This window comes from Pogoniulus pusillus, chromosome 4 (assembly GCF_015220805.1).
Source record: "Pogoniulus pusillus isolate bPogPus1 chromosome 4, bPogPus1.pri, whole genome shotgun sequence".
Taxonomy (NCBI): Eukaryota; Metazoa; Chordata; class Aves; order Piciformes; family Lybiidae; genus Pogoniulus; species Pogoniulus pusillus.
The window spans coordinates 11,847,434-11,902,717 of NC_087267.1; the positions used below are offsets into that span (position 1 = coordinate 11,847,434).

Here is a 55,284-nt window from a genome sequence, read left to right on the forward strand (position 1 = left end):
CTAACCTCACTGATATAGCAAACCAAAACACCTCAGGGGCACACTATCCTTCCAAATGTTTGTGTGCTGCTCTCAGGCTTGTTTCTAGTAAGCCCAGTTCTGTGCCTTCATGTTCACAAATAGTTGAAACACAAAGGAATAAATCTTACATGGATCCAGCTTTGGCTGGGATTCACCTTAGCTCCCATTACAAGTCTGCATCGTGGTACTAGCTTCTGAGCTAGAAAGGAAACCAGCTAGGGTACAATTTATTTAATTTATGGTATATGAGTGTCAATATTACTGAAGGGAGAAAAGAGAATTGAGTGGTAGCTAAATTTTACATGGAAATAACAGCAATAACTATAAGCTGCTTCAGAACAGTTTATCCAATATAAGCACACATAAGACCATTAAGAATAATTACATGTTTTTGTATCAATACAAGGCTGCAACTTAAATGATTGCCATATAAAAAGTAATCTTCTACAGGCCTGTTCAAGGACAGCTCAGACAAAAGCTAGGGCATGCTGTCGGAAATTACTCTGACTGTGCCATTATTAGCATCTTCAGTGCAGCAGAAATGTTTGCATGGAAAGAACATCTCCATTCCTCTGAAGTTCATTATCTGTTTATTCCTTAGTGATTTGCTGAGATATCATGATTAGATGGTTAACTTTAAGGAGAAAATAAACTGGAAGACACAAACTGTTCTGAAGCAGGCACTGGCTTGGCTAGTAAAGGTTTCTCCTCATCACAGATTAAAGGGAATACATGTCAGGTATGCTCTCAAAAGGGTTTAGTTTTCAGCAATTTTCACAAGAGACAAAGAGCACAAATTGAAACACAGAATCACAGGAGGTCAGGGGCTGGAAGGGACTTGGAAAGTTCATCTAGTGCAAACTCCCTTCCCAAGCACAATCACACAGGAATGCATGCAGGTGGGTCTTGAGTATTTCCAGACAGGGAGACTCCACAACCCTCCTGGGGTAACCTGTTGTTTTGTCACCCTCACAGTGAAAAAAACCTTCCTCATATTTACATGGAACTTCTCATGCCTCAACTTCCATCCAACACTCTGAACACCAGGAAACATTTTTTCATTGCGAGGACGACCAACTGCTGACACAGATGGCCTATGGAGCTTGTGGAGTCTCCATCCTTAGGGACATTCAGAAACCATCTGGACATGGCCCATGGCAATCACCTCTAGAAATCTCTGTCTGACAGCGGGGTTGGACCAGATGATCTCCAGAGGTCCATTCCAACCTCAATCCTTCTGTGATTTATTAAAGTACTAGGAGCTATTTTTCTTGTTACTGTTTGTAATCTGCATTTGGTCTCTGTTGCTTAGGTTCTAAGATGTCTTTCTTCTTATTCAGTTTACCAGCTATTTTATATCCATAACAGGTGGGTGCAGCATTTGCCCACATCAGTCATTCAAGTCTCAAGTCACATCTGTGTTCAATCAGGACATTAAAAGATCAGAAGCTGAGGGAGGGAACCCTATTCTTGTGTCTTTGTGTTGATCTTCCTACACATGTACAGACAACTTTTTGTGCAAAACAAAGGTGATAGGGAAGATTCAGTATTCGTTTAATACCATGTCACAGCCTCTCTGAACCTTGCAGCATGATCCCAAAGGAACAGAGAGCTAGGGTATCTCCTCTTTTTGATGTCAGCCTCCAAAACATCTCCAAGACATTAGCTCTAAGATGATATTATGGCATTTTTGCTTACCATACGAACAGAATTTAAAAGCAAAACTTCTTCACACACACATCCCCCTCACACCTTCCTTCCTCCTGCACACAGGCTATAGCACACTTCAAATCTGTTGCTTCTCCTGGGTGAAATTTCCTGTACCAAGTTGGTTAGCCTGCTTCATATTTTGTGTGTGAACACAGGAGGTCAAACGCTGGAAGCTAAATCATTATCCTCTGGAACAGTATGAGTTTCATTAAGCCTGGGGTGAAAAGATGCAGGGAGAAACTGCAGGGTGACTACAGGATAGGTGGAGAGGGGCTCTCTATCAGGCAGTCCAGTAATAGAATGAAGGGTAATGGTTTTAAGCAGAAAGAAGGTAGATACAAGAAAGAAGGTCTTCACTGTGAGGGTGGTGAGGCACTGGAACAGGTTACCCAGAGAAATGGTAGAGGTCCTTTCCCTTATTCAAGGCCAAGTTAGACGGTCCTTTTAAGTGACCTGATCTAGTAGACAGTGTTCCTGCCCATGGCAGGGAGATTGAAAATAGATGATCTTTAAGATCCTTTCCAACTCCAATAATTCTATAATTCTATGAAAACTTAAATGACACGGGGTTTAGTGAGAGAGTTCAGTTTAATTTGCATATCCAAAAGGAAAATGAGTGATTTGATTACAATATCTAAGTACCTCCACCTAGAGAAGCTGTGAGTTACTAAAGAACTCTTTACCTAGTGGAGAGAGGCATAAAAAGAATCAATGGCCAGAAGCTAATGCCAGAAAAATTCAAGTAAGACATGAGGCACACATCAGAATGATGAACAATAGCAACAAACTGGCAAAATGAAGTATTTTCCCTCCTCATGCCTTCAAATTGGCACTGGACATTTCTCTAAAAGGTATCACTTAGATGGACACAAGTTAAGTTTAAGCCAAACTATTGAGCCCACTACAGCGGTAAGAGAGAAATTTAATAGCTTGTGATACATGACAGATGAAAGAAGATGAACTTATACACCCCAAGGCTGAATTCTATTAATCAACTTAGTGATGCTTTACTCTGCCATGCACAGCTATGGTATCTGAACACTTTGTATTAAATCAATAGCAACAGTGAAATCCCTCAGGGACTTCAAAGGAGCTTCTGGAACTTTCAGGAGTAAAACTAATTAGGGGAGGGGCTTTGAGGTTTTCTAGAGGAGTTAATAAAGTCTGCATTTATCTCTTTTGTTATAGACTGCATATTACTCTATTTCCTTTGTGCTTATATAGTATTTTAAAGCAGTGAGTCAGTAATTTCAGTCAGGCACAGTACTGGGGCTCTTAACCTCATCTAATTGAAGATGTCTCTGCTCACTGCAGGGGGGTTGGACTTCACAGCCTTTAAAGGTTTCTTCCAATTCAAAGCATTCTGCGATTGTCCAGCACCTACAGGAATAGGGCAGCAGCCAGGGCAAGCTGCTCACTGCGCAACAGGTGCCATGGCACTTGTTTGTTCATGCTGTTCTCCAAACCTCCACTGAGCATGTCTGCTTCAGGCAAGCAGAATGGCTCAGATGATCTCTGTTTACTTCAGCAGTCAAGCTTTCTTCCTGAAAGAATGCCTCTAGTAAAAAGCCTTTATCTCCACAGAAACATAAAGATTAAAATTTCATAATAGCCTACACAAAGACAAAAGTTGCAGCCAAGAAATACATGACAGTGCTTAGGACCTACTTGAGGTTGAGAACAGCTTACATGCCTAGATGTGCTCATCCCTTAGCACTGTGGAGAAGGCAGCATGCCCATGCCAGGCTACTCTCTCAGAGGCTTGAAATGATAGCAGACCACAGAAAAAGCTCAGTTCTGAAAGCATGTAGCTGTACTCAGCACTGGTCAGACCACACCTTGAGTACTGTGTCCAGTTCTGGGCCCCTCAATTCAAAAAAGATGTTGAGGTGCTGGAACATGTCCAGAGAAGGGCAACAAAGCTGGTGAGGGGCCTGGAGCACAAATCCTATGAGGAGAGGTTGAGGGAGCTGGGCCTGTTTAGCCTGGAGAAGAGGAGGCTCAGGGGTGATCTTATTACTGTCTACAACTACCTGAAAGGACATTGTAGCCAGGTGGGGGGTGGCCTCTTCTCCCAGGTAACCAGCAATAGAACAAGGGGACACAGTCTCAAGTTGTACCAGGGTAGGTATAGGCTGGATGTTAGGAAGAAGTTCTTCACAGAGAGAGTGATTTCCCATTGGAATGGGCTGCCCAGGGAGGTGGTGGAGTCACTGTCCCTAGGGGTCTTCAAGAAAAGCCTGGCTGAGGCACTTAGTGCCATGGTCTAGTTGATTGGCTAGGGCTGGGTGCTAGGTTGGACTGGATGATCTTAGAGGTCTCTTCCAACCTGGTTGATTCTATGATTCTATGGTGGCAGAAACAATACTGGCTAATGAGTGTTCCAGCCCCTAACATCCAGAAAGACTATCATGGGAAGAGCAGTTCTTCCAAGCTCAAGATCAGAGCATCCCAAAGGGCAGGAAATCAGGAAAGGGAGCCAAGTGACTTCCATGGTTGAACAGGGAACTGCTGGGAAAACTAAAGTGGAAGAAGAGTCTAAGTATCATGGAAAGAGGGATTGGCCACTTGGGAGGAATGTAAGACTGCTGTCAGAGGATGTAGGGTGGCAACTAGGAAAGCTAGGGTCTCCCTGAAATTTAACCTTGCAAGAGAGGTCAAGAACAATAGAAAGGGCTTATTTAAATACATTGCAGACAAAACTAACACTAGAGGCAATGTAGGGCCACTGATGAATGAGGTGGGTGCCCTGGTGACAGAGGATAAAAAGAAGAGAGAGCTACTGAATGCCTTGTCTCTATCTATACTGCTGAAGACTGTCCTCAGGAGCCCCAGACCCCTGAGGCCCCAGAGTAAGTCAGGAGAAGGGATGAGTTTGCCTTGGTTAATGAGGACTGGGCTAAGGATCAATTAGGCAATCTGAACATCTATAAATGGCTGAAGTCATTGCTAGGCCACTTGTGATGGTTTGGGTGTTCCCTGTCCCCCCACACTTTGGAAATCACCCAGCCTAGATTCAGCCAGCTCTGGAAATATGAATGAAGCTTATATTTACAGCTAGCACAACATACAAGCAGATATGTACAGTGTATACAGCTATAGACAGAAATATACAAGGTAAAGGCAATACAGAAACACAGCTCCTCTCCCAGAAACCTGAGTCCCCAGGAGGGGCTTCCAACCACCCTTTCACCTTCTCCCCTCCAGCTCTCAACCTTACCCCAGACCCAAGGAAGAATGGAGGTTCAGCCAAGGGGTCAGGAAGCAAAGTGGATTAATCAGAGAAATGGCAGAGAGGCTAGAGAGAGAAAAAAATGCATCTCCGAGCTCCCCAGAAGAAGTGACTTATCTATGTCTGGATTCTTGTATTTCTCAGCAAGCCTGTGAGTGAAGTAGACATCATTCTGTTTTCCTTTTCACAGCCTGTAATCCAGTTCTTCTCACCAAAACATTCTAGCTAGCTTCAAACTAGCACACCACTCTCTCTCATGTTTGGTAAGTCTTGGGGAATGGGAGAGGTGCCCAAGGACTGGAGGAGAGCAAATGTCACTCCAGCCTTCAAAGAGGACAAGACGGAGGACCTGGATAACTGTAGACTGGTTAGCCTCACCTCCATCCCTGGAAAGATGATGCAGTACTTTATCCTCGGTGCTGTCTCTAGGCGTATCAAGGATAAAGTCATTGGCAGCAGTCAACATGGTTTTAACCAAGAGGACCAATCTGATAGCCTTTTATGAGGACATAAACAGGTAGATAGATGATGGTAGAGCAGTTGATGTAGCTTATCTTGATTTCGGTAAAGCATTTGACACTGTTTCCCACAGCATCCTTGCAGCTAAGCTGAGGAAGTGTGGTCAGGATGATCAGGTAGTGAGGTGAATGGGAACTGGTTGAAGGAAAGAAGTCAGAGAATTGTGGTCAATGGGACAGACTCTAGTTGGAGGCCCATATCCAGTTGAGTCCCTCAGAGGATGGTACTAGGACCAATGCTACTCAGTATATTAATCGACAACCTGGATGAGGGAACAGTGCACTGTCAGCAAGTTTGCTGATGATGCAAAACTGGGCAGAGTGACTGACACACCTGAAGGCTGTGCTGCCATTCTCTGAGACCTAGACAGGCTGTAGAGTTGGGCAGGGAGAAAGTTAATGAAATACAAGGACAAGTGTAGAGTCTTGCATCTGGGGAAGAACAACCTCACATAACAGTATAGCTTGGGGACTGACTTGTTAGAGGAGCAACTCTGGGGAAAAGGAATGAGGAGTTCCAGTGGACAAAACTTGTTCACTGTGAGGGTGACAGAACACTTGAACAGGCTGCCAAGAGAGGTTGTGGAGTCTCTGGAGATATTCAAAACCCACCTGGATGTGTTCCCGTGTGATCTCTAGGTGATCCTGCTCTGGCAAGGGGCGTGGACTGAATGATCTTTCCAGGTCCCTTCCAGGACCTAACATTCTGCGATTCAGTGAATGACACCAACTTCTGCAAGAGAGAAGCAGCAAGGAGATTGGAGGGATAGTGAAGAAAGCAAGCAAGACAGGTACAGCAAGCAGTAAAGATAAGTGCCTATGACAGACAGTTAACTCCCAATACACCAAGTGAAAAAAATACCAAACATAGAATATAACCAACCTGAGTAGCAAAAACGTTTTTATTTCTTGGGTTTAGCTCTGTAACTCAGATTCACTTTGGACAACACTAACCATGGCATAAAAATATAAACCAAAGCAGAGTATTTTAAAATGAAGAAATAGGAGTACTGGTGACTAGTCAGAAAGCACACGACATCATAATTCTTAAGTTTCACTCTATTCAGAAAACAAGCAGAGTGTCTCCTTGGTAGCATCTGCTCAGTGAGACACAGCAAGTTAGCACTACAAGGCTGAATCATCAGCTTTAATTAAATTTAATTTCCTAGTCTTAAATCAGGAGTTAAAACTGATTATATGGCTTTCATTTTCTTGGAGGTCTAAAAAACTCCATGCTCTAAATACTGAATTAATCCAGCAGAGATTTGCATTTTCAGGTAACTTCTACTTTTGTATTCAATTCATATGAATATTACAGACTGGTTTTATGTCAATTGCTCCAGTAAGATGTGTAAACAAATGACTGACAGAACATTAAAATTCATACAACACAGGCATGAAGAAAAAAAATGAGAACCTGTTGTAGCCAGATTATAAATCTAAGAATGAGTCTATGATACTAACTGGCCTAATGGAAGAATATTCCACAATTCCACTTCATAACCTTACTGAAAACTAAAACACAAATCCTGAGGAGTCCTGCTCCTGAAGAGCTATGTTGATCAACAGTGCAAGGAAACTGTCCCTACTTAAATTCTATGGGTAATGCCCACAGCCCATGGCAGCATCTTACTGAACCAAGGATGCTAAGCCTTACATCTACCAAATCAGCAATCAGGCTTGAGGACAGAATACTATTTAAAATCTGTTAATTATTTGCCAGAACTTGGTCGATTTGAGCTGCTGTGAAAAATTCTACATTCCTCATTATTGTATTTTATCCTGTGAGTACAGCTGGACATTAAAACAGGGAAATTAAATCAAAGACTGACATCTAAAAGTGAAAATGGACTATATCTAAATATGAAAAAGGACTAGGTTTGTGCAACTAGAGTGGCATTCAGATATGGGATGAGCATTTAAAATCCAGATCTAGAAGTGACAGTTGCTGCTTTGATTGAAGAACTTTCAATCACGTAGGTCAAGAAAGAAGACAGTAGCCAAGCACCTACTGTAAGAGGGGACAGGGATAATATCAAGGTATCACAGTATCACCAAGGTTGGAAGCGACCTCATAGATCATCAAGTCCAACCCTTTACCACAGAGCTCAAGGCTAGACCATGGCACCAAGTGCCACGTCCAATCTTGCCTTGAACAGCTCCAGGGACAGCGACTCCACCACCTCCCCGGGCAGCCCATTCCAGTGTCCAATGACTCTCTCAGTGAAGAACTTTCTCCTCACCTCCAGCCTAAATTTACCCTGGCATAACTTGAGGCTGTGTCCTCTCGTTCTGGTGCTGGCCACCTGAGAGAAGAGAGCAACCTCCTCCTGGCAATTTTAACTGATCGAAGGAAGAAGCCTCTGCTTGAACAGCCCAGAAACAAAAAGACTTTACCAAATGCTCAAAAATTCCCTCTACACAAACGTCCACAAATAGCAATCTGAAGGAGAAAAACAAAAGAAATTCAACCACAGCAGGACTACTGGTCCTCCTTTAATTACAGGTCTCTGCAAAGACAGCTGCAATATCTCCCATCATTTTCACAAGCATTCAAATCAAAGAAGAGATGAGTGATTACCTTATAAAGGCAGTGCAGGGAAAAGGAGGAGAGGAGAACAAAGAAGCCTGGTAGAAATTTGCTAGTAAATACACAGGAAGGTGAACATTCATAAATTTAAATGAGGGCTCTCTAAAGAATTGAATGCAGCTGTGCATAAAGCAACCACAAAACTGATGAGACACAACTGAACTTCTTCAATGCAAGAATTTCCAATTACTTAATATTCCTTCAAGAGACTTAAAAAACTAATAGGCTCACAAAGGCTTTAAAATGCATTGGAGAACCACAAATCCTACATTTTATGACAACGTCAGAGGACAAGCTGTTCTCATACAGATCAAGTAAGTGGTTACAAGAGAGAGATTGAGAACTATTTTTAAATGAGATTTTCTCCTCACTTACAGAAGTGGAAAATTCATTACTACTTCTGCAAACATCATCTTCTTTAAAACTGACATAACAGTTTCTAGTAGTCTACTAGGACTACAAAGCAACTGTGAGGCCACCTGCATTTCTATAGGAAATTATCCTCTAGTATTTAACATTTGGCAGTTTATAGAAAACAAGTTGTGTTTCTCTGCAGAGCTAAACTTGGATCAAACAACATTTCTCTTTTTTTTCTCCCTAAGGGAACCTCAAATGCATACACTACTGTTTAAGTGTTTAATTGTTTTTTTCATTTGACTTGATGAGTTCATTCTTTGGCCACTTGGACAACTTGAGCAAGTAACTTTTCTGTGATTTGAACAGAACTCTCTAGGGAGTTAAATTATTCTTCTCAAATATATAAATTCAGCTAGACACAACTGCAGTGTCTAGGAGGGGAAAAAAAGGAACAGAAGATCACAGCATCTCAAGATATTAGGGGTTGGAAGGCACCCAAGGAGATCGAGTCCAACCCCCCTGCCAGAGCAGGACCACACAATCTAGCACAGATCACAGAGGAACGCATCCAGACAGGCCTTGAAAGTCTCCAGGGAAGGAGACTCCACAACCTCTCTGGGGAGCCTGTGCCAGTGCTCTGTGACACTTACAGTAAAGAAGTTCCAACTTGGGTTGAGGTGGAACCTCCTGTGCTGCAGCTTGCACCAATTACTCCTTGTCCTGTCACAGGGAGCAAGTGAGAAAAGCCTGTCCCCCACCTCCTGACCCCCAGCCCTCAGATGTTTATAAACACCTATTAAATCACCTCTCAGTCTTCTCCAGACTAAAAAGTCCCAGGTCCCTCAGCCTCTCCTCATAAGCCATGCCCTCCAGTCTCCTAATCATCCTCATAGCTCTCCGCTAGACTCTCTCCAGCAGATTCCTGTCCCTCTTAAACTGGGGAGCCCAAAACTGAATGCAGTATTCAAGATGAGATCTCACCAGGGCACAGTAGAGGGGAAGGAGAACCTCCCTGCATCTGCTGGACACACTCTTCTTAATACACCCCAAGATCCCACTGGCCTTCTTGGCCACAAGGGCACACTGCTGTCCCTTTGTTAACTTGCTATCCACCAGGATTCCCAGGTCCCTCTCAACAGGGTTCTGGTGCAGTCTATTATTCCTCCTCAGGTGCAGGACTCTGCTCTTGTCCTTGTTGAACCTCATTTGGTTCCTGTGACCAGCTCTCCAGTCTGTCCAGGTGTCTCTGGATGGCCACACAGCCTTCAGCTGTATCACCCAAGCCTCCCAGTTTAGTGTCATCAGCAAACTTGCTGAGCAGATTCTGTCCCCTCATCAATGTCATTGAAGAAGATGTCGAACAGGACTGGACCCAGCACTGATCCCTGGGGGACTCCACTGGTTACAGCTGTCCAGCTGGACCTAGCACCATTGATCACCACTCTTTGAACTCTATCTTGTAACCAGTTCCTAATCCACCTCAATGTCTGCTCTTCCATACATCCAAAGAGATTAAAAACACGACAGAAAAAATACTTAAGGTTCCTTACAAACAATGCAAGTTATAGCATGACTCCTCAGTGTTTCTGTGCACAGAAGCGCTCAGTCTCACAGCAACAGCCACAAATGACACATATGAGATCTCTTCCAAGATTCATGGTGAAAAGAACCTTCCTGTTACTCTGTAATTCGTAGTCAATGGTACAAAAGAATCTACCTCCTGCTAATAATGTCACATCCTCACGTGATATGTCTCTGCAACTTATGTTAACACACAAAATTCCAAATGCCACTTATCCATGAAGTAGTGAAGTGGGCAGGGAAGCTACAACTACAGTAACCAAATTAGATAGCACAGAAAAGAACATAAAAGTAGTAAATATTCAAAATGGATCATTTATTTGAAAATGGCATAAATGGACACACGCGAACAGCCTACACATTCATTTAAATTATACAGGAGTATGTCACTTAACCAGGTGAAAACCAAAATTATATAGTCAGTAAATGGATTTTGTTAAACCTGCTTCAGAGTTGAAAATCTTTGAATTTGAAATGAGACAATGAAAAAGAACCTAAAACTTTTAAGAAATGGAAATTCTAGACATGTCCACGTGTTCAGAGACACCTTTACAAACCAGGCAGGAAAAGTCTAGTGTTTTGCTAAGATGAGTTAAAATAGACTGGTTTTGCCCCTCAGCTTCACTCCATTTAATCCACCACAAGCACCAGCACATCCATAACTGTAAATACGCAGCAATGATTAAAAAAATAAAACTATTACACCTTCAGCTTTGCCTCTTACATGTTCTGCTTCTAAACCTTCCAAGCAGACCCAGATTCGTCCCTCCTCCTACCACCACGTTGCAGTTATTTCCTTTTGCATGCTGTCTAAATGGAAGGCCTAATCTGGGAGGAAGAAAGAAAGAAGACTGGCTGGCTTCTGTCATGCTGGTATGAAAAGCACACAGATGGAAACTGTGCAAACTCTGTGTGGTTTGGAGTACCTCTAGTATGGACAGAAAACTGGTACAACCTGAGGCCCCAGATCGGAGGCTCTGAAGGCTGGAAAAGAGAAGTCTGAGAAGTGACACTCTCTATGCATATACGTATATATATAAAGGGTGAGGGTCATAAGGGCTGGGCTCTTTTTCAACAGTGACCAGTGAGAGGACAAAGGGCAACAAACTAGAACACAAGAGGTTTCACTTGAACTCAGGGAGAAACTTCTTTACTTTGAGGGTGATAGAGCACTGGAACAGACTGCCCAAAGAGGTTATGGAGTCCCCTCTTCTGGAGACTTTCAAAAGCCACCTGGTCATGTTCCTGTGCAACCTGATTTAGGCATACCTGTACTAGCCAGGAGGAGGTTGGGCAGGATGATCTCTAGAGGTCCTTTCCTATCCCTACCATTCTATGCTTCTATTACATGAGGATGTTTCAGTCTCATCAAGGGACAGCTGCCCTTTCGTACTACCTACAAAGAGACAGAACTTTGTGCAAATGAGAGAACACATCTTCATATAGATTACTTTACCATGAGACTGTGACCTCTTTAAAAAGGGACAGAATAATGGCACCATGAAATACAGACAAATCAAGCATGATGAAAACAGATTTACCTTAATTTAACCTAAAGCTACATTTCCTATGTTTACATTCTTACTATGAAACTTTATGCTTCTATCAGCACTGAATATTTTTTTTATAAATAAACCTGCAAAAATGAGATTTCTGAAGTTGTCTAAGTCGTCAGGACTTATTTTCTCAATTATTTAGTTACAAAGTTTCTAAAGCTAGATAGCAATAAAGATTCACTGGCTAGATGAAAGCTTCTACACACACATATATACACATATAAACACACACACATTAGAAACAAGTATTGAAATGTCTGGGAGTATAACTTTTCTATCGCTCTTCTTGCTTTTCTAATCTTGCTGTTTACAAATGTTTTCTTTGTAAGTCAATTTTTTTTAAAGGAAGCTCATCTCTCAATTTCAGAAACAAGAGTTACACAACTAAAAAAAACCCCACTGAAAACAGACAAATACTCTGGAGAGTTACTTAATGGAAGCTACTAAGCAAGCTGTTTGTTAATGATTTTGAAAGTGTTCATGAGTACTATTGCTTGCAAATAGATAGTTGAGGTAAGCAGTTTAAGGTTATATTAATAAAAATTAAACAAAAGCTATAAGAATATATTCTCTATTTGTAAGTTAAGTAAATATCTCTTCACATAAGCATAAAGTACATTTCTTTTAATCATATAAACAGCTTAAATATTAACTCTTTTTGCTCTAATCCTCCATGAAAATTGAAACTTAAGAGGAAAGGTTGCTACTAGTGCTCACATTCCACTTTCTTCTATAAGGGCTCATTGGGTTTTAAATAGTATCTTCACATGCGTAGGACATACTAAAAATCAAATAAAAACTGACAATTCCTGCAACAAGAAAAAGACACTGAAAGAAAGAACTTTTAAAATACGAACGCACAGTACAAAAAAGTTGAAGACAAACAGATATAAAAATCAGTATTTATGTAAAAAAATAACGCATTGCATATTGTAAAATCAGTCAATAACAGTATTCACCGTTACACAGATTTCTAGATTTTCAGACTTCAAAAGGTTACACAGCAAGGAAAAGAGACCATAACTACATATAAGGCAGACTTCTTCCTAGTTTCCATGCCAGAAATTTATACCCTGAGCCAGCAGGGAGATAAGAAGCAGAATATGAACTCTGCTTACAACGGATTATGTCTTTGTACTCCTGAAGTACTTTTCCCAGCTCACATGGATCTGGGAGTCAGAGTCAGCCTGCCTTTGTCAAAGAGAGAGCTACAAAAATGAAGCTTCTAAAACTGGGTTGGGATGAAGGTGCAAGTCAGTGAGTAGATCTTCCACGCTCAACACACAGGAACTTTTCTGGAATCCAAAACTTCACTTTATGAAGACTTCATCTCAGTTAAGATGGGTTATCCAAGTTCAAATATACTTTACAAATGCAGTTCATATCATGCAAGTTTAAATAATATTTTACTGTAACACTAGAACTCAGTCTTTTTCTTCATATTTTCCTCTGAAAAAGAGTTTGTATTACATAAACAGAACTTTTCTTCTTTTTCACTAAGATAACTAAAGAAAGCCTAATCCTTAACCTGCTGTAAATCACTCTATTGACAGCAATGCATTCACGTAGTTGAGGGTCTGGCCCCAAGCTATTTTAAAGCCATGTTATTAAAAAATGATGGTAACAGGATAAAATCTCTAATAAATCAATCTAATATACCATTAGATGAAGCATCAGAACTGTGGTTATAGCTCTTTGCTTACATGTACTAAACATTCTATCATAACCATCATCATGGAGGTCTTTTCAAACTAAATAATTCTATGATTCTATCACAATTCATAGTAACAAAATACAATAGCAACAGAATTCCACTGTTTGGGGTTTTTTCCTACTTCCAAAATGCCCTATAAAGCTACAAAATCATGTAATTAAAAAAAAACCAAACCAAACAAATGCCAAACAAACCCACTGTAGAACAGACAACTTCAAACTGAATTTCTGCTAAAAGAAAATAACCTCAAATCTACTCTTTTGGCCATGACAGCTTAACAGCATCGAAACAAATGTTGTCTATTAAAAAGTCTCTATATCGAGTAACAGAGAAATCTGCTATCACACACTAGTCATTCATTTCTCAGACAATTGTATTTAGTGTGCAGTTTACATCTAAGATAAGCAAGATTGTCAAAACAGTACTTCAACATGTAAGAGATGAACATGGAAAGGCACATACAGATTGTCACCGATTAAGTCACATTTCTTTAAAAACAGAGTATTTTCTGTACTTGTAAACACCTTTGTTTACATAAAGGCTCACACCTTTAAAGTGAGGTTAGCACTGCTGAATCAGTTATTGCTACATTCACAGTTTAACAGAATTTTAGACAATATATGAGGTATACTCCCAAATTGAGCCATCTTCATTTCCTCCTTGTTCATTTGATCATTAGATAACTGAATTATGCAGACTAAAACTACTGACCACAGAAGCCAGTAACACTCAACTCAATGGATGATTCCAAGATAAACATTAGCAGTGATTAAACTTCAAAAGAGCAAAGTCACCTTTGCAGGAAAAAAGTTCCTGTTCTTCATTACATGAATATCTTCTTCATTTTTATGCATGCTAGCAAGCCTTTACCTGGGCACATGAAGAGCCGATTCAAGCCTGATTAGAATTTTTGCACCTTTTGACCAGTATGCTAATTCAATCTCTTGATTTAAGAGCTTGGAGTAAAGATCACCTTCCCTTTGATCTTCTGGCATTCAAGTCTTTTATGCTATTTGTCAGCTGCTTTATGAACACTTTGTGTACTCTTCCACAGTATGTATGCATGGTTTTCTGCAATTCCAGTTCTAGGGGCCGCAACAGGGAACGAACCAGATCATCTCCAAATGAATACTGCAGAGGTTAAGGAAAAGAAGATTTATGGTCAACATGGAAGAATATCATTACTTGAGCTTATTAAAGAGCTTCATAAAACTGCCTTCTATAGGTTTATTAAACGTTTCCAGGAGCTCAGCTTTTGAAAGCAGCGTTTAAAATTACAGAAATATTCTATAATGCTTTCCATGAGCCTAACAAGCAAGATTTATTTTAAGAAACCCAAAACATAAGCAAACCAAGAGATCTAGACAGGCAACAAGGAAATTTAAAATTACCTCACTGAATTAAAAATGTTCAGGCTCAAGTGATTTCTGGTTATTTGTTGAAGAGTAACTTTCTTGGACGCCATATAACTTGTAAGGAATACAATGCCTATCAAATTATCATGAAACAGCAGCATGAAAAAGTAGTGCTACTGAAGTTTCATTAAACTGAATGATGGTCAACCACATACTATGTTTAACACGGATGTGAAATAAAGAAGTCATTAATTCAGCAGTGCAGTATTTTTCATAAACAAATGATAAGCTAAAACAGCATTTCAAAGTAATATTCTGTTCATCTTATTACCACCGAATCAGCAGCGTTTCACATACTTTCTCTGACATATTCATAAACCAAATGGGCTCATAAATAAAAAGAAATATTATTTTCTTCTGTTTTTGACAATGCTCAAAGGAAACAAAGAAATCATATTTTTTTATGGAAGCACATTCACTTTGCCTCCAATGTATTCTCAGACCTCCAAAAGTACTTTCTTCATTTTTATATCCATACGACAACACGTAATAAAGCACCATTAAAATATACTATTGATTTTTGAAGGTTATACACACACAATAGCCTGCTACATTAAAATGGGCATCAGTGCTAAATTTTACAGCTCTTCAGTGAGAATACTGATGCAGTGATAAATAGTTTATTAGATGACTTATTTACAGAATGAAACACCAGGCTTAGTACTTAAAGGAACAACAACATTAATGGATCGAATCTCTACAAAAGGTCAAAACGCAGTACTAAAAGCAATTGTTTTCTATAATCCAAATCTAGTTGCAATTAAATGTCAACATGCTGCAGTAAATACAAAGAAACTTGTGAAGAGGGTATTTTTCTGCTTTTTAAACCTTCCAGGAAAATGAAGCATCTGGTGATCTTCAAATGCTCATGCAAGGTCTACTGAATGTACTTACTAAAGGCTTTTAAATAGACGCTGACAACCTAAGGCAATGTTTTAGAATCCCAACCTAGACATATTCTACACTATATTTCAAAAGACACTCCTCAAGAAAGGAATACATTGGAATCATAATCAAGCAGTAAATGAAAAACTGGTGAAACATTTAACATCACTTTAAAGGGGAAAAAAAAGTTGTTGCAATCAAGGTAAGTATCCACAAACCTACGGAATGTATGCATTGCTGTTAAAAAATACATAAATAAACTTCACACAGGCATGATACTGAAAACACTTACATTTTTTATTGCTTCATAGACAGCCCTAAATGTTGGTTGTTTATCATCATGGTAAACACCTCTATTTCCATGAAGAATAAATATGCCTTCCTCTTCGGCTTCCTTACAATTGCTTCCATAGATACAGTGGTCAGGACGATAATTCCATTGGCAAGGAAAGACATAAAGACTTTCTGTGCAGAGAAATAAGAGCTCTGGAGTAAGTATGAAAAAGCACTTTAGGAAATACACTAACCTCTTTTATTTTTTTTCTTAACCTGCTTCACAAATTGCTATACAGTTGTTTTGAAACTCAACAGATAATCACACTCTAGCATACTTCAATGCTGTCTCTCCCAGTAAACACTACCATGTACATGAAAAGCTTCTTGAATACTTTTGCTGGAAAGTCTACTAGAGGTATTTTCCTGCATTTTTTAACACCTGAAAAGATCAACTTTGTTACATCAGACTCAAAATTAAGTGGAATTACCTGGATTGTGAAAAAACATAATGTTCAACAGATCTTGATCACCCCATGTTATGTTCAACTTGTACTTCTTCAATAGTGGCATAAGAATTTCTCCCCATTGTAATCGGACTGACGTCATATCGTTCTATTAATGAAATCAATGCAAAACACCACATATTCAGCACAATTGTAAATAGAAAGAAAAAAATTCCCTACAGAATCACAGTCATTTGTTTTTCCAACTTAAAAATATCACTGAATCATAGAATTGCCAGGGCTGGAAGGGACCTTAAGGATCATATAGTTCCAAACTTCCTGCCATGGGCAAGGACACTTCACGCTAGATCAGGCTGCTCAGAGCCCCAATTCAGCCTGGCCTTAAAGAACTCCAGGGATGGGTTTTTTACCACATCCCTGGGCAACCTGTTCCAGTGTCTCACCTCATGGTGAAGAACTTCTTCCTAACACCCAATCTGAATCTACCCATTTCTAGTTTTTCTCCCTTCCCTCTAGCCCTGTCACTACCTGACATCCTAAAAAGTTCCTCACCAGTCTCCCGTAAGCCCTCTTCAAATACTGGAAAGCCACAATAAGGTCTTCTCGGAGCCTTCTCCTCTCCAGACTGAGCAGCCCCAACTCTCTCAATCTGTCTTCAAAGGACAGGAGCTCCAACCCTCCAATAATCCTCATGGCCCACCTCTGGGAGTACAAATGTGGTTTTTTTCTTTTAAACAAATGAATAGATCCATTTACAAACAAATACATTCGTTCCCCTTACAAATGGAATTTGTACATTCATATCCATATACAAATTAATACATTCATTTAAACAAATGAATACATCTAATAGAACAAGGGGACATAGTTTCAAGTTGTGTTGGGGGAAGTATAGGCTGGATGTTAGGAGGAAGTTCTTCCAGAGAGAGTGATTTGCCATTGGAATGGGCTGCCCAGGGAGGTGGTGGAGTCACCGTCCCTGGAGGTGTTCAAGAAAAGCCTGGATGAGGCACTTAGTGCCATGGTTGACTGGATAGGGCTGGGTGCTAGGTTGGACTGGCTGATCTTGGAGGTCTCCTTCAACCTGGTTGATTCTATGATCCAAGGAAAACAGTTCTGGACATTTCCAATATGTTTTATTTCTTAAGTATCATTTTAGAGGGAAGATTAAATGCATCTCCTACTTCTATTTAATTGCCACATTTTTTGCCTTCAAGACTTCCCTCAAGCATCTTAAACAGGGAGTTCTAAAAAGTAACAAAGTTTTTTACGTACAGCAGCAGAATTTAACACACACCCTGCATTTAAAAGATGCATTCAAGTAGATGGGCATGATTTAATTATCTGTGCTTCATGCAATTCCTCTGTTGCAGAGTAATAATATATACAGGTTTTAAAGTTAACTTCAAAAATTCAAATCAGATCAATACAAAATTCATCATTAAAGAGTTCCAAAGAGATGCAACTAAAAAAAAAATATTGGCTACATAGCAGTGCACAAAAACATGGAAATCCTTCAAAGGTTTTTGAAAGAATTTTCATTGAGTTGAACTGTTTTAGCTACTGAATTGGAATTTCCACAGCAAAAGCAAAACATTGCACTTGCAAAGGGCAGTAAGATTCTAAGCCAAGATTCTAATCAACGTTACTTCATTCCCAAATTCTTGATGCATCAAAATCACTTCCAAGGAGTTCTTCTACAGTTCTGGCTGAGGAGGTGCTACTTAGAGAAAACTGAGCCTACACTGAACCACACATTACCAAAGGAGTAACCATCTGCAGTGTAACAGGTTACATCTGCCGAAGCTAAAGTCTTACGTTTACACCATGTTTACACTCACACAGAACAGAAAAGGAACACGGTTGTTCACTTTGTACTTCCTAATTCAGCTGGGTGAGTAAAGATGGAATAACAGTAAGTCCCAAAGAGAGAAGATTCCAAACAAGTACAGAACTGTACCTTTGATTCTTTTTAATGAAGTTGCCAAAATCCCCCAAAGCATTCCATTATGGATTGGGATCTATATACAGCAACATCATATTAAGAAACAAAGAGATTACCAAGATCAAAAGATTCCTTTTTCAGAACTACTATGCCCAAAACTTTCTCCTCTGAGCTTTTAGAAAGTGCAAAAACTAGCAGTTTCAGTTTTAGTCCTTTCTCAAATAATTTCAGCCACCAAATATGAAAAGTTTTCAGAACTGAGGACAAAAAAACAGTAATACTATCAGATTCCACACAAGAATACAAAAAATATCTATAGCTTGTATTATATAAGAAGCCAAATGGAACAGTGCAGTCCCTTCTGTCCTAAAAAATGTATGACTATGATTGCTTGCAAGTATTCAATGACAGCAGGCATAAGTAATGCACAAGAGAACTCTCTAGCAAGAATTATCACCAGGCTCAGTGCAATAAGAGTAAACAAAGAAAACACAGGCTTAACATCAATCTAAAACCCTCCAAAAACCAAACCAGTTGAACTGAGCCAATGGGTAAAGATCGCTCCTCACCTGAACTTTGCTATCCATAGAATATTGGCCTATAGTTTAAATTGTGACTTGATGTTAAAATTTAAGACCAGAATTTAATTAACTTACTGATACCAGGATGACAGTGGCAGAATATACAGTAGCAAATAAAGTTTTAGAGCCAACCATTGAAACACTAGATTGTTAATGTAATTATTTCATATCATTTTCATTTGAGTTGTAGTTTTAATATCACTGAAATACAGACTGTATCTCAAGGAGTATCTCAATGAGATGCAAAGCAAGTAACAGCTTACAACACATTGCCAAATGTCTAGAAGCAATACTACTTGACAAATAGGGCTATAAGATTAAAGAATTGGAAATTGTAATATTTCTGTAGCTTTTGCACAAAAAGGGTTAGATATTAATTTATCAGCACTGATGTATAATTAAAACAGTGTAGAAATCACAGAGCAAGAAAAACTATGTGAATACTAACACAATCTCCTCCTTTAAAATTCTACTTTAGCTTCTAATGAGGTCAAACAGCATGAGAAGTTAAGAATGCTCAAGTCCAATCAAAACTGATGACAGAATTGCTTTCAACAGGTACTCAAGTAAATATTAGAAAAATAACTCTGTGATAATTGAAGGATTTCTTCCTCTCCAATATTCAAAAAGTTACAAAGAACGTTCAAAAAGGTTTAAGAAAGAAACGTGCATTTCTGGTGATGCCATCAAGTTGATACAAGCAGGTTCTTATGAATCCTCAACATTCTAGGTTTTGAGTGAAAGAAAATGTGTAAGAACCAAATATACAAAAGAACATTAAGGTTTTTTTTTTTGTTTGTTTGTTTTTTTTAATGCTGCAATTTGGTCATTGCTGATTTCTTCTAAGTCTGACTTCAGCCTTAGGCAGGCAGAAGTCTTCTGGGACAGAGCTATTACATTCAGCCTGCTACAACCCAGTATTACCTCTCTCTTAATTCTATGAAGAAAATACAAAGTTGAGGAAGACCACTCAAATCATACAGCAATATCAAAATAAAATGCAGCTGTATCTCACAAGCAATTGACTAATTTAAAGTTACTGAATACTGAATGAGAGCAAGGCCTCCCCCTTCTAGCTACATGATTCTATCCTGGTCTTGCATTAACAGCATGGATGTTTTTGTGAGCTGATTTACCTCACTAATCCAGCAGAAGGGCTTATTTTTCTACTGACACCAAATTTAGTTGAAACATAGAAGGGACCAACAAACATCAGAGGTAAGGTAAATAAGAAAAGCAGGGCAAACAGCTATTAAGAGATGAGAACCTTCCTATTTAGAAGCAATTATCTTTTGCACAGGCTAACCTTATTTCTTGAAAGTATAGCCTAAAGGAATACTGAATGATTTAAATATATATATATATATATATATATATATATATATATATATATATATATATATATATATAAATAAATAGGCTTAGGTCAGAGAAACTCTGAACTTTGGTTTGGGGTTTTTTTGTTTGTTTGTTTTATTGTTTTTTTTTTTAATCTAAAGCATACTTGTGAACCTCTCCCTTTGCATGCACTATCTGAATTTTGTTTGGCACATGTTTGATTTTCTTAGACCTCATGCCTTTCCATGACTGCCCATGCTTCAGGCAGCACAACAAATATCCTTAATAAATTTCACAAAGGTCATTGTCCTCTATTCACAAAGCCTCAGTGGTCTAGGACTTCTTGTTAAAACAACATATCTGTGCTATTTGCTACATCTCTTCCAGTTTAGAAGCATCTACAAATATTAAAACATTCATCTACTATTACTTTTTCAATCCCTAACTCCTTGCATGTTCACATTCCCATTTTCTAATGGTTGTTTAGCAGGCATTAACCATCATTACCAAGCTTCATTACAAAGTCTAGTCCAGATGTGATCAATGAATGCCCCCACACTTCCTTCTTTCCCTCACCTTTTGTATTGGAGCTGATGTCATAGGGTATGAAATACCTCTTTGGTCAGTTTGGGTCAGATGGCCAGGCCATGTTCCCTCCCAAGATCTTGCCCACCCATCAGCCAACTGTTGTGGGGGAGAATGCTGGAAAAGCCCAGCCTTGCTAAGCAGTAGCCAAAACACTGATGTGTTATCAACACCCTTCCAGCTACCACTGCAAAATACAGCACTACAAAAGATGCTATAGGGGGAGAACTAATTTCAGCCAAATACAGTATAGTATGAATATGTATCTGTGTATATGCATATAGACATATACACACATGTGTGTATATTTGCATGTATACAGTACTGTATATATATAGAGTCTCAAAACACACAGGACAATTAAATAGCTAGGACCAGGTGTCCATGGGCACCATAGAGAGCCAGGTAGCTAAGATGCTTGTCTGGAATTAATAGACCTGACAGTTCGGAGAAGATTGAGGCTTGAATAAATAAGTGTATAAAAGACAATTTGATCCTGGAGCAATACACTGAACGACAAGTTTTGTGTTACTCAGGTAAGCACTATAATCATTGGCTCAACTTCCCAGTTCTCCTTTTTATTTATCCATCTTCTGTCTCCTCCTGACTCTTACAAAACAAGGTAACAACAGAGAAATATGTTTTAAAGGTCTCAAGCACCTCAGCCTGTCATTTCGGACTGAAGAAACTACAAAATCCAAACCAATCCAAAACTTCCACTGTTTAGCTCTTGCCACCAGACAGCTACACAAAAAGGCAGCTTTTTTAAAGATAGAAAAATTCCCAGAACTTATACGCTCCTTGAGGAATTTGCTAAGTGTCCTGAATGAACATAAATAAATGTGGACCTTCCCATAAGACAATGAAGCATTTTCTAGTTCTACTGTATCTGGAATAGTCAATAAAATACAACATGTGAAGGCATCTCTAAGGACCAAAAGCCTCTGCCACATTTCTGGCAAGGGGTATTAGGATAGTTCTTACCCTGTAATTTGGTTTACCTCTCTTCTAAAGGCTTCAGCCTAGTAGCTCCTTTGGTATGTGTTACAAGGAAGGCCATACTCTCCCACACTACCATAAACCTTTTTCAAAGTTTCACTGTGAGGTTGCAGTCTTTCATACTGATCACACTCTAGGTACTAAGGAAGCATAAACTAAATGGTTCTCCTGCGGAGTGCTAAGTCAGTATTTCAATGACCACCATCATATAAAATGAATTAATTTCCTGCTTAGGAAATTACCCAGGCTGCACTATCTAGCTGAGACATGAGAGGAAAATGATCGGGCACTATCATTCCTAAGTTTCAGGTAGCCTAGGACCTCTGATTAGACACTCTCAAACTGTTCTGACTGGGCTGAGCATACTACAAGTACCTGATACCATAGGACACTTCTCTAGTCTGTCTAATAGGTGGAAGGACAAAGTCAACAGCATAGGTTAGACATCATGAGGTAGACCCCCAACAGAAATAATTCTGAGCTTGCAAATACCAAAAAGTCTCTACTGATATGTGTGGTGACTACAGGCAATGAGGTCTAACACAGAGTCTTAGTAAGACATCACATCTGACAAAGCATCTATCTCTAGCAATTCAAAGCTTGAACAAATAACAAACATTACACTTTCCAGAAACATACAAAGGCAGAGGCAAAACACCTGGATACTCAGCATTTCTCACACAAGGGCCTGAAATATACTCTGCTGAGGTTTTAAATCAAGAAGGGTATTCTGTGGTAAAGGGTTGGACCTGATGATCTGTGAGGTCTCTTCCAACCCTGATGATACTGTGATACTGTGAAAGATATTTCAAAATGTCTTTGCTGAACCAGAAAATTCACATCAAAACACCATGCATCAAAACACTGTTATCTGTATTTACTGCCCAAGATAATCAGACTAGGAGTCCAGGATAAACAACTGGGATGATGAAAGCAAAGAGGAAAAGGCATAGCAACTGAAGGACAAAAGACAAAATTCAAGCAAGGAATAAGTTCTGAACAGCCATGTTAAAACCTGCACACACACACACATACAAAATGAAACCCCAACAAACACTTTCCTCCCAACCCTCAAAAAAACCACCAAGGAACACAACATCTTTTTTCATTTGTTTTTTGCTTCTTACTATCAAAGAAGGAATATTTATTTGCACTGCTACCCTCCAACGCTTGAGGAAAAGCCTCAGTGCACACTCAAGCATTGCTGGACAAGCATGAAGTTAAAAAGACATGCATTATTCTTAAATTCTCTGTATTTCCATAACAAAAATCCATAGCAAGAACGCTGAGATGAAAGCTAAGTACTTTTTAAACTAGAAATGGGGGAGAAGTAGTAATGTCTACTAACATGTTTATATTGCCCCTCTTATGGGTACACCTTCCCCTAGTTTTTGATTGCATGATTTTTTTCTCCCTTAAGCAAACTTCTCTTAAGCAATAGGTTATCCCTCTCACAATCTTTGAACTTAGGTTTCAAGTACATAAAAAAAACCCCCACATCTGTGAAGCAATGACCATTTCTGCTGCTGCAGTAAGCAAATTCATTTATTTATTACACTGCTTTAATAAGTATTTTTTAATGAACTTATTTCTCTACAGAAAACACAGCTTCAAAGTAAATCAAAAGATACTCAGAGTGATAATCTCCTGATTACAATTTTGAAACACTAAATTTGGTAAACGTACACTTAAAATAAGTTACTAAATGTTTTAGCACCACCTCCTGGCCACACTACTACACACATGTTTAAGTTAGTTGACAGTACACATTTTCTGGGATCTCTGCATCAACTTACACACTCTCTCAGAACTAAGCAAAACGAAAACAATGAAGCACACTTGAAATGTAAGAAGCCCAGGTCTTATGTGAATGCCATTTAAAAAAACACAAGTTAGATACCATTTCAGAACACAGTGTACTTTTACCACCTTACTGCAAGAAAAAGATTTTGAAGATGATTGTCCCACGCAAATTTCAAACAAGACCAGAATTATAAGATGTAAACCCACAAAAACCATAGTAAAGTTACTAAGCATACCTTGAAATACTTTCTTCTGATACGTGTCATATTCATTAACATGACTCCAGAATTTATTCCAGTTACTCCATAATATGGATGCCTGGCAAAGCGATTGTACCACCCGATACGAGGCTCTTCATGTTCCGGTGCCATCGCAGCGATTTGTGTGGAGTTGAACTTTCTCAGGAAAGACCAAATATCATCAACAGGTCTCAAAAACAGGATGTCTGTATCAACATACAGTAGTGAATCCACATTTTTCAAGATTAACTGAGAGGGAAACAAAATTAAACCCAAATTTAATTTTATTTTATTTTATTGAGCTTCTTGTCAAAATAGAGGTTGCTGTCATTACACAATACAGTTTGATACTTAGACTAACAGTTTGCAGTCCATGTACTTGTCATAATTCCCACCTTCTCTTGCTTTAGAGAATTTTGTAGAGTGAAGCAGAATAGTAATGCAAAGGCACTCAGTCTACATTTTAAGTCCCAAGGCTCCTGAGGAGTAGGTTGCAGGCCAGGTGAAGCATTACTGAACAGAGTTCCTATCTTACTCCTGTTCCATTGCTTTCCTATGCATTTAATCAAACAAGAAAGAGGTTGTAAGGGAGCCCTAGAAGAGACAGTATTTGGGTGATAGCTGCCACCTCAGTAATTCATCTAGACTGAACTGTAATTTCTGAACTGTCTTAGGCAAGCAGAGAAAAGGCTATATGAAACACTGCCAACAACAGCCCATTTCTTGTTTCATTTTCTCTTAACACCTCACAGATGCACACATACAGAATACTTTCCAATTAAAAGAATAGAGGAGGCCTGATAAATCTTTAACTCCAAGAGGATGGCATGAGAGTGTACCTCTCACTGAGATACAGTGCCATAATTCAGTAAGTGAGAACTTTTATTCCATAGTGTGTAAGTACCACAGGATTCAGATGCATTTTTAGGATGTCATAAAAGTAACTTTAAGGAGTAATAGTAGTTCTTAATTTGAAACTAAACTGAAACTTGATTAATGAGGATAGCTTTTTGATTCATAAACAAACTACCACAATTCTATTATGGAATAACTTACTGGCAAGAATAGCCTTTGTGAAGCACATGGTTTAAATAATTTCTTCCATTCTGCTGCACTCTCAGTTGGAAATGTTATTGGATATAACGTGTAATTAACTTTTACTTCATAGGGGAAGTCATCAAGCTATGTGAAAAGAACAGACCACAAAAATTACTTCAGTTCAATTCAGTTCAATTCTATTACAAAAAATAAGTCAATCTCTCATTCAAACTGATAACTGAACACAATTGCATAATCTCTCCTTCATAACAGAAACCTGAACCACAAGAATATGTCAACTATGCAAAATGCTTGAACAAAAAGTGTCACCTGCAGGCCACTATGAAGAAAACACAGCATATCAGATGCAAGTAAACTATATTAGGATTTATAAAAAGTAAATATGTCAAATGTTTTCCATTCTTATCTAGTTTCCACAGGAGAAACACCAACTAATTCTTTCTCAGTTTAAAATTAGTATACCCAGATTTTACCACTGTTAACTGTTTGCATGACAACAGTGTGTATACATTAGTATGCACAACACACTAATGTATGGTGCAACATTTTAAGTGTGAAAACAGTAAAATCCTCTACAAATGTGTACTAGTCAGCTTCTGATACTGCTATAACTCAGTCAAAATGTTGTATTAATTAACTGGAATTTACTAAAATTAGACATAACAATATCTACAACTTTCAAAGACTGATGTTTCCCTTTGTTTTAAACAATGTAAGGCTGACTCACACTTAATGTTAAGCACAGGGATAAAAAAGGAGAGATGTCTATTTCCTCATGGAAAGTCAACTCCAAATAAGCTCACATGAGGTAACCGGTTAGCACTCAGAACATCAGGTTTGGATTTAACAGATTCAAGATGACAAACAAGGCTGCTTTGGTCTGTCTCTATGAAAAGCTCCAGTATCAGCAATAGGCATTTTTCTGCAGTAAAAAGGTTTAATTCGCATCGTCCAACATGATGAAGGACTTGCATATTACCTAATTTTTAAACCTCTGCATTTCTGACAGAATATCATCCACAACTACTACCCAAGAAGTAGAGAAATTGCTATATATTATTCAGGCTGTACTACAAATTCATTAAACAAATTCAGTACTTACTATGTCTTTGAAACTCTTGTGCAATTGGTCCTCAGCAAAAATATGAAACTGGAGAGGTTTGATGCTGAAAATAACGGCTGATCTCAACATAGTAATAGTCTCCTCCAGTCTTTCACCACAGGCAACCACTGCAAGATGCATTTTCTCAGAAGGATGTGTTTTCCTGTCATCATATCTGACACAAAAACATTTTTTTCATTTGACATGATTTCTAGCACAGGCTTAACCAAGAGCTCTATGCTTGTAATCTAACAAAATATTCAGCAAAGGATGTCTTCAACAGAACACACAAACTACAGCATGGCACCTCATATATAAGCTTAACTTGAACTGCTCTCATATTCCCTCCCACTATCCCTGCTATGAGGGAAAAAGTATGGAAGAGTGTGCAGGGTAGAATGTTTTGAAGCAGGGTAGAATGTTTTGGTGAGAAGAACTAGATCATAGGCTGTGAAAGGAAAACAATGGTGATGTCTACTCCCCTCAGAGTCATGCTGAAGAAGAAAGGAAAACATTAGATAACACTCTCACCATTTTGTCTCACTCTGCCTTGAGCTTCTGGCTGAGCAATATCTTACTCCGTAACCTCACTTTCCATTTGGACTAACCTTTGCTTCTTAACCTCTTGGCCAAACCTCAATTCTTCCTTAGGACTGGGGTAAGGTAGGGAGGGGTAGGGGGAAGGTGAAGGGGTGGTTGAGAGCCCCTCTTGGGGACTCAGGTTTCTGGGAGGGGAGTTGTGCTTCTGTATCACCTTTTACCTTGTCTATTTCTGTCTATAACTGTATATACTGTAAATAACTGCTTGTATATTGTGCTAGCTGTAAATAAATAGCTTCATTCATATTCCCAGAGCCGGCTGAGACTAGTCTGGGTGATTTCTAAAGTGTGGGGGGGCAGGGAACACCCAAACCATCACAAAGAGCTATATAGAAACTAACAAATTAAAAAAACTCTCAGTGACCTGACTATCCATTACTAACTACCAGGGAATGCTATCGAAGTAGCTACGTTAAAGAGAAGATCCCATGAAGTTACATTGAAATGTAAACAGCTGACAACACACTAAGCCTATGCATGTGTTCATTTTCCTCTCTTTCCCTGCATTCAGTATAGCAACGTGACAAATACAGTTAATCTCAGCAACAGAAATGAGATAACCCTTGCTCTTCACAGAATCAAAGAACAATTCTATGATCTTGCGTGGGAAGGGAGGAAACTAACAGCTCAAATGGCCTTGTAGGATGTCCTGGTGCTCCTAGTGGTTCTGGAAAACCCCTCAGACACACCAACCACACACACTGCCCATGTCCTTGAGGCTAAAGCACTGCAAGGTGTGTGGATTTGGACTTTCTCTCTGAAGACAGCTGTCATAGAATCATAGAATCAACCAGGTTGGAAGAGACCTCCAAGATCATCCAGTCCAACCTAGCACCCAGCCCTAGCCAGTCAACTAGACCATGGCAGCAAGTGCCTCATCCAGTCTCTTCTTGAAGACCTCCAGGGACAGTGCCTCCACCACCTCCCTGGGCAGCCCATTCCAATGCCAATCACTCTCTCTGGGAAGAACTTCCTCCTAACATCCAGCCTATACCTACCCTGGCACAACTTGAGATTGTGTCCCCTTGTTCTATTGCTGGCTGCCTGGGAGAAGAGGCCATCCCCCCACCTGGCAACAATGTCCCTTCAGGTAGTTGTAGACAGCAATGAGGTCACCCCTGAGCCTCCTCTTCTCCAGGTTAAACAACCCCAGCTCCCTCAGCCTCTCCTCACAGGGTTTGTGTTCCAGGCCTCTCACCAGCTTTGTTGCCCTTCTCTGGACACATTCCAGCACCTCAACATCTCTCTTGAATTGAGGAGCCCAGAACTGGACACAGTACTCAAGGTGTGGCCTGACCAGTGCTGAGTACAGAGGAAGAATAACCTCCCTTGTCCTGCTGGCCACACTGTTCCTGATGCAGGCCAGGATGCCATTGGCTCTCTTGGCCACCTGGGCACACTGCTGGCTCATCTTTAGCCTATTATCTACCAGTACCCCCAGGTCCCTTTCTTCCTGGCTGCTTTCCAGTCACTCTGTCCCCAGCCTGCAGCGCTGCTTGGGGTTGTTGTGGCCAAAGTGCAGAACCCTGTCCAGCACTTACAGTGAGAAATGTCTGGTATGTATCGTATAGGGTACATTTAGAGTAACTTCATTATTTTAATACAGTAGGTTAAAACTATCATTGCAAAAGTAAATATCATTAGTTTGGTGACAAACACAGCAGGCATACTAAACCCAAACCCACGTTCTCCTGGATTTCCTATATATTTATGCCACCAGAAAATGTTTCAAAGGTTTCAAGGATATGTCAACTCAATGCCAGTCTTCAAAACAATATTCCATGCTTGAGCTACTCATATGGGCTATTAGAGGAGGGAGGATAACAGAACTAACAGTAACTGAATTTTTAAATCACAAGATTAATTCCAAGTTATGCTGACAGAAAAGATTCTTAAGTTAGGATAGACTTTCCCAAACTAGTAAAAGTAGAGATATGCTTGGCAAAGACACCATGCATTCTTGGAAACCGGCCGAAGAGAGAGACACTTCAAAACAGAAAACAACAGATGTGTTTCTTAGCACAATCTCCACCCAGTGTATGTATGGAAAACACTTAGACACATACCAGTTTTCTCTTAAATTGACAAAATACACTATATCAGTACATCTTCTTTAAGGCACAGAAGAGCAATGCGGGCAGGTTCGGACTAAACGACCCTTACAACCCGGTGCATTTTATGACTCTGTGATTATGTTGAGTTATATGAGACAAAATATAAGCAAAGAGACCACCATAAAACTGCTGAAGTTTAATGCCATAAATAAGGGCTTTATTTAAAAAATATTCTGAGTTTTGGAAGAGTTGAATGCCTTGAAACTAAAAATCTCAAGCATTGTGGGGGGTTTAAGATTGGTAAAATTTTAATTAGAATATGCAGATTGTCTTAAATCTAGGTTTGGGGCTTTCTTAAATATCACATGGATGAAAGACCTCATAGATAGGATTCAGATGCAAAATAAGACACCTAAACAAAGATGCTGCCATACGAGACTGCATCCAAAGTCTTATTACAGCTATTGTAGACCTAGTGAGCAGGGTATGTTGCATAAAGTGCAATTAATTTTATTTCAGTGTAAATACTCAGAACTCGAATCAGCTTTTTAATATAGGTATAGTGCCATCTAGTAAGCTCTAGAATACTCCATCTGACCCCCAGGTGCCAGCCCAAAAGCACTGTGTGTGTCAAAGATCATATTACATCTACTGGTCCTAAGGAGACAGCTAGGGTACTCAAGTGCTTCTCAGTTAATTCCAGCCATTTACTGCTCAGCACCCTAACAGGTACTCGAATGGATCATTCTCTACACACTTTCAATGTTAAGGAACATTTAAGACCTACTTGACACAGACATCAATATGCAGATGTCTATATTCAGATAATTTAATACAGATGAAAATATTTTGTATACCTTGCAGCAAAACTTGAAAAATTAGTTCAGGTTAAAAGGGGGGGAAAAAAAAGGCATCTAAGAATCTGGAAACATATGTGCTAGTTTGAAGCTAGCTAGAATGTTTTGGTGAGAAATAGGCTTTCTTTTCACAGCCTGTGAAAAGAACACAATGGTGATGTCTGCTTCACTCATAGGCTTGCTGAGATGTACAAGAATGAGAAGACAAACATAGAGAACAGAGTCGCTCTCTGTCTCTCTGGAGCTGAACTCCTCTCTCTAAGCTAACCTGCCATCTGTGTGACTAATCTATCTGCTTCCTAGCCCCCTCGGCTGACCCTCCAAACTACCTTGAATATAAGACAAAGTCTTGGGTAAGGTAGAGGGGTGGGAGAAAGGTGGAAGGGTGGTTGGGAGCCCCTCCTGGGGACTCTGGTTTCTGGGAGGGCTGTTGTGTTTCTGTATTACTTTTTAACTTGTATATTTCTGTATATATTGTAGACATCTGCTTGTATATTGTGCTAAGCTGTACATATAAAGCTTCATTCAATTTCCAGAGCTGCCGAGTCTAGTTTGGGTGATTTTCCAAAGTATGGGGGGCAGGTAACATCCAAACCATCACAGTGTAATGGAATCATGTCCATTCAGACCTTTATACATAAAGCTAATTTAAACATTATACCACATAATAAGTAGCTAATGTAAAAAAACACAAAACAACCTGAATGTGATGAGGGTAGCTGAAAACCACAAATAAGCACACTGCTGCAGTCTCAACAAGCTGCTAGCAGCAGATTAGCCTCATCACTAATCCACTGAAAAGGGAATTAGAGTAATTAAGCCCTGAAGTCATGAACGCCTACAGTGATATTGGAAGGTCATGTGATAACTAAGGGCATAACCTACACCAACTGCATAGCTGAAAGTCAGGTTCCTGAACCACATGTAATACATGGCTTTCCATGAATAAAGTAGGATGAAAACTACGTCAACTCTAAACCACATGGAGATTCAAAGACTGCATTTCATTATTTTCACAGCTAATGAAATCTGTGAACGAGAAACTTCAAGCCACACAACAAACCCCATGCAGACAATATTATAATGCTTTCACAGTCACTTTGTTCGCAGTCTCTGATTCACGAGTTCCTGACTCCATGAATTCAACTTTAAGATGTGCTTTAAAATAATTTTTTGAAAAGGCAAAAAATATTTAGAAAAAGCTACTAACTGAATTTCAGGTTGCACGATACGAGGAACAGCTGGACTCATATTCCAATGTCTACAGCACAAAGCTTTATCCCTGAAGCAGATGGAGCAAGAAGACTTTGGAGGGGAACAGGACATCATTCCCTCTGGGTGCTATCCACCAAGACAGGGATGAGATACATGACAGCAGGAGTAGTTAAGAGACTCCAAAACTGCGTTTCTTACTCCAGACTCAATGAAGAGACATTCTTCAGTCATTACAAGCTGCAGCTGACTTGCCTGCATACAGATCACTGGCAATCACAACCTCCTTTTTAACAATCAGGCCTCAGTGCTGCTCCTCTCCCCTTACATACACATCTTGTTCCACTCCCTGAGGGAAATCACTGCTTCATCTTCACCCAGGGACATTAATTACTCAGTTTTTGTGCTAATCTTCTGCTACCAGAACCTTTCACCACTTTTTCCTCCTCCTTCCACTAGAAGCAGCATAATGTTTCAGTTGCCCAGCAGAGTCTGAGCTCTGTAGCCTCGTTTAGCCTGGAGAAGAGGAGGCTCAGGGGAGACCTTATTACTGTCTACAACTACCTGAGGGGTGGTTGTGGCCAGGAGGAGGTTGCTCTCTTCTCTCAGATGGCCAGCACCAGAACGAGAGGACACAGCCTCCGGCTGCACCAGGGGAAATTTAGGCTCGAGGTGAGGGAAAAGTTCTTCACTGAGAGAGTCATTGGGCACTGGAATGGGCTGCCCGGGGAGGTGGTGGAGTCGCCGTCCCTGGGGCAGTTCAAGGCAGGGTTGGTCGTGGCACTTGGTGCCATGGTCTAGCCTTGAGCTCTGTGGTAAAGGGTTGGACTTGATGATCTGTGAGGTCTCTTCCAACCCTGATGATACTGTGATACTGTGATACCTTCAGTATTAATATATCCCACTCATAGAGGCAGTTATCTATGCCATGATTTACCTTGCTCCCTTCTTGATCATGTCTACATGACTTCACTCTTTATCCTAATTCCTTTCAAAACTATCACCTCTTAACTGCTCTCTCTCCTCTACCGCCTCCTATATTTTCCAGCCTATTGTAACACTTCTGCCCATCCTTCCTCCACTGCTCTCCATTGAAGCTAGCCATACAACTACCTCACCAGACGACAGGGAAAAGAAAACCTTGTTCATTTAGACAGATTTTTCACAAATATGATTTTTTTTTTCAGCAGTTCAGTAGCTGAGTTGGCCATGAGTAAAATCAAATGTTATTTACAAGAACCATAATTTGTCACGATCTGAGTAAGTTTGATATCAGAGTATCACAGCTCTGATATCAGAGCAATTGCATTACTGAACCTCAAGTCCAGCTACCAAAGTGTTAAGACACTTTAAAAAGTTCATAGGCAAAATGGATAACACAAAAATGCAGACACAGATTTTTATTTCTAATTCCTAGCAGTCTGATGTTCTGCTGTGGGAGAACTCCAGGGAGAAACTGGAAAAATTACCAACAGAGTGAAATACAAACTGTATTTTAGTAAGGCTTTTGGACAGACAGCCCTAATCTGATCCTGCAGGGTGGGGAGGAAATCCTCTGGCCATTAAAATGTAAGAGCAAAGAATACACCTGTAATCCAACAGAAAATAGGAAGCCATGACAGGATTTGAGTGTTTAGGAACTTCATTTGTCTGAGGACACTAATTACACATAGTGTCAGTAAAAATAAATTAAATAAAGATAAAACACTTGATAGAGCACCACCATACTTCCAAGAGGGAAAAAAAATCACTTTGACACTGTGAAGCAAAACATATACTTTTAGGTTAAGAAGCTTAAGGTCAGGTACACATCTTGCCCTGAAGTTTTTTTGTTGAAGTTTAGACCTTCATTCTGTACTAATTCTGATATGGGGTTAATAACCTCTGACAGAGTGTTATGGGTTCAGCCAGATGAACTGGCTAATGGTATCTGATACTGTGCTGACATCATGACAGGTCTATAATGAAACGATGGCTGGAGGAAAGGCTTGGAGTTCAGGTTGCAATCTGAGATGCTTTCTGTTTCCAGGGGCTTTATGCCAGCATCTGGGGTTTTTTTCGGAGGTGGGTGGGGATTGGGGTCTTCCACTTTGCTGGCTGCTGGCTCGGATACTGTCCTTTTCCACGTGCTGGCTTGTTTGATGATTAGGCTTTTTTGCTGTTTTGGCTTGTTTGTTCATTTATACAGTATTGTACATCATATTATTTCACCAAACTTTCTCTGACTCAACCCACAGGGTGTTTTGTGTGTTTCACTCACCATCACAGGAATGAGTCTTGTTAGAGCAGACTGCCTTAAAACAGGACACAGAGGAACATAGCTGGGTATACACAATGAATCTGCTACAAAGCTTTCCAGAATCTGCCTGTTAACACTCTGTCTTATGCTTAAAGATGTAAACCATGATACACTGTACTTTAAATTGGCATTATTAGGTTAATTAAAATTATAAAGTAATAACTTGGTAGTAAGATACAGAGGTATATTTTGATGGGTTATACTTCTAGAACCTTCACTGCATCCCAGCTTAACTCCTTGGAAAAACAAACAAGCATACCTCAAATTATATCACTGCAAAAGTATTAATCAGAACCACTCCATGAAAATCTTAGCTCCTTCCTTTAGATATGGCACAAGGTACTGCAGTGAAGGGCCTGGAACACAAACCCTATGAGGAGAGGCTGAGGGAGCTGGGGTTGTTTAGCCTGGAGAAGAGGAGGCTCAGGGGTGACCTCATTGCTGTCTACAACTACCTGAAGGGACATTGTAGCCAGGTGGGGGGTGGCCTCTTCTCCCAGGCAACCAGCAATAGAACAAGGGGACACAGTCTCAAGTTGTGCCAGGGTAGGTATAGGCTGGATGTTAGGAGGAAGTTCTTCCCAGAGAGAGTGATTGGCATAGGAATGGGCTGCCCAGAGAGGTGGTGGAGTCACCATCCCTTGAGGTCTTCAAGAAAAGACTGGATGAGGCACTTAGTGCCATGGTCTAGTTGACTGGCTAGGGCTGTGTGCTAGGTTGGACTGGATGATCTTGGAGGTCTCTTCCAACCTGGTTGATTCTATGATTCTATGAAAGTTAAGGTGTCTTCTGCATACATTTAAGGTAGGGTTCATCTGTTCTTACTCTTACATAACACATTAGGAACACAAGTGAGAGTATCAAACCCTCAATAAAATCCACATACATATATAAGGATTCCTGTACACAACTACATCTGATTTGTGATCATTAACCCTGTCTCAGTCTTAGCACTTCATCTGCTGCACAGACACACAGTCACCTTCCAAGCTTCAAACCTTCTGCAGCAGCCACATCTAATGTGTATCTGGGTACAATTCAGACTTGTCAGTGTGAATGAGAGCAATTTGCTTTTTCTCCTTTTTTAAAGCCACATTGAAGTACAGTGGCACTGTTACTATGGAAGCCACAAAGGAAGCACCTTTAGACTTACATTTTGTATTGTAGTCTTTATGCACTAGATTCTCATCTATTGAGATACTACTAATAACATGCCTAGGGATCAACAGGAAGCTCCAAGCCCAATGTCACTAGCAATGTCCTCTACTACTCCCTTAACATGGCTAGGGAAGCCAAGGGAGTACCATTCAGGTACTGAGAGAAGACACTGGCATGAATAACTGAAGCAAGGAATTTAACTCATTTGCCCTTTCAAATGTTACCCTGGCCCATTAAGGACTTACTACACATAATATTTTGGACAAAGTAAAATCATCCATCACTTTCTGCCATCATCCTAATTTGCATCACACATTTTTATGTAGAACCATTGACATATTATTTAATGGTAATACAAGGATGGAAGAATTATTTTGTAGCTTGCAAAGAGCATTTAAAAATTACTGTACAACAAAACAAGTTTTCCTACACTGGTTCCAATACAGTTACAGGCTTGCTGTTCTTTGGTCACTTTTTCATATAGTAACGCACAAGGCATGCTTCCTAAACAAGTTTGTTTAATGATGTCTCTTAGTCTTTCATGATGCTGTTATTAAACTGATTTTTCTTGATATTGTAACCAAACGGACTAGGTTGCCAGGCTCAACTGTGTCAAAGTTATTTACACTTAAGAACAAACAAGTGCAATGCAGATGTGTTTTCATCTTCAGTATAAAAAGGTAACCACATTATCAGTAAAAGTGTATTACCCATACGAGTTTTTTTAACAACTTGCATGGAAAATGCAAATGATATTTAGCAGAATACACAGGAGAAATATTTTCATATAATCAAGATGTATTATTTCAAACCCAGCCCGATGATGTGTGCCTCAGAAAAACAAGTGGTAGATGTGTAAATATGACACAGATAGCTTACTTAGCGCATCCATTTTTCTTCTAATGCTTTGTATTTAATCTAAATAAATCACTAATAAGCCTAACCCTGCAACCTTCACATTCTAGAAAAAGAACAGCAAATAAGTAGAGAGAGAAGGCAACAAAGCCTGCATTGATTAGAAATCAACCATTAGATCATTCCCACAGTTATTAAAAGTAGGATCAAGGTAACTAGAGAAATCATCTGGATTTAAAAGTGAAGAAGATTCTATTTTTCACTCAACTTATTAACACCCTACTGCTGCAGTGAATCAAAAAATAGGTCATAATCACAGCTTATTTTGTAGAAGTATGCTGATGATACCAGTGCATATGACATCCAAACATCGTCCTTTCAATTACAAACTCAATTAGATTAGGTTTGAAGTTGCAATATATAAGTAATTTAAAAACTGACTAAATGTCTGAAGCCTCATCCTCCAACAGTGTAGGCAGTTTAGAGAAGTCCAGTTTTTCAGATCATGCAAAACCCAAGCCTCATATTATCTTCATCATTTAATTTTCTTTCATAAAATCTCTACCACTGTATGTAAAAAGTCATCTCATGCTTCCTCTACCAATGCAAACGTTAACAAATATTCTGTACTAAAACCACAGCACAAGACATTCTGTCTCATTAATGCTGATAATCAGAATGGTGATAAAAACTATGGGAGCAGAAGAGTTTCAAAATCCACCACACACACAGTACAGGCAAGAAATAAATCTGGAGATAGGCTAGAGAATCCTCTCTGAAATCAGAGTATCTCGCTGAGGAATTCAACAAACACCAAAGTCAGCACACCACATGGGGATTAATTTAATAGTAAATAGTGATAAAATAATCAAATTCAATCTGAAATTATTAATCTGAAACACACCCTCTATATACACTTAATCAGCTTTTAAAATTTCCATTACAAAAGTGAAATTTTGCAATTAGAGGTTCACCATGACAACTGTTTCACCATGGAAGAAAATGCACTTGCCCAGTCATGTCACAATCCATGTCTGTTTCAACAGATTTCTCTTCACTGCCACAGAAAACATTTTTAACAGAATAATACACGTTCCATCTTAAGGTTTGTGCAAATAAACTACATGGGGTTTCTCCACTTCTGGTTCCAAGGTCCCACTTGCCTTGGCAGAAATCCATGAAGATAGTTTACTGCTATTCTAGAGCATTACATTGTATGGTAGGAGAGTTCAGAGACATCATCACAACCAATGGGGTCTGAACACAGCAAGACCTCCTAGAACTATACATCTGTTAGACTGGCTTAGATGTCCACTGATGAATGAAGTGTACAATCACATTCCATCACATGCCTCCACTAAGCATAGGCTAAGCTCCCATTCCCTCTACTACAATGGCACTGACATTTGGCTTACTCTCCTTCGCTGAATTTCATAAAGGAAGTTTTTTCCTTAAAGACAAAAAAAAATTGAGTTCATTCAGACAGCTAAACCTGCCAAGGGAAAATCAGATGAACCCCTGCAGGTTGACACACTGAGAGCAGTCCCAAATTATAGATGCAGTTTACTAATTGACTAAAAATCAATCTAAGCCATCTCTTTAAGTAATTTCTCAGCAACCAATAAGCTTAAAAAGCACTGAGAGCACACAAGCAGAGAAGAGCAGGTGACAGATGTAAAATCTTTCTCAAAACCATAACTTTCAAAAATATATTGTCTCGTGAAGCTAGTATTTTTTTTCCCTAGAAAGACTCAAGATTCAGACTAAGAGGAAGACAATCATATCAAAGGAGGATTAGTGAAACCTTAAGAAAAACATACTTCCAATTTTGTTACATACTGAAGATAACTACGCAGTTTAGAAACAATACTGTTGAGCAGATTAAGGTTTCTTCCATTTCTTTTCAAGCTGCTTCCATTATCTAACAACCTAAAGCATCTGAGCATCCATAACAAAACCTTTAAAAACATTGTTAAAGGTGCAACTTTGAGGGCACAGTCTACGCTTTAACATACTGCGCCCTAAAGTATGTTCTAGAAAGGTTGTTTTCAATGCTTTGGGATTAAAAACACTTCTCAAATTCTATGAAATATGTAACTTAAAATTAAAAACCTCCAAACTTCAATTACCAAATGTATCTGCCAGTTTTTATTGCAAGCTACAACATGGGTACTATGCTGTACAAGCAGCAACTTTTACTTATCAAAAATAATTAATTGTTCTGCACCTTTCCAGGTTATATTCAGATCAATCTTTTAGCAATGTTAGCAACATAACAAAAAAAATCTAACTTTTATAACAATGCTTGGGTCTGCAATTTTAAAACCACAATAAAGCACGAGAAAGCCCATCTAAAAGCAACCATAATATAAGCAGGATGCACATGAAAATATTTTGGTATATCACCTTGCTAAACAGCCAAAAATAATTATCAGCTTATACCTGTCTGCAATCAAATAATAAAGTACTGTATGATAACAGATCCTACCTAAAAGCAGCTTCCCAAAAGCAGTTCATTCCACAAACATCAGAGGGCAGCATCCAATAGGAATTCCAGAAAGATACAGACAAATTCTTACACCTAACAGGATAAGACAAAAATAACCTATATAAATGTTACTGGTTTTATGGCAAAGTTAAATGGACTCATTTCTAGCTTGAATAACTTGAATTACCCGGCTGAAGACTGGTTATGTAATGGAACTTGGATAACACAAACAAGGAGGAATCAGGTGGATTCTTTTAAGGAATAGTGGTCCTCATCCTTTAGCCTTTCCTGTGGATATATTTTCAGAGTGGTTGGGATTTTTAAGGGTTATTATATGCTGTTCTTAGCTTAGTAGGAGTCCATAGGTAACAGATGGAAGAGCAACACTTACTGCTGGAAAGTATTCCTTCACCTTTGCAATATCTTTGTCTATTTCAAGTAGAGAAGCAAGTAAAAAAGTAAATTTTAAGTTATATTGTCCATTTAAGCACAGTCCCTATTGATACATGATTCTATTTGATTTTCAACAAAAAGTTCTCTGCAATACCAATGAACTGCCTCATTTCATAACAAAGCATTTCTCCCATACAGAAATAATCATTGTATCTGGCACATTTTCCTTCTCCATACCAATGGCAAGGTAATAGTTTTTTGACTTGTAGTATGCTAACTAAAAAAAGCAGCTTTTACTAGTCCACCATTACATGTTATGCAACACTAATATAGGGAATAATCAAAAAGAGCAATGGAAATAGGTTCTGGTAAGGAAAACAACAGTAAGATTTAAATCTTAAATGAGCAAGCAGAATATTGCACAGCAATGCTTGAGTGACCTCCTCTGCTCCCTCTTACTGCCCCAGTGACAAAAGACCAATAATGTTTAACCTCCTTTGTAACTTGGGGTCTGTGAATCAAAGATGAGCAAGAAAACCCACACAAAAACTTGAGGATGAAAAGGCCTACAACTCAGAAATCTACTGCAAGTTGATTTTGCAAGTTTGAGATCAATCAGCCTCATCTTGGGAGTGTTATCTGTTATCTGCAAAGGCAAACGTTCCACAACTATCAGACTTAACAGATTAATGTGGCATCAAAAACAACAAGCTGCATCTCTTCTTTCTTCAACAGTTGTGAAAAATGATCTGACAAGCAGTGTTTCATAGAGCCTCATTAAGTGTTAAGGGTGAGGGAGGGTGGAGCAGTCCTTTGGTAGACACCACAGGAAATCCTCACATCCTGTAGATTATGTGTGTTTGCTAGAATTAGCCAAGTAATTCTACCTCATGACTTAAAACTGGTCTCCATAAATAAATATCCAGGTACAAAAAAAGGATAATGTAGATTGTGACTGGGATAGCTGCACTTCTCTGGGGAAAGTAAACTATATAAAAGCACAGAATCAAAGAAACATTTTGCATGGAAAAGATCCTCAGGATCATCAAGTCCAACCATTATCCCTACTCTGCAAAGTTCGCCCTTAAACCACATCCTCAAACACCATATCCAAATGACTTTTAAACACATCCACGGTTGGTATCTCAACCACCTCCCTGGGCAGCTCACTCCAATGCCTGACCACTCTTCTGTGAAAAAATGTTTCCTAATGTCCAGACTAAACCTACCCAATCGCAGCTTGAGGCCATTCCCTCTTGTTTATCACTAATTACCTGCGAGAAGAAACCAGCAGCAGCCTCTCCACTACTTAAGGGACCCTCTCCACCCTTAAGGTACCTGTAGACAGCAATGAGGTCTCCCCTCAGATTTATTTTCCAGGCCCTTCACCATCTTTGTTGCCCTCCTCTGCACTGTCTCCAGCACCTCCACATCCCTCTTCTAATGGGGTGCCCAAAACTCAACACAATACTCAAAATGTAGCCTTACCAGAGCCAAGTACAAGGGGACAGTCACCTCCCTATCCCTGATGGACATAGCATTTCTAATACAAGCCAGAATGCCGTTGCCTTTCTTTGCTGCCTGGGCACACTGCTTGCTCATTTGAAGTTGTCTATTGCAACCCCCAGGTCCCTTTCTGCCAGACAGCTCTCCAGCCACACTGCCCCAAGCCTGTAGCTTTGCTTGGGGTTGTTGTGGCCCAAGTGCAGAACCTCGCATTTGTTCTTACTGAATCTCATACCAGTGACACTGGCCCATCAATCAGATCTATTCAAGTCCCTCTGTAGAGCCTTCCTACATTCTTGTAGAACACTGCCACCCAGCCTGGTGTCATCGACAAACTTACTGATGACACACTCTATGTCTTCATCAAGTTCATCAATAAAGATGTCAAACAGAAGTGGTACCAACATTGGGGGACACCACTTGTGACAGGCAGGCAGCTGGATTTAACTCCACTAACCACCACCCTTTGAGCCCTTTCATCCAGCCAGTGCTTTATCCAGCAGAGCTGTGCTCACCTAAACCATGCACAGTCAGTCTGGCTCCGAGAATTCTGTGGGGAACAATGTCAAAGGCTTTCTGGAAGTCTAGGTAGACAACATGCACAGCCTTTCCCTCATCCAGTAGCCTGATCATCTTGTCACAGAAAGAGATCAAGTTCATCAGGCAGGACCGGCCCTTCATAAACCACTGCTGACTGGACCTGATCCCCTGGTTGTTCTCTCTACGGCATGTAATAGCCCTCAAGATGACCTGCTCCATGACCTTCCTTGGTATGGAGGTCAGACTGATGGGTCTCTAGCTCCCCAGATGCTCCTTTTCTTCCTTTCTTGTTGATAGGTGTTACATTTGGTACCCTCCAGTCCATTGGGACCTCCCCAGCTAAGCAGGACCTCAGGTAAATAACAGAGAGTAGCTTGGCAAGCACATCTGCCAGCTCTTTCAGCACCCTTGGGTGTAGCACATCCAGCCTCATAGACTTGTGTGGGTCTAACTGGCTTAGCAGATCACTGACCACTTCCTCATTTATTGTGAAGTTCTCTTTTCCACATTCTTTCTCGCGTTTCGTAAACACTTCAAGCACATCAAGAGCTTGTGCTTATCTAAAGAACAACTTCTGCAACTTCCACTGCGTGCCTTTCTGAAGTAACTGTCTTCCATGTCTCTGATGTACATACATATCTGAGGGGTGGAGGTCAATCTCTTTTCAGTGGTGCATAGTAATAAGACAAGGAACGACAGATACAAACTTGAACACAGAAGGTTTCACCTCAAATGAGGAGAAACTTCTCTACAGTGAGGGTGACAGAGCACTGGAACAGGCTGCCCAGAGAGGCGTCTCCTTCTCTGGAGACTTTCAAAACTTACCTGGATGCATTCCTGTGTGGACTATACTAGGTGATCCTGCTTTTGGCAGGGAGGTTGGACTCTATGACCTCTGAGGACACTTCCAACCTCCAACAGTCTGTAATTCTGTGGTTACTTTTAGGATAACTTCATAGATTATCTCTCAAAAACAGTTTCTGATTTGGAAGATTATATTATTAGAGGGGATCCCTCTTTCAGTTGCCAAGAAGTGTGCCTTCCTGGCTGCCTTGAGCTACTATATTATCCAGACTAGTAAGGGAAGCTTGAATTAATCATAAAATCAACTGGGTTGGCAGACACCTCCAAGATCATCCAGTCCAACCTATCACCCAGCCCTGTCCAATCAACTAGACCATGGCACTAAGTGCCTCATCCAGTCTTTTCTTGAACACCCCCAGGGACGGTGACTCTACACCTCCCCGGGCAGCCCAAGCCACTCCTCTAACATATCAGGCCTTTCCAATATGTCATTTAGCACAATTACAAGGATACCAACCTTGGATCTGATTCACAAATTTCACATTTGAAACAAATATTACTAGGATATATGTGTATGTAATTTACCTCATGTTAGACTAACTGCCAACAGAAGTCTCTCTCAACCATGTTTTATAAAGCTTTCACATAAAAAGGATTAAGAGACTGAAATCACTGAACAGCATTTTATTCTTGTTATTCACAGTAAGATAATTCATAATGCCACTTGTGAAGATAGGGAGGTTTTACATGAAATAAAACTCAAGGAAAGCTCAGACTACAAATAAGTGCCCCAAGTGTTTTCCGAAGTTAGAGAGATGAACTGTATCAGTTCATCAAACAGACACTGCCATTGTCACCTGAGCAAGGATACTAGTCAGACAGGAATAGTCAGCACCAGGCAAGGATATTTTGCTCACACCTGTTATATATATGACAGTATTAAAGACCAGTATCCACAAACAGAAAGCAGAAAAGAATGTCAGGTAAAGCAAACAGAAATCTAAGCCAGGCACGTGGAATACACTGACCTGGCCCCAGCGTGGAAAAGCAGTCAGCCCTGTGGGTCAGACAGAAGAATCATAGAATCAACCAGGTTGGAAGAGACCTTCAAGATCAGCCAGTCCAACCTAGCACCCAGCCCTATCCAGTCAACTAGACCATGGCACCAAGTGCCTCATCCAGTCTTTGCTTGAAGACCTCCAGAGACAGTGCCTCCACCACCTCCCTGGGCAGCCCATCCCAATGCCAATCACTCTCTCTCCTAACATCCAGCCTATACCTACCCCAGCACAACTTGAGACTGTGTCCCCTTGTTCTATAGGAGAGGCTCACCAGACCATCTTATTGACTACCTAGAGAAATTACTGCCTGCAGGAGTGTGGGGCACAGAAGTGGGCCGAAGGAATGAGAATGCAAAACCAGAAAGAGGGTCCAGTCACATGCAAACAGGTTGCTGCCAGTCAGTGCAACTGGCCACAGAGCTCAAAGTGGCAGCAAATGAAAAGATGACTGCAGCTTAGGGGCCCATGATCCTGCAGTGCCCGGAGCCAGAGAGACACATGTACACATAGTGCAGGTACACATGTTGCTGCACACAATCACTAGCAAGGGGATTCAGTTGGGGCAATCAACAAGGCAGGAATTATAAAATATTTAGCTATTTTTATTTCCAGAAAGCCCTGCCCACAACTATATACAAATTTGGGTTCTAATTTGGTTGGGAAAATCTTCACAAGGATGCTTACAAGCAATTCATTCATTGAGGAGAATCAGAAAATTGGAAAAGTTTAGCCACCAAATGGCTTTACCTCGGTTACAAATAGGCAGCCTGGAGCCCTAGGGAACATCTGTTCTACTCACTGCAGTGGAGTAGAAACTTCAAGATCATCCCTGGCTCCTTTGTGGCAGTGTTGGAACCGCTCTGCCATTGAAAGGCTTCTAAATCTTCCTAGGATGCTGGGAAAGAGGCAAACAATCTCTGACCTGATCCTGCTTCCTCTTGGCACAGAGGTTTGCAGAGGTGCAGGCAGGATCTCTTGCAGATGTGCAGAGAGCACCATGTTGGTGGCACTTCTTGCCACATTTTAAGGCACTTAAATGTCTTCTCCTGGGAAACTCGAGGCACTAAAGTTTCCAGGTAGCTCAATCCCAAAACATGAGGGCTGAGCTGGTCTGAAGCACGAGGCAGAACAGAGTATGTTGTCCAAGAGCAGCAAGGCAGAGGCAGCTCCATGAGGCAGAAGCAGCACACCTACTTGCAGCTTAGCTCAGTGCATATTATTTGCCTGAGTGTGATGGCTCCTTTGGCCACAGAGATTCACCAATCAAAATGGCATTTGCAACACTGACCATATTAGGTGAAACCAGGGCTTGCTCACCCTTATTTGGGCAAGACACCAACAAGTACCTAAACACCTGTGGGTACCTATTTATCACTTTGGGAGAGGCCCAAGCCTTTGTTTTCCTCCTGCCCTTGCTTCCCCTATCAGCAGAAGGGTGGGGCAAGCCAGGACATGTAAGAGGCCTATTAGCCTTCCAGGACACAAGGGTCAAAACAGACTCGCCAGCAAGCATAGTAAGAGGCTTTGGAATCAGGTGTCACACCCTTAGGCTGGGCCAGACTTTGCAGAGAACAGAGAGTCTGAGCCACTAAGTCCAGCCTCCTAATCCAGCCACAAGTGACTGTGGTCTGAGGGACTGCTACTGGAAGAACTAGAAGGTCTAAGCCAGCCACCAGAGGCCCAGGTGTCTGAGGTTTGGCTAACGTTAAGGCTATAGGTCTGAACCAGCTACACAAAAGACCAATTTGCACAAGGCAATCTGGTGGCCAGCTGCCACAGTGCTAAGACCAGGTGCTGCAGGGATCCGTAGTGTATTCATGCATGCACACATGTGCATACCCCAGAGGATCTGAGTACCAGCAACTGAATTGGAGCTGCAAGCCTCCTTGAGTTTGCCGAGGCCAAAGAGAGCAACCAGAGGATCAGGAGCCACTTCCTAGATAGACTTCCAGTCACTGGAGGTATCCACATTGAATGTACTTTTCACTGAAAGCCTTTCACTCTGGTCAGCCAGAGCAGAGAACAGGATCAGGCCACTTCTGTGGTTTGTGGTTGTGTAAGAATTGTTTTCTCTGTGCTGACCTCTGTGGACAGACACAGTACTTGAGTACTGTGTCGAGTTCTGGGTCCCCCAGTTTAGGAGGGACATTGAGATGCTTGAGTGTGTCCAGAGAAGGGCGACGAGGCTGGTGAGAGGCCTTGAGCACAGCCCTAAGAGGAGAGGCTGAGGGAGCTGGGATTGTTTAGCCTGGAGAAGAGGAGGCTCAGGGGAGACCTTATTGCTGTCTACAACTACCTGAGGGGTGGTTGTGGCCAGGAGGAGGTTGCTCTCTTCTCTCAGGTGGCCAGCACCAGAACAAGAGGACACAGCCTCAGGCTGCGCCAGGGGAGATTTAGGCTGGAGGTGAGGAGAAAGTTCTTCACTGAGAGAGTCATTGGGCACTGGAATGGGCTGCCCGGGGAGGTGGTGGAGTTGCCGTCCCTGGGGCTGTTTAAGGCAAGGTTGGACGTGGCACTTGGTGCCATGGTCTAGCCTTGAGCTCTGTGGTAAAGGGTTGGACTTGATGATCTGTGAGGTCTCTTCCAACCCTGATGATACTGTGATACTGTGATATGTATGCACAGTGGGTATACGCACCCATCAGGAATAAACACCCAGCTTTGCTGCTGCCTAGAGCCAGGGACATGTGGCTGTAGCAGCCTTACCTCCATCACACTACTGCGTTGGACAACTCCTAACACCCACCACTATCAAAACTATAAAACCAAAGAAACAAATTAATTACTGGTATCATAGACAAGCATTCTCAAAGACCAGTTCAAGGTATCTCTCCCTTAAGCAAGCACCCATTTTATAATTACCTGTAGCACGCAATTTAGCTTTGCTATCACTGGACAGTAAAAGTTTTGGCCTTACAGACACAGCAAAAGTGTCTATATTGTGACCTGAAAAGAATAATAGTTTTCAGAATTAAAGGTCACTTTTAAATTTGTGTGCTAAATACACAGCGTACAAAATGCCCAAGTGGCATTCATGAGGACTGCTGTGTGCTCAGGAAAGTCAAGTTCAAACTGTGAGGAATTACCCAACAATCAGCAGTGGGGAAAAAAAGTCCTTATGTTAACTGCACTGGTGGGCATATCTTTAGTGAAGATCTCAGTTTTCAAGCATACTTCTCACCGTTTTTAAGTATGCCTTTCAGTCTACGTGCCTTATTTTATACTACTGTCTAACTTCACAGCAAATTTAGCAGAATGCCCAAATGGTGAGGGCTGCAATCATGCCTACTGCCTTCCTGTCAGTACTGCATTAACAACTTAAGTCTAATTAACTGTGAGAATCAACTAATAGAGATATACAGGTGCCTCTCCTACAGCACAACCCATCACATGCAGCAAAACAGGAAGAACAGAGTTTTTAGTTCCTTCCAGCTCATAATCAAATGAGCAAACATTTGGGAATCACAGAATCATAGAATCAGCCAGGTTGGAAGAGACCTCCAAGATCATCCAGTCCAATCTATCCCCCAGCCCTATCCAATCAACTAGGCCATGGCACTAAGTGCCCCATCCAGTCTTTTCTTGAACACCTCCAGGGACGGTGCCTCCACCACCTCCCTGGGCAGCCCATTCCAATGGCAAGAGATGCTTGATTCAATTCTGAAACGCACTAAGAATTTCAGATTCTTCTGAATGGGTTTTACTGTCCATGTGCATCAGGATCATAAGTTTGTTACAGTCTGCCAGAGAAGCAATGGATTTATTTGATAGGAAACAGCTGACATAATGTTAAATCACATAGGTCAAACTTTAAAACAGGAAAAATCTTCACGTTCCATTAATTTACAACCTTTCTATGCAGGATAACATTTGCTAGTAGATATTTTTATAAATTAAGTTTCAACTTCAAATTGTTTAATGTTTCATCTTTCATTAAAGTTTTGCTCATTTTAAAATGTTTACACTGCTTCTAGAGCAGTTTCTTAAAGGCACAAGAGTAACTGAAAGGCATACTGCTGGTTAAGCTCTGATATGGACAAAACCATCTGTGCACAGTTCACTGAAAGAATTACCTACCTATTACAATCACCTTCCTCTGCTAAGTGTGTGGGTAATACTCCCTACACTTTTTCATGCACTATAATCTGCTTAACTCTCCCTTTGCCAGGACAGCTAGAGCACGAGACAGATGCAGTTCAGTCTCTGTCACACATAACAAAACAGTATGGTTGGTTGCACAAAAATACTAGACTACAGCATAACCTAAAAGTGGTTGAAGAGGGGCAAATTCATTGATTTCACTGTAATTACAGAAATGATGACTGCTGAACTTCTCAAACTTGCTGTTAGGATAGCACCTCTTTTTGAACTCAAAAAGAAAGATGAAGATCATCTCCCTAACTGAAGTGGCAATATTGACAAAATTAACTCAAGATGCACTTTTCATAAGCACAGTCTGCTAATTAACTGATCTGAAATTATGTGGAGAAAGTTTGACTTGAAAGGATACTTCAGAGACACTATTAAATGACATGTATGTAGCAAATACCATTTATTCATTCTGTTGTTCTGCTTTTTTCACAGCCTTCTTCATAAATCAAGTTACAAAGGAAAAAAGGCTAACAACATACACTGGCTTTTGACTGGCTTTGTATATTCTGGAAGTAGACACTTCAGTATTTTCCTTTTTTCAAGTTTAGATCTATTGTTCATTTAGCTATGATGTATGATAGCACTGACAATTCACTACTACGTTTCTCATTGGAATGAAGAGTCAAAAGGACATTCAACATTAATCTTTCTTCGCATTCATGAAATGTTTTCCAGCTTTTTATATCAAGTTTCAAGATATATGACTTTAGTTTCTAGTCACGTTGCTCCTCAGGCTACTCCCTACCAAAATGATTACTCAACAAGCTCCCCTGAATTACTATGTTTATTGGAGGACCTTGCCTCAACCGGTAATTCTGGTTTCAGTAAGGTACTTCCTCTTTAATTAAAGATTTCTACTTAAAAGCATCACCACTATTGCAAAATTCTTCCAGGTGTGGTACAATTAAGCTTTATTCAAAGCTTGCAGTTTTCATGTTTGCAGGCTTCTGAAAACTACCAGAAATCTTGGCACCACTCCCTCCCATCACAGAATATAATTGAACTATTTCTGCCCTTATGTCATACACAGAATAGATTGTTAAGGTAAAGTAATTTCTTCTTGGTTAAATAGAACGAGACATCACTGCTGAGTGTGTAAATGCCTTTCAGATGACAGTGACATTTGCTTTGCCAAACTGTGTTTTCGAAGTGAACTGAAGAAAACCATTACTGAAAGTCACTATTAATGCACACGAAATGTTCATTGCACTTAGTCTCCACTGAAGAAAAAGCCTAAATATAAAAACTGAAAACCACTCATACATTCACCAGTTACACAAGTGGACATCGTATGATTTAATACTTGCCAATAATTAAAACATGCATCTAAAGGAACATTACGTGGGGCATTGCTTAACTGACACAGAGCAGATTTTGTTTCCTTAGTTTTTAGCCTTTTAGGGACTATTCTAAGGGACTGGTTCACACTCTAGTTTTGCACATGCTGTTTGTACAATCACTGTGTAAAGCTTCATTAATTTACTACAGGATGATGCTCATCCTGTTCGGTCTGACAGCAGTTTATAGGTAGAGATTTCCCACACAGGTGTCAAACAGACACCAGTTTTCAAGAAGATATGCCCCCATGAAACTGCACACAGGGAAAATTTTACAGCACTTAAGACCTTTGGAAAATAACCTTCTCCATTTTTAAAGCTTTCCCATACTGTGAAACGGGGCAGATTTCTGTTTCACATTCCACTGCACTCCAGCAAGCATAAAGCTTCTTGCACCTTGTTGGAGCTCTCTCCCACCGAGTACCTTCAGTTTAAAAACTACACTTCAGTACAAATACTAAAAAAAATACAGCTTTTAAACTAAACTTGGTTCTTTTGCTAACCAGAAGCATGATGCACCTGAAAGTAACTTCCACGTTTACTAACAAAAATTATTTCACTATAGTGTAGCCCAACAAAACTTTTCTTTGTGTAAACTGACTATTTTCTTTTGTAAAACAATATCATACATATGATTCTTCCTCTCATTTCTATTGGAAATTGATTAAAACAATGCAATTTTACATAAAACTCCTAAAATTAACTCTTATTCCAATTATCATGTTCTTTAGAACTAGCAGATTTCAGCTTCTCACAGTGAGCTTTTAATCGCTAACGTGAAGTGAGGAGCACATTTTTTTACTTCATAATCTGTATTAATCTGAACTAAAGCAAAAGCATGGGGAGAAAAAAAAAACACCACCACATTCTCTGAAGTAGTTACACCAGTCAAAAGGTGGGTTACACATTTCAGCTGACTCCACCCCCATCAACTCCGAACGCTGTTTCAAGATGTTTCAAGAAGATAAAGTCAGAGCTGCCACCTCCCTAACTCCTTTGCATCAGCATCACCACTTTGGTAATTACACGATGAGGCAATTCAGAACGCTGAGCTGGTGAAACCGCGGGCAGGTCAGCCTGCCGAAATCAACTCGCTCGTGTGATCACAGCAGCACAAGCAGCAGGGGAGTGCCAGAGCGTCTGCAGCACTGGGAAGGAGGAAGAGTCGCCAAAACATCCAACTTAACGTTGCTTTAAACTGCTGCGAACCTGAACACAGTGAGAGGTCGGTTGGCCCACAAAGGCCTGGTCCTAATTTCTCCTCCAGCTTTAGCAACTGACCTCGTCACCGCTCCTCTCCTGGCATGAGCATTCCGGTAGCCACAGGTGAATAAGAACATGTAACTAACTTAAAGGAAAACTAGGTGCTTTTTTTTTTTTTCATTCTGTAATCTCACTTACTACACAGTCACATACGAATTTGTGCTGACGGAGGCAGAGGCAAACAGAAATATGCAGCTATGCGGAGTGTGAGCTGCTCAGATTTACGCTTGAACTGCAGAACTAAAATCACAGCTCTCCGTGAGAAGACGGACTTTATTAAACTATCCTAACAAGTACTTTTGCTTAACTAAAACTATATTCCACAAACAAAAGTGACCAAGTTTCAGAGGCGACACCACGAAAGATTCCTAGCTTGTGAAAAGAAAACGCGCTCTCCTCGCTCCATCTGCCCTGCTCCAACAAGGAAGCCTGCTGACTTTAGCACGGGGCGCTGGGGAGCCGTAGGCCAGCTCCCGAAGGAGCACGCCAGCCTCCTCCCGCCTGCATGTCACCCGGTCTTGGCAGCGGCCGTGCACGCAGACGGGGCACGTCCCGCTGCGGAGACGTGCACGGGGGCCGGCTTCGGCCCCTGCCTCTCCTGCAACACCACATTTTAAAAGTTTTCAATGTTTTGTTTGCTTTTAAGGCTTTTTCAGCCTCTGTCCTCTGGTAACCGTCCCGCGGACCTCATCGAGAGGGAACACACAGCAACATCACTACCCCAGCCCTACTCCCTCCTAAAGCGCTTGCCTAGCCCGGCGTCATTGAGGCAGTCTCGCCTCCGCCCAAGCGGAGCGCCCGCTAAAGCGCTGCCGACCGGCACCGATCAGCCGGGGGCGCCCGCGGCCCCTGCGGGGGGCGAGGGACGGCGCTGAGCCCCGCTCCACCCGCGAGGGAAGGCGGCCAGCGTTCCCGCGCCTCCCCCACCCTCCCCGCAGGAATGCGGGGGGACCACCGCCCGTCGGCATTCCCTCCTCCCTGGCCCGATTCCCGCGCCTCGTACCTGCTGGCCCCGACTTCGTCTGGTCCTAAGCTCCCCCCCGCCGCCACCCGGCCGCCGCCTGCCTGCCGCCGGGCACTGGGGGCGGCGGAGTCTCGGGCCTGCCGTTCTCGGCCGCCGCCGGGCTCCTGCTCCAGGGAGAGGGCCAGCTGGCTGAAACCGTATAGCAGCGAGCAGACGCCGCAGCCCAGGCACAGCAGCGCTACCCGCGCGAACCGCCGCATCCTCCCGCGCCGGCCCCGGCAGCTGCGCCAGGCGGCGGCCGGGGCCCAACCAGCACAGCGAGCGCCAACGAACGCGGCGGCGGCGGCGCCAGCCCCGGCATGCGGGGGGCGGAGCCGAGGGGAAAGGGGTGGGGCTACATGGAGGGGGCGGGGATGGAGCAGGGGCGAGCCCCGAGGCGCCCGTGAGTAGCCCGGTGCCACAGGCGGAGTGGGGTGCGAAGTGTTGTAGCGGTGGCTTACAGAGCACGCTTTAATTGACCTCAAAGTGGAAAAAATTGGAACCCCCCTTTTACCACTGGAAATTGCTCAGGGAGCGCTGCTGCCGTGTTCCCTTCAGGGGTGCTGGTGGAAGCCAGTCCCCTGGGGAGGACCGGGAAGAAGCTGCTTGGCTCCAGCAGGGGGCCCCTGGTGTCAGTCTGATCTCGCCGGCTGCTCAGACCTCTGGAAAATGCGTCCCTGGGGAGAAGCCAAGAGAAGCAATGTCCCAGGCAGAGGCAGTGACAAGCCTTGACAAACTGTAATTCCGCAGGCTCAGCACCGCACACGAGCTCGTCTCTCGCCCAGGCTTTGTTAAGAGAAAAAGTGAGGCTGAAGTCCCTTGAAAATAACCTTTTTTTCCCTCGCTCAAGGCTGTCATTGCAATATCTTTGACTTTCCTATGGAAAAGCTTCAGAACTGCCTCTTCACAAGGATATTCTTTCATGTTCAAAAAAGGATTAAGTGTTGCACCTGGGGAGGAGTAGCACCTTGAGCCAGTATAGAGTCATCCTGCTGGAGAGTAGCTCCACCGAGAAGGACTTCGGAGTCCTGGTTGATAAGAATCCATGAGACAGCAATGTGCCCTGGTGGCTCATAATACGCTTGGGTGTGTAAGAGGGTGTTCAGCAGGTGGAGGTAGGTTTTCCTGCTCAGCCCTAGTTAGTCCACGTCTGGAATACTGTGCAAGTTCTGTGCTCCATAGTTCAAGAGGGACAGGGAATTACTGGAGAGAGTTCATTGGAGAACTATGAGGATAACTAAAGGGCTGGAGCATCTCTCTTACAAGGAATGGTTGAGAGATCTGAGGCTGTTTAGTCTGGAGAAAGCTAAAGGGGGGACTTTATCAGAGTCTACAAATCTCTGAGGAGAGAGGATGAAATCAGTATCTTTTGAGTGATGCCCAGTGATAGGACAAGGGGCAACGTATGTGAACTCAATCACAGGAAATTCCATCTCGACTGACTATTTTTTTTCACTGTGAGGTGAGCACTGCAACAGGCTGCTCAAAGAGGTTGTGGAGTCTGCTTCTCCAGACCTCTTCAAAATCCACCTAGATGTTTTCATGTGTAACCTGTGCTAAGTAATCCTGGTTTGTTCTTGATTTTTTGAGGTCCCTTCCAGTCACTAGCATTCTGTGATTCATGTTCGTTAGGCAGCCAGGGTTATGCAGATGTCCCTTCTCCTACAGAGACCCAATCTGAGAATGCAAAATGTTCTCACTCTGGCCCTGGCACAGGACTGCACAGCACTTCAGCCCTGGGAGCTGATGAACCGAGCCTGAAGGCTTAATTTGCAGTCACCATCAGAGAGGGGTATCCCAGCTCACCAAGTCATGCTTCTAGGAAACAGGAACTAGGTCTGGGAAGTGGCCTAGTGGGGAATGAAAACTAATAGGTGTGCATCCTGCTAGAGAGGGGGGAATGTTGATGTAGTTTCAGCTGAATCTAATAGCAGTATTACATCCCTCTTTCTGGCCCCATCTGCTGAGCAAAGGCCTAACAGCCCACTACTGCCATAGTAAGCATTTTAAAGCCATCAGTCAGTGCTTTTCACTCAGCTCCTGACAATGTCGTGTTGGGTTTTTTTAAAACATAAACTTGAAATAATTCCTTCTTTCTTTTTTTCCCTTTTTTGTCCTTGCTTTGCATCTGACTCATATTTTTTCCTCAGACTGGAAACACCCCCATCTAATCACATCAATTCAGGACCCTGCATTTGAAGAAAAATGCCAATATGATTTACAATAAAGCTTAAAATACAAGTATTCTATAGTAGATGCTAGGGTCTCAGAGAATATGTCATATGTGAATGTCCATAGAACCTGAGCCATAGCTTACTGCTTCTCTTGACTGTGCTAAAAAGAAGGGAGCAAGCAGACTGCCAGCTGGCAACCATAGCAGCTAGAAAAGAAGTAATGCCAAAATTATCCTGCCAAAATTGTTCATCGCTGCTTCCTCAAAACAGAAGTAGAAGCAAGGAAAAACATTTACCCTCAGAAAATACAAGATATGCAGCCATGTTTACAGTGCAGATACAGGAATGATTCCTGAGAGACACAAACAGGGAAACTGGGACTGAAATAAAAAGTGAAACCAGAAGAGGAAAGGAACTAGGGAGGAGCAATACTGATAACTCAGGGCCAAAGATGGTAGGGGGAAAATGGGAAAATCATAGATTAAATGGGGGAGGATTTGTTGAAAGGACTCTCTAGAAAGACTAATTTACTTAGTGAAGTAAGGGGAATTCATATCAAGTGAGATCCACATGCTGGCATGCAGTACAGAAAACAGCCAGTTCCAAAAATGCCTCTCAGGTTCTTATCTGAGCTTTGTTTCTCTTGTTTCTGTTTCCTCTGTGCTTCGTGCCACAATGAATGAACATGCTGTTCAGCTTTCCTGAATTTGGTTTTACACTCAAAACCTGTCTCACTGCTCTCATGGTATATCTGACTTGTGTCATGAATTTGCTCACTGCCCTGTTTCACAACCCCTTCATATATTATCAAGTCCACATGGCAGGAAAAAAGTAATGCAGCAATATGAGAGTCAAATTCTATGATTCAGAGTGGAAAGTTGCAATGGAGTATTTACTGACAGTCAACATAAAAGTGAAAGCCAGTTAGTCCCTACTGAGGTGTGACACTTGCCTTTTGTATTGAAGAGTGGGGAAATGAGGTCTGAAGGGTTTTATAGAGGGACAAAAATGAATGTGGCAGCTAGGCACCAATAATGCTTTCATGCTTCAGAAAAAAAATACATATTTTTGGATAAGAAGTAGTGAGGAGTGATGAAGAGAGATGGCAGACAGAAAAAAATGATTTTTTGATTATCAATTATACTATTTCTCAAACAGGAATTTACAGGCTTCTCCTCAAGCAGGGCTGTCCAATAATTCCAGAATAATTAATGACTGAGAATGTAGCAGCAGTGCTCAAAAAATATAACTGAGGCAAAGTCAGAGAGAAAGTATCTTTTGTTAAGGTACCTGATGCTGTTGTGGTCAGCAGGAGCAGGGAGGTCATTCTGCCCCTGTACTCTGCACTGGTTAGACCACACCTTGAGTACTGTGTTCAGTTCTGGGCCCCCCAGTTTAGGAGGGACATTGAGATGCTTGAGCATGTCCAGAGAAGGGCAACAAGGCTGGTGAGAGGCCTTGAGCACAAACCCTATGAGGAGAGGCTGAGGGAGCTGGGATTGTTTAGCCTGGAGAAGAGGAGGCTCAGGGGTGACCTTATTGCTGTCTACAACTACCTAAAGGGTGGTTGTGGCCAGGAGAAGGTTGCTCTCGTCTCTCAAGTGGCCAGCACCAGAACAAGAAGACACAGCCTCAAGCTACGCCAGGGGAAATTTAGGCTGGAGGTGAGGAGAAAGTTCTTCACTGAGAGAGTCATTGGACACTGGAATGGGCTGCCCGGGGAGGTGGTGGAGTCGCCGTCCCTGGAGCTGTTCAAGGCAGGATTGGACGTGGCACATGGTGCCATGGTGTAGCCTTGAGTTCTGTGGTAAAGGGTTGGACTTGATGATCTATGAGGTCTCTTCCAACCTTGATGATACTGTAATACTGTGAGCTTTGAACCTACTGATTTATGCTGGTCTGAAACCAAATGGATGTTATCAAACAATGTGAAATAACTACAGAGTTGTAATTATGAAACAATTCCATTATCATTAATGGTGTAGCATCTGTTCTGGGAAGAAAATATCTTTGCACTGTGAATCTTAATGCTTCTGTCTTTCCAGACACCTCCCCTTGGCTTTTCTGTCAGGCTTTCAGAATTTCAAATTGTTTATCTTTGGATTGATGTCAGAAAGACCTCAGTTTAAGGCAGTGTTCTAATGGGTTACTAGACTCTTAACAACATGCAGTGTATTGTCATCCTCGTTTAAAGGAGTGCTTAATTGGAATTAAACATAGTTTATCACACAAAATTATGTGAACTTATTACTGTTACATTTCTCTTAAGAGTACCTTCAGAACTTTTCTTTTTAAAAATCACAAATATTAAAAAATTACAACCAGACACAATCTTTTGTTCATGAAGATGTTTATTTTTGTCTTCAATGCTTGTAGGGAATATGATTTCACTACAAAAATGTCTCAGAGAAACTCCATTCAAAGTCTAGGCTTAAGAATGAAGGGAAAATATACTTTCAGCTGTACCAGTCCTGAGCAAAGTTTAAACCAAAAAAAAAAAAAAAATTAAAAACAAACAAAAAAATCCTCTAGAGATAGTAAGCAGCACCAATAAAACTAGAGGGTCTCTTACTGATATCTGCTCATGCTTTCTTTTCTGCTTGAGAATTGGTAAAAACTTAGGTAGGAAGAATTACTTTATTAGCATGTGGACCTAAGATTCATAGTCCCAATCTCTCATCAAATACCACACATTCTATTACAGTCAGGGCCTCAGTTTTACTTTCCATTCAGTAGTCAGGACTGCTAACAGCAAGACTGTTTCCCCCATGTCATAACATTTTACTTAAATTGGTAAATAAATATTTATTTAATATACTTATTTTAATAAATATTTATTTCCTATCAATATCAAGTTCCTGAAAAGTTACATTGTTCTTAGAAGTATACTAGTCATAGCAGTTATAAAACTTCTGATAACATCAGGTCTCAGAATAGTTCAAGTGGCTTATATTCTATCTCTTTTTCTTTCAGTGAAAAGATTTCAAGCCATTGGTAACACTCGGTACTTAACAGCTGGTTTATCCAGGACATTCAGATTCCACCTGACAAAGTAAATACTTCTAAGAGCCAGAACAGAAAAGGCACTTACTCATTTTGGGGAAGACACCTGGCAAGAAATTTTCTCAAAACAAGCCCTTTTGCTGACAATAAAATCCTTTAAAAATACTGTTGGATGAACATAAACCCTATCAATATAACCAACTCGTGTATCCCCTTCCCAAACAAAACAGCAATATCACCCTTGACTGAGAAACCAGAAGTGTGAAAGCATCCAGAAATACTCAAAAGTTTTATTCACTTATGTGATACCCCAGTAAGCTATCACAGCTGACTGGAAGAAAAAAATCTCCCAAGAATGCGTGTCTTACAAACTGAAAACCTCAGAAATTTGCGGCCTGTTTCTTGTTAGTTACTTGTATCAGCAACGGAACACATGACTTCAGTGTGTTATAACGAGGAACATTACCTTGGTCACAACTGGTAACTTGTGACTCTATCCAGAGGTGTAAAACTGTGATCAAACTTCCTTTCAATAGAATCATTGCCTCAGTGATG

The 55,284-nt window shown here is 41.0% G+C and overlaps 1 protein-coding gene across 2 annotated transcripts; it reads right to left on the reverse strand.

Annotated features, from left to right (window-relative positions):
• Window positions 1-10,304: 10,304 nt before the first annotated feature.
• Window positions 10,305-49,857, reverse strand: GXYLT1 (glucoside xylosyltransferase 1). 2 transcript variants are annotated; one of them, XM_064142193.1, is made up of 8 exons: window positions 49,553-49,857; window positions 37,494-37,586; window positions 25,971-26,145; window positions 24,866-24,991; window positions 23,807-24,058; window positions 16,344-16,467; window positions 15,872-16,044; window positions 10,305-14,410 (listed from the first exon to the last, which is right to left on the reverse strand). In XM_064142193.1, the coding sequence occupies exons 1-8, from the start codon at window positions 49,771-49,773 to the stop codon at window positions 14,249-14,251; spliced, it is 1,326 nt and encodes a 441-aa protein (XP_063998263.1). In that variant the 5' UTR covers window positions 49,774-49,857; the 3' UTR covers window positions 10,305-14,248. The 2 variants fall into 2 exon arrangements, with proteins under 2 accessions (XP_063998263.1, XP_063998264.1); XM_064142194.1 differs by lacking the exon at window positions 37,494-37,586.
• Between the last annotated feature and the right edge of the window lie 5,427 nt (window positions 49,858-55,284).

Excerpts from the sequence above, each read along its gene's own strand:
- GXYLT1 (XM_064142193.1), bottom strand. The coding sequence starts at position 49,773 with ATGCGGCGGTTCGCGCGGGTAGCGCTGCTGTGCCTGGGCTGCGGCGTC. Across the intron at positions 24,059-24,865 it reads CACAAAGGCTATTCTTGCCA|TTAATCTTGAAAAATGTGGA; the intron begins GTAAGTTATTCC and ends TTTCCCTCTCAG. Across the intron at positions 16,468-23,806 it reads TCAGAAGAAAGTATTTCAAG|AACGATATGACGTCAGTCCG; the intron begins GTATGCTTAGTA and ends TTTCATTAATAG.